Here is a 70,887-nt window from a genome sequence, read left to right on the forward strand (position 1 = left end):
GACACAGAGATGGTAACACAATAACATCATTGATGTGGAACGCCGAAACCACCTTCGGCAGAAAGGAAGGTTGCGAACGCAACACCACCTTATCCTTATGGTTAACCAGATAGAGAGACTTGCAAGACAAGGCCACCAGTTCCGAAACCCTCCTGGCCGATGTAATGGCCACTAGAAAGACCCCTTTTCTGAGAAAGTCAACAAGGGAATGCCTCTGATGTTCTTCAAACAGCGGTTTCCAAAGCGCCAATAACACCAGGTTCAGATCCCACGGGGTAACAGTGGACGCTCTGGAGGAACTACAAGTCGGACCCCCTGAACAACACTGCTCACTAGAAATTAGACGCCAGGGGTCGCTAAAAAAAGACAGCTAAGGCTGATATTTGTCCCTTAATGGTGCTTGAAACCAACTTCCCGTCTACTCCTCGCTGCAGAAACACCTTTCTCCTCACACATAGAGATGTATGCCTTCCAGGTACGATGGTATATCTTCCGAGAAGAAGATTTCCGTGCTCTCAACATAGTTGAGACCACCGAATCCGATAGGCCTCAGTACCTTAGCATATGGCTCTCAACAGCCATGCTGTTAAAACCAGCTATGGTAAAACAAGATGGAGAATCGGACCTTGACACAGAAGGTCCTCTCGCAACGGCAGTTGCCAGGGAGTCTTCGCAACCAGGCATACTAGCTCGGCGCGTCAGGGACGCCGAGGCCATTCAGAGGCATCAGTTTTACTGTAACCCCCTCGGCCTCCACTCTGCGGAGCAGACGTGGTAGTAGCTTTTGCGGAGGAAAGTCGTAGATCAGTCGGTACTGATCCCATGGAGCCACCAGGCGCGATTGACGTGTCTGCCCAAGGATCTGTTATCCTGGGCACGAATCTCAGCCCTACCGATTGAGACAGGAAGCCAGGAGATCCACATCTGGTAACTCCCACTGCAGGCACAATAGCCTGAGCATCTCTGGATGCAATGCCCAGTCTCCTGGGTCCAGCATCTGGCGACTTCGGTAGCTCGCCTGCCAGTTTCTTCCTCCCAGGATGTAATGGCCGACAAGGCCGGTACCTGTCGCTCTGTCCAGTGAAGGATGTGAGCGACCTTTTTTAGGTTCAACAGCCACCCAAATACCTGCAGGGTTTGCATGGTGATTGCCACATCCTCCTTTCAATTCTGAGGCGGAAGCTGCTCTCAGAAGGAGGTTGTCCTAGTAACTACGAGTGTGATATTGCGTTGTCTCAACAACGCCAAATTGAAGTCAATACCTTGGTAAGGACTTGGGGTTCTGAAGCCAAGTCAAAAAGGGAGAGCCACAACTGGTAGTGGGCTTCCTCGACTGCATTTCGCAGAACCCTCTGATGCTTGAAGCATATGGGTATGTGCAGGTACGCATCCTGGGTGTCCAAAGATGCCAGGGAGTCCCCTTGATGGAGTGCAGCGACTACTGTGTGAACTGATTCCACACTGAGCCTCCGTACTTAAACAAAGCAACTGAGACTTTTAGGTCCAAGATTGGACGTACCCCTTCCTGCTTCGGGGACTACAAACAGATCGGAGTAGAACCTCTGGAACCTTATTGATACCGGAACAGACACTATCACCCCGAGGTTTAGCAGGTCCCATACTGCCCCCATGGGGCCTCCCAGCTAGCAGGGAGTAAGGGTATGCTGGAAGGGAAGATCTGTTTGTTGGCCAAGAGAGGAACTCTATCTTGTAACCAAAGAAATCAGTTTGCAGACCCACTGGCCAGATAGCCGAGAGGCCCACTGGGCTGCAAACTCCCGAAGGTGACCTCCCCACCCATATGACGGGCGGGGGCAAACCTTCATGTGGTAACACTGTTCTCGCAGGCTTGTTAGGCTTGCAGTTCCAGGGACGCTTTCGTCCCCAAGGGTCGTCTTGTTGAACTGGGAGCGTTTTGCCGAAGTCCCGGACGGATGGAAAAGCCTCTTTTGAGTGGAAAATAAGGGCCTTTGCCTGCGGCGTGGCTCCTTAAGCCCCGTACACACGAGCGAACTTATGTCCGACAGACTTCCGAAGGAGTTCTGCCGGAGTTCCGACAGAGTTCTGACGGACTTTTCGAATGAGCGGACTTGGCCACACACAATCACACCAAACTCCGACGGATTCGAACGTGATGACGTACGACTGGACTCGAATAAGGAAGTTCATAGCCAGTAGCCAATAGCTGCCCTAGCGTCGGTTTTAGTCCGTCGGAATAGCATACACACGAGCAAATTTTTCGGTAGGAACTGGGTCCGGCGGAGTTCCGTCGGAAAAATTTGAAGCATGTTCCATTTTCTAAAGTCTGCCAGACTTTTGCGAATCAAGAGTCCGTTGCAGCCCACACACGATCGAAAAGTCTGACGGAATAATTCCGTCAGACTTTGGATGTCGAAAAGTCCGCTCGTGTGTACGGGGCTTTAGTCTTCCTGGCCTGTGGGAGAAAGGTACTCTTCCCACCTGTGACATTCTTAATAATGTCATCCAACGAGGCTCCAAAGAGCCACTCACCAAGGAAGGGTAAATCCGTCAAAGCTTTTTCAATTGCCTGGTCCGCTGACCAGCCTTTCAGCCAAATCAGGCGCCTCAGCACCACTGCTGACACTGAAACCTTGGATAACAGAGGAAACGTATCCAGAGCCACGTTCCAAACATACTTACAACTGTGCACTAACTGGTCTGCTAGTTCCATGCAGACGGGAGTAGCCTGCTGCTTCTCCATTTTGCGGTGCAAAAGTTTTGCCCTTCAGTGTCTGCGACACAAGTGCTGTGGTCAGTATTGGTAATATTGCTGACCCCCCCAGCCATAAATAAGGAACGGGCCATTGCCATGGTTCCTACCCATGGGGTCCTAGAACACAGGAACCTCTTCTACCAGGATCGTGGTTACTTTTATTTAACCTGGATACTGGGGGGTTTATGACCGGAGGAGCCGGCCCTTACTTAGGAAGGCTCTCCTCAAGGCGGTAACGTACCGCCATGCATTCTGGGACCTAAACAGGTCCGTTGCGGTCATCCCCATTCCTGTAAATGAACTTATCGAATAAGTCAGATACGAAAACACCAGGTGTACGGGCTGGCTTACGGAACCCAAAAGGGGCTGCTACCTAAGCAGAGGAATCTGCTGTGTCCTGAATTTTCAGCGTATCACGCACAGCTGTGATAAGTGCTCAAACAAGCGCTTTGTCACGCGCGGTCCCAGACGGGGACTCATCCTCACTATCCGATCGGTCCTGGTCAGTGTCATCTGAAACAACAGAGCAGGGGTCACCAGCCTCAGCGGGGCCCGAGTCTGCGACAGAGCTCTCCCCAGAGGACGGGGGGGGGGGGCAGGGGCTGCTTTTTACTGCCTTTGCGCCCACGCACCACCTCCATCTTGGCAACGAATGTGTTAAGGACCGCTGACAAAGTGTCCTGAGGCACTGCACTGTCTACAGATGAACCGGTTGCAATTGCCTGGATTTCTGGGGAAGAAACACCAGTTTCTGAAGCCAGACTGACCCTACCCTGTCTGCCACCTGATGGGGACTTAGGACAGTGATGGTCCCACCCTCCTAACTGCTGAAGGTTGAGGGGCCCCCACCGCAGGACTCACCATCCTGACTGAGTTCTGTGCTGTCCAGCTAGGTGTGCCTGTGTCAGCTCCCAGATGCTTGTGAGAGAAAACCACGCTGTGTTGACCCTCATGGAACAGTGCTCAGCATGAAAAATGTGTTTAGGCTACAACAAAATGGCCACCGAGCGTCCAGTATAAAAGACATAATCACAGGGAAAATGGCCACCAAACTACAAAAAAATGGTTCCTGACCGTGCTTCTCCCTGGTCACACCAAAAATGGCCACCGAGCACTGTATACAGAGGTACAGTGAAACACAGGCAGGGAAATGGCGGCAAACATCGCTACAGCTATCAGCAGACAGACACAGACCTCCAGGGGAGAAACAACAGATATCCAGCGCACAGTCACCCAGTGCAGCCCCCAACCCAAGGTGAGAGCCCCCCCAGGGGGCCCCTGTCCGTGTGGTACACACACCGGTCAGCAGCTCATGCAGCATCCACCATGAGGGGGGAGATGGGGACAGGGAGGTGAGGGATTCCCAGATCGACCTCCCAAGGAATGCCCGGCTGCTCAGCCCCACTGAGGCAGGGAGAGCTGTACTTACCAGTCCTGATGAGCTGGGGAATCATTCTATCAAACAGACCCACTCTCCGATCAGTACAGGGTGGCTGCTGGCCCGGAAAACTATGACGCAGACATCAGCAGCCCGGTCATATTTTTTCCCCCGAAGCATTACGCTCACCGGCCGCCCTTGGAGCCCGAGTGGCATGTCGTGGCCGACCCAGCGCAGAGCTCTGGTCTGCACACGTTCCCTGGCCAGGCTGGGGAGACTACAAGGCTAAGGGTATCCAGCCTGCCACCCAGTCGGCTTTTGATAACAGATCACAGTATCTTAATCTTGCTCAAAAGGCAAACTTCTGCAGAAAAAAATCCATAGACCGATGAGCCCGCAGGGTTCCTAGGTCCTTCTCCTTCACTGGGCAGAAAAAAAGAAACTGAGGCTGCAGGAAGCAGGCTGGAGGGTTGTTACTGAAGGGACCGTCCCTTGGGCAGAACTAGAAAGTTCTGTTTTTTTGTACATGTTAACATGTTCTGCCTAGTCCTCTCCTGAAGGTGGCGTAACAACCCAATGGTCAAGAATAAAGGAGCTGTGTCAGTCAGTGAACGTAGGAGAAATATATTTTTGCAAATAGAGGCACAAGTGGAGCCCCACTACTTACAAAACGGCAAAGCCAAGGTTCCAAGAAGTGATCCCCAAGGAGGTGGCCATGGGATGCATTTGGCCCAGGATCTGAAAGGATGGGGCTGACAGCAACCCACCGGGGGGGGGGCTAGGAGCAGGAACATGTGAGGGACAGACATGACTCAATGGTGACAGTTGTTTCCACTGATGTGTCCCAGCATTAGAGATAAACCTCTCCAATGTAAATATATAGTATATCTGAGTATTCTCGCAAATCCTATCGTGGTAGGTTGTAAAACAGCAGTGGATGATCTCAATGTATTAGAATACACTGAGATATTTTTGAGCCTGTAGATCATTGCACCAGATCACAGGTGCAATCTCAGGCTCCAACTGCCCGAGTGCCATTGTAGCGGTTTATACCTCATTCTGCTGATAGACTAATACAACTCACTAACTGATCCGTTACTGCTGCTCCTCTCTGCCAATCCCTTCACTGGCTCCCCCTACCTCACTGTGTAAAATTCAAAATGCTAACCATAACATACAAGGCCATTCACAACATCGCCCCCATCTACATCACCAACCTCATCTGCAGATATAGCCCAAATCGTCCCCTCCGCTCCTCCCAGGACCTCCTGCTCTCTTGCTCCCTTGTTACCTCCTCACATGCTCGCCTTCAAGGACTTCTCCAGAGCCTCTCCCATCCTCTGGAACTCCCTGCCCCAGTATATCCAGATCAGCCCCTAGCCTGTCCACCTTTAGGAGATCCCTGAAAAAAACCTCATTTATTCAGGGAAGACTATCCCACACCCACTTAACAGTTGTCGAGCCACCCTCATCAAATCAAGCTATTACCTTTTGTACCACCCCTCTCTTTTAGAATGTAAGCTCTACGAGCAGGGCCCTCCTGTACCTTTTGTATTGAGCTGTACTGTAATTGTGTTGTCCCCCCTATACATTGTAAAGCGCTGCGTAAACTGTTGGCGCTATATAAATCGTGAAGAATAATAAGAGCTGGCAGTTACTGAACAGGAAGGACCAATGAACTACTAGAACGCACATCAGTGCCATGGGAGTTCATTGAGAACTAAAAGCTGTCAGCCGTAACAGCTGATAGTAGTTGTAGTTCTCCCATTTCACAGAGCTCTGTGGATGAATTACACGGCCAGGTGGGCTGCAAAGTTATCCTTTACTTGCCTGCTTAATCTCAGAGCTCAGTAACTGCAACCCTAATTTGCTTAGGCTTACACGATTGGACAAGTTCACCTGTACCCCCCTTAATCCCAAGTGCAGCTCAACTAGTAAAATACTTTATGCTACACTACCAGTGTCTTCAATGTATGGACCTTTGGAGAAATGGCCACAGTAACTTTGTTTGTCCTGGCCATGTATGTGCATTACAGCCAAATAGACTTCTATGGGACCATCTCCAATCATCTGCAGCCTCTGGACACAGACACTCAAGTCCACTGCGCTGCAATGCACAAGTAAAGCCAGGGCAGCACAGACTTGCAATGTTGGATGTAAACTAACAGAATCATGACCATCAGATTGAGGAATGCGTCTGTGGAGGGGAAAGGTAGCTTAAGGCAGGGGAAGGGGCAAAGGGGGTTAAAAAGTAATTTGCTTCAAATGTCTGGAGGCTGCATGGAATACAGCTCACCCATAGTGAGGAAATGGAGTTGCGCATGCACAGTAAGAAAGACCTAACCTAGATGTTCAATTTGCAAAGGTTGTGCAATGACAGATGGAGCCACGCATTATGATAAAAAAAAAAAAAAAAAAACACCTAGAGAAGGGTGGGGGGCTATACTTTGGGGATAAAGGTGAAGTTGTCCTTTAATTTGCACACACTATCTCTATACACATACATGAGAAATCATAAATGCATTTTTCTACCGTTTACTTACTTTATTAGAAATGCATACATTTCAACCTCAGGACACCTTCATTGCAAAGGCTGTAAAATCCTTAAAGAGGAAGTAAACCCTGATGGGTTTACTTCCTCTTTTTTTCCCTGCAAAGGTAAAGCATAATGGACTACTATGCATCGCATAGTAGCTCATTATGTGTCACTTACCTGACACAGGAGCCAGCGAAGTCGCCGCCGATCCCTGTAGTCCGCCGCATCCATCTTGCTGGTGGCGTCTCGCAGCTCCGACCAATGGCAGCGGCGAAGCCGCGATGACGTCACTCCCGCGCATGCGCACGGGAGTCGACAAATTAGGCAAATCCATTCTTGGACTTGCCGCATTTAGTGCGCCTGCGCGCCGCTGTCTACGGCGCATGCGCCGTAGACAGCGGTGCCCATTTTCGGGCAAATATCTCCTAAACCATATAGGTTTAGGAGATATTGCTTGGACCTACAGGTAAGCCTTAATCTAGGCTTACCTGTAGGTCAAAGTGGTTTGAAGGGGTTTACTTCCTCTTTAAAGCAACCAAGTCATCTGCATCAGATCTAAAATGTATTATGTGTTCGGTAGAGTAGATTGAGTCCTCCATCTGCGGGCTGGAAGTGGAGGGTGAAGAGAACCTCTCACTTGTTTTATTAAAATTGGCTTCATGCCTTATGGAAGTTTGGCAAGCATTTTATTTGCAGAAAACAGTCTAGTGTAAGGGGAGGGAGGGTGAAGGACGTAATGACAGTGATGGCAGATGAAGGAGCGGAGTGGTTACGTTTTTTTGAAGATTGAAGGAAGGGACAGCAGAAGATGCATTTATTTATTTTTTTCAATATGCATAAAATCGGTGATAATGGGATCTCCAAAGCATATTTTTTCAAACACATGAGTATTTAACATATGGCATTCCTGTACATAAGTCCATTGGCGACACACAAGCTTGCATAGAGCGCAAGACTACAAGGCGCAGAATCAGTTCTAAGAGGAGGAACACTGCCCTCTAGTGTTAGCTCTCTGGAAGTGGCTGAGTGAGGATGCTGCTCCGGGTCTTCAGCTGAGACTGGGCGATATCAGCCAAGGCAGACTGGATCTTTTCCAACAACATATCCCCTCGGTAAACCACCTCTTCCAGGCGAGCTGCAGCGGCATGGTTCTCCTCTTCTAGCTGGTACAGACTGGCTGCCTTTAAAGAGACAGAAAATTAAAATGTGACAATGACTAGCATCTGTTTGATATGCTCAGATATGAGTTTAAAACCTTAGAGTCAAACTTTATCCTTTATATGAACCACCCTATGTAATGATTTAAAGCGGAAGTTTATGCTGCAAATAGATTGCCTTCTCCATCTCCACCTTAACATGCGAAGTACATTTTTAAAAGAAAATCTGCTTTCAATGCATACTTTATTTTGGATCCAATCATCCTTTGTAGTCTGTGCTGCTCTATGCAAAGCAGGCAGATCATGGCTCGTGGGAGAAGCCCAAGATAGTACCTTGCCCAAGTTCTCCTCTCAAGAGGCTTCACTTCGAATGTAAGCAGTGGACTAACTCAGTAGTTGTGCAAATATCAAAATGTCATAGACAAATTTCAGTCTGGGGGGAGTGATCATTCCGAGGCAGGATTAATGTAAACTGCTCTAGTAACACCTACATGCTGATGCCAAGCCCCCATGACTAAATACTGAAAACAAAAAAAAAAAAAAAAAAAAAAAGGAACAGGCCAGAGAAAGTCAGGCTAGTTGATGCTGGATTTCCTCCAGCCAGGAAATCCTCCAACTTCCTACAGCAGCCAATGTACATTGTGAGCAGCTCACAGTGTGCAGTGAAATCAGAGCAAGCAATTTCAGTAAAGGAAGAAGTTGTATTTAACTTGATAGCTAGGGTCATCAGGAACCGGCCCAGATTCGAACCATTAATGGACAGGCTTAATGTACGAAGTTGATCGATCAACTTGGTTACAACCAGGCTGCAGGATTCTTTTGCAAATATCACTAGCAGCTGCTATAGCCACTAGCGATAATCACTGTCAGCACCATCATCTATGTTTATGGGGAAATCATGCAAATTTCTTTCCTGCAAAAGAAATTCCGACCGCGTTTGTCCAGCTTAACTTTATGGATTTCTTTCCGGAATCAAGGTATGCTTTATAGGTTTGCATGGATAAAGGAGCCAGACAATCAAACCATATTGGAGAAAGACTGCCCTACACCAAGGACAATTATCCTGGGGAGCTCCTTAGATCCCACACCCAGGCCATTTACAGGACCTCAAGTGCTCTCCAAGCTGAGTTCAGCCCAACCCCCTCTTCACACTAAACTGCACAGCCCCCACCCCACTTTCTACCTCTTGTATCCAGGGCCTCTGTCCACCAGGCATCTGGAATTTGACAAGTGAATGTTAAGTTCTGGGGTCACGGGTAAAACCTTAAAAAAAGTACTACACACCACCGTATACAGCAGACATGAAAAAAAAAAAAAAAATTAGCATAAGCAGACAGCAAAAGACAATAGAAAAAAAAATAAAATGACATTTCCTATAGAATATAAAAATGTATTCTACAAAGCTCATTCCATCATCTCAGTTGCCTGTCTTACCTGTAATGCTGCTGTGGATTCCTCGCTGGGCAGAGAATCAATAAGAACATCAATGTCTTTGGCTGTCCGGGCAATGAGAGCTGCAAATAGCTGGGCGTACTCTAGAGAAAGAAAGAGTGATGATGAGACACCCAAGAGAGAAAAAAAAAAAAAAAAAAGGGGGGGGGGGAAGAAGTCCATTTTAAAATATACTTGAAGCCAAACTAAATTCAGTTTAAATCAACTGAATACATTCCAGGAGCAGCAAAATAAAAAATGTGTGTAAAGTCTTACAGCTCATTCAGACGGGTGATTATTCCCATCCTCTGTACAAAGCTGCCGTCAGGGGCATGTGCAGACAGCCCATAGAAGTGAATACACAAAGCACAGACACAAAATTGTATGGCAAAGTTTAGAGATGCGGGCAGGAGCCAGTGCACAGTTTTGAACGCAGAGCCTCTCCTCGGAACACCACAGGACAAGCAGTGTGTTATAAGAATTAAATTGGGGGCAGGGGTTCGAAGGTGTTCTTTAGCCCTGTCATAGGGAGACAACGCTGTTTTTTCATAGATGAGTAAAGCACTGTCACTCTAGGACAGGAAATGTCTTACTGGGACAACCACTAGGTCAAAAATAAAAAGGGGACAAAAAGACTTAGACATACTGGTGACTGTATTTCTAAGAGCCCTTCAGGACAACCTTGGAGAGAGTGCAGCTCTGCCCATTTTCCAGGAAACACATGCAGCCTTTATATCCCTATTCCACCATGGCTTCAGTTATTGTGTGGTCTGACATACTGGAAAACAAAAAGCACAGAAAACTACCAAACCATCATGATAGATACTCAACCACTTCTAAAGATAAAGGAGGGAAGTAATGGTTGTCCTGAAAGGCTTAGAAATACAGTCACCAGTAAGTCCAAGTCTCTCAAATCGCCTCTCAGGACAACTTTGGAGAGGATAAACCGAGAAAGTTACCCTAGGGTGGGATCACTGCCTGCAGTACCTTCCTGCCAAAGGCTTGATCTGCAGAGGACAGCAGGTCCAACCTCTAGTGTCAGAGAAGTATCGAAAAGTTGGACCATGTGGTAGCCTTGCATATTTGTTCAGGCGTATCACCGACCCTTTCAGACCAAGAAACCAGAAAAACACCCACCTGTTATAGAGCCACCACCTGGGTTTTCTGGGTTTCTCCAGTCATTGAGAAATGCGAAAACTGGCACTACACTTTGGTCTGGAGGCCTTTAGAAGAGCACCAGGAAATGAACTTTCCAAACTTTCAGGTATATGGCTTGAGTTACCTCCTTCCGACTGGAGAGTAGGGTCTTCCCCAATTTATCTATAGTCTCTTGGCTTTTAGGAGGTCTTCAGAAACCAGTCGTAACCGGTCTGCTCTTGGATGGTTCAGGCTCCGTTCACACAGGGGGCGACACGACTTGCCGTGCCACGACCTGACAAGTCGCCCCCGTTCTGTACTACGGAACCGTTCTAAGAGGAGCGACTCGAGTCGCTCCGACTTAGAAAAAAGGTTCCTGTACTACTTTTGGGCGACCTCGGGCGACTTGCATTGACTTCTATACAGAAGTCGTTTGCAAGTCGCGTCGTCTCGCATCGCCCCCTGTGTGAACCAAGCCTTAGGGAACCGCGTTAGTAGGTCCTATCTGGACGGTAGCTTCCATGGAGGTTTTGCGGCCAGATTTAGCAATTTCGTGAACCAAGGTCTTTTTGGCCAGGATCAGATTGGCATTTTCTTCACTCAACTTCCTGAGGACCAGCGGTATTAGCGGAAGGGGGGGGGGGGGGGGTGGAGGGGGAGCACAGCTTGTAATGCCACAGATGGGCAAAAGCATCTATGCCTGCAGCCTGATCTCAGTGGCGTGGGGAAAAAAATAAAAATCCATACTTTTGAGTTCTGCTTGCTCGTGAACAGATCTATTTGGAGGTTGCCCCCATGTTTTGGTGAGCAACACGACAAAATCTTGGTTCAGACTCCACCACTCTCCTTCTGCTTAGCAGATCTGCTAACAGATTCTGGGATCACTTCAGATGGACCGCTGACAGTGAGGCCACATTTTGTTCTGCCCAAGTTTGAGAAAAATGGCCTTGAGTTCCCACCAATTTGAGGACTTCCAGGCTTCTGCTTTGGACCAGGCCCCCTGAGAGGTTTGGCCATCCAAGTGGGCTCCCCAACCACTCGCATCTGTTAGACATTTGTCTGGGGGGGGGGTGGTCCCAAAACTGCCATGGCTGATCGGACTGGGAGCTTGGTTTGAATCTGTCTCGACACTGCTTGGATCTTCGAGGCAGAAAAACCTTTTTAAAGTACCAAGCTTTTTGTATAGCCCAGGAACTTCATCTCCTGTGCTGGTTCTGTTTGATTTTTTATAAATTCAGGAGCCAACCTAGGTTCCCGAGACACCTGAAGATTTGTCAAGACCTGTTCTTTGGAATCTGCATAAAACATTTCGGCCAGATACGGGATGGCCAAAATAACGCTTAGCTCAGAGACTCCAGGGCTTCCTCTATTACTTTTGTACAGATTCTGGGGGAGGATGAAAGTCCGAACAGCAGGGCTCTGAATTGGAGATGCCAAACTGAACTCCCCAGGTTGAGAGCCAGACAGAGAAACCGTTGGGAAGCCTGAGCCATTGGGATGTGCAAATAAGCATCCCTTAGATCTAGGGATGCCATGAAGCAATCTGGGGTCAGTAACTTCATTAAAATAGATCATGTTCCATCCGAAAGGGTTTGTAGTGGATGGATTTGTTCAAAATGTTTAAATTCAATATCAACCGATGTTTCTTCACCAAGAAGATGTGAGAATAGAAGCCCTGACCTTCCTGATATTAGGGGGCTGGTCTGGGGGAGATCTGAAAACTCCTCCTCTTCCCCTACCCCTTTGGTAGACCCAGCGGTTCTTCTGGTCCTGGTCCCCATTTTGTGGGGCTGTTGAACAGCGTGAAAATTCTTTTTGATTGGTTGTTTCTTTTTGGAAGGGAACGCCTTATTTCTTGTCAGCTGTCCAAGACAGTTTCAAGGTCTGGCCCAAAAAGAAGAAGGTCACGTGAAAAAAAAGGTAGGCCACAATTTTATCTTGTAAGCTGTGTCACCAGTCCAAGTTTTCAGCCAGATAGCACCTCTGTCTGAAGCTCTCACTGATACATTTACTGATTCAGCTATGTATATTACTGCCTTCAGTATCAGTGGAAAGGACTCCAGAAATTCTTTCCGTGATGTACCTGCCTCTACATGGCTCTTCAGCTTCTCTACCCAGCACTCTAGGTTCCTTGCCACTACTGTGGAAGCCATAGTGGGTTTGAGACTGGCAGATGTGGAATCCCATGCTTTTTAAGGAGAGAATCTGCTCTTTTATCCATTGCATCCTTTAGCACCCCCATATTTGTTTTAGAACGCTAGGTCCGTTTGACGGGAAACTTGTGAGAACGCAGCACCTAGTCGGGCTTTCTTATTCCAAACCTTTATCTCCTTATCTTTGAAGGGGAACCTTCTCGAGGGCTTTGGAAAAGAAAGGGCCTCTCTCAGGGTCCTTCCATTCTTTAACTGCATCCGAGAGGATTTTATGGACTGGAAACACCCTATGTTTAGTGTCATCTAGTCCTTGGTACATTTTATGAACCGATAATTGCACCTTTTCCTCCTGGATCTCAAGTAACATAGATTGCTCTCAAAATATAATCTACTTCCTCTAGTGTTAGCTTGTACCTAGATGCTCGGCCGAATCCCGAGGGAGGAAAGTGTACCTATCCCTTCATCCCCCGAGTCAACAATCACTGCCGTTTTAGAAGTGGATGCCCTAGGGCTGGACGATGGATGCTGGGGCTCAATCTGGCCTACTGGGTTCTTGGCCAGCATAGATTTGACTGAGCTCAGAGTTCGTAAGCCCTTGTACTGAAGAGAACAGGTCCTTGTATTGTTGGGATGTTTCCTCTTCAACCAGCTCCGTAATACAGGTCCTGCACATTGCTTTTTGCCATGAATCTGAGGAGATTCTTGCAAGATGGTCATATCCTCTTAATTGGTGGATCTAAATGCTTGGTTTTTGCTAACTGTTTGCCCTGCAAAGAAAATAAAATAAACTCACCTAAATGGTCCTTGCATACTTTCCTACTCTACCCTTACCCCATACTATCCAGCCCCAGTTAAAAGCAACCACCATGTCCAGGCTGCAGGGTCTGAGCGAAGTTACCTCTGACCCTGCAGCCAAAGAGCTCCCTGGAGGGAGGAAAACAAATACTCATGCATAAGCCTATATGGAGAAGAATATTAACAAAAAAAAAAAAAAAAGTACCCCTCTTACCTGGTCCTGACCGGTGCCTGCGGCGCCTGCTTCCGCTGTAACTGTTGGTCTCTCAGCAGAAAGCGCAGCAGGGAACTTAGAAAAACCTTCAGGTTTTGAATTACCTGGTCCCTACATTAGAGCCGGAAACACTGGTGGACAGATCCGCCTTTGGCCTCTACATTCCAGACAACTGGAACCACTTGTTGCCCAGCCAGACGCAACATCATCCGCCAGCTGTGACCTGGAACAGACATGAGGGACACACCACAGACCAGCCACCCGCCCGCCCAGCCACCTGGGCCATGCCAGAGGACGCCGACACCTCCTGCAGGCCATTGCTTCCCCTGAGCTGGAGAGACTGGGGACTCTGGAACACCCTCCGCCCATAATGAGGGGTCATGGGATGGTCACGGCACACCAGGCAGACACCTTAAAAGTAAGCGTTCTCCCTCCACCTCAGAGAGAGCGCAGCTCCCTGGTTCCTGCATGCGCTTCCACCATGGTGGAGGAAACGCAACAGAAGCCATGGTGGGATTTAAAGGCTGCATGTGTTTCCTGGAAAATGGGCAGAGCTGAGCTCTCGCCAAGGTTGTCCTGAAAGGCGATTTCAGAAAATACTACTAGGGCCTTAATCACTCTGGCAGTGTCAAACCCACATTGCTCCATACAACATGAAGAGACATTTGTTTTTAAGGCTGTATGCAGCTATAAGTGACTGGATATGCAGTATGGACTCACCAGCAGGTCGCATTTACCAGGTATGCAAGGACAGGTTCATAGCCCCCAATGAAGAGCGTGTGCGTCTCAGCATTGCACATCTGTCAAACACGAATGTGTAGGCGAGTGCTTAGCATTCATTTATATAGAAAAAGGGAGGGTGGCGTGCTGACGTCATCGCTGTCTAGGACGGGCGTTTGCCAGCCGGCCGGCATTTCTTCGCAAGCTTTTAATATTTCTACAAATGTACGTGCAATATTTTTGCTTATAAAATAAACTGTTTTATGGACTTCCACTATGGCGAGTTATCCCTTTTTCATTGGGATCTTGATTGCTGCTTACTGGTCTGCCCTTTGAGTTTGGAATGTCCTCATTTTAACCACAGCCGATTCCTGCCATGGATGTCTGGAGGTCGATTTGATGCCACAGATTTAATACTACAGGCCCTGTATCGCTTACCCTCTGGTAAGCGCATATGTTGTGTGGTGGAGGTTCACAAGCACTGGTGTTTGTTTACACAGAAGAATTTGATTAAATCACCATTTTCACTTCCTTCACTGGACTTTTGATATAATTACTTTATTTCTTTTATTTTAGGATTTATTATTGTTATCACGTATTACAGATTTATTTAATCACATGTTCATTCACGAGTATGATTTTATATTATGGTGATTTTTTGGTGTCATTTATTGTCATATTTTTACATTATTTTAGTTTAACTTTATGAGCAGCTATATTCTATGTTTTGGCGTTTGTAGATATCTTACAAATTTGAGCTGCAGCAATTCTTAGTGATTTATTTATTTATTTAGTTTTTAGCGCGGTATCTAACCCCCTTTTTTATTCATTTATATACGATGCCGGCACACAGCTACATGTTAGTATAAACCCCACCCACAAACAGCTCTACAAATAAAATTTGCGTAAATCGCACTCCAAAGAATCAAATTCAATATGAACGCAAATGCGGTACGATTTCTGTTCGAAAGTGTATGTAGGAAGGGAGTAAAGCGCCATCTAGTGGGCAGTTTAAAAAAAAATAAAAAAAAATATGTTAGAAGGCAAAACATATCTGGCCGCATGCAAAATAATCTACATTAGGTGTCCCAGTTTGCCAATGGTAGCCAAATTGGGGCTGCTGGAGGAGTTTAGAGGGCAGATGAAGTTATGAGACCCCGTGGGTATGGGGCAGAAATTACCACATCTTCAGAACCCCCCCCCCCCGGCGGAACGGGATACCTATACACCTGAATAGGATTATTTTGTAATTTTTATGTAGCCAGATGTGTGCTGTGAGTTCTAAAAATTAAGCAGTACCTGGAGATACAAACATGTATAACTCTTGGATCTCTAGTCCAGCTAAAATACAAAGATACACTCAGATTACCTTCTGTTGGGTTGGGTGGCTGATCCTTGTTTATTGATGTCTGGATGTTGCTAAACGATGCTGGAGGGGCACACTGCTGCAGGACTCCGATGGCATTGCAGAACTGATCAGCAAGCTTTATATTAAAAAACAAAAGAGAAGTGGAGATTTATATGTCCCGTCATATGAAGGGCTAAGCAGAAGCTGAATGAGGCTGAGAAAACAAGGAGCCTTCTGGAGAAGTTGTCAGGGTATTAAGAAGTGTGACACCCTATAGATTGTAAAAACTTAAAGTGGTTATAAAGGCAGGTGTTTTTTTTTTTTTTTTATCTTAAGGCATTCTATGTATTAAAGCGGGGTTCCACCCTAAAGTGGAACTTCCGCTGATCGGAACCCTCCCCCCCTCCGGTGTCACAATTGGCACCTTTCAGGGGGGAGGGGGGTGGAGATACCTGTCAAAGACAGGTATTTACACCCACTTCCGGGCATAGACTCCCGGGGGAGTCTACGCCATTTCCTGTCCTGCCGCGCTGTCTGCTGGGACACACACTGGTCCCAGAGACAGCGCGGACAATTCCTATTGCGCTGCGCGACTCGCGCGTGCGCAGTAGGGAACCGGGAAGTGAAGCCGATTCGCTTCACTTCCTGATTCCCTCACCTAGAATGGTGGCGGCAGCAGCCGAGAGATCGATCGGCCTCGCTGGACCCCGGGACAGGTGAGTGTCCATTTATTAAAAGTCAGCAGCTGTAGTATTTGTAGCTGCTGGCTTTTAATATTTTTTTTCCACAGTACAGTCCCGCTTTAAGATAAAAAGCCTTCTGTGTGCAGCTAGCCAATCAGGGGAGAGAGGGGGCGGGGCAGGGCAGGAGCTCCGTGTTTGAATGGACACAGGGAGCTGTGACTTGGCTTGGGTGCCCCCATAGCAAGCTGCTTGCTGTGAAGGTAATCAACAAGAGGGAGGGGCCAGAGCACAGAAGAGGGACCCAAGAAGAGGAGGACCTGGGCTGCTCTGTGCAAATCCACTGCAACAGAGCAGGCAAGTATAATAATAATACTATACTAATATTCCTCCTGCCACGGGTGGGGGGGACCAGCATGGGAGCCACGGGTGGGGGGGGGTGTAGGTGGGGAACCAGCATGGGAGCCACGGGGGGATGGAGGTGGGGGACCAGCCCGGAAGCCATGGGGGGGGGGGGGTGGAGGGGGGGGACCAGCCCGGAAGCCATGGGGGGGGGGGGGGGAGTGGAGGTGGGGGACCGGCCCGGGAGCCATGGGGGGGGGGGAGAGATGGAGGTGGGGGACCGGCCCGGGAGCCATGGGGGGGGGGGAGAGATGGAGGTGGGGGACCGGCCCGGGAGCCATGGGGGGGGGGGGGAGAGATGGAGGTGGGGGACCGGCCCGGGAGCCATGGGGGGGGGGGGAGAGATGGAGGTGGGGGACCGGCCCGGGAGCCATGGGGGGGGGGGGAGAGATGGAGGTGGGGGACCGGCCCGGGAGCCATGGGCGGGGGAGAGATGGAGGTGGGGGACCGGCCCGGGAGCCATGGGGGGGGGGGGAGAGATGGAGGACCGGCCCGGGAGCCATGGGGGGGGGGGTGCGCCTCATCACCCCCTTTTCATACAGGTCGGTAGAGAATGGAGGCAGGTCAGACCACATACACCGAGCTATCACCCCATCCTCCGGCCCGGGACACACCGCCAACCACTCACCGAATTCAGCGCATCCTGCAACTGAGTCAGCCGGTCCGCCATCTTTCCCGTTGACAACACCGCGCCTACCTATCTTCTAATTGGCTGCTGATATAAGCACCTCCTCCTAAAACCCTGTCCCTTCCAAGTTTGCTTGGCGTGACTCCGAAACCGCGCCTTCGCGTTTGTTCTACCCGCTAACCTATAGGTTAGTTGTGGGCGTAACCCAGGATCTTCCTAGATAGTTTTTTTCCCCCTCCTTGTCTTTAGTAACATTTCAGCACCCTCAGTTCAGTTCCACGCAGTATGTTGGAAGGGAAGTTGCGTTCCATAAACCGGAAGTTCCCTGTGTTTTGGGGCGGAGTGACCATAGGGCCCTAGGGGCTGGACCGGAAGTGCGGTGTGATAGGGGCGGGTGTGTGTTGGTGCTGTCGGGGTGATGAGAGTGTGAGCGCAGCCAGGAGAGCTGGAGGATGAGTAAGATGGGGGTACGGCGGCTGGTCACCTCGGTATTCCTGCTGCTGCTGGCGGGGCGAGTCTGTGCTGAAGGTAAGAAACACCAAAGAATTGTGTGGTCCTGCTTCTCCCCTCCATGTAATATATCTGTTCTGTATGTTATCCCGCTGCTTCTATTGTCCTCCTCCCCCACTGAGACATGTATCCCGATTGTGTGTGTGTGTGTGTGTGTGTGTGTGTGTGTGTGTATATATATATGTGTATGTGTGTGTGTGTATATAATATATATATATATATATATATATATATATATATATATATATAATCCAAAAGTATTAGGACGCTTGCCTTTACACACATGAAATTTAATGACATGACATCCCAGTCTTTGTAGGGTTCAATATTGAGTTGGCCCACCCTTTGCAGCTATAACAGCTTCAACGCTTCTGGGAAGGCTGTCCACAAGGTTTAGGAGTGTGTCTGTGGGAATGTTTGACCATTCTTCTACAAGTGCACTTGTAAGGTCAGGCACTGATGTTGGATGAGAAGGTCTGGCTCGCTGTCTCCGCTTTAATCCATTCCAAAGGTGTTCTATCGGGTTGAGGTCAGGACTCACTCATCCATGTCTTTATGGACCTTGCTTTGTGCACTGGTCCAAATCATTTGGTGGAGGGGAATTATGGCGGGGGGTTGTTTTCCAGGGGTTGGGCTTGGCCCCTTAGTTCCAGTGAAGGGAAATCTTAAGGTGTCAGCATACCAAGACATTTTGGACAATTTCATGCTCCCAACTTTGTGGGAACAGTTTGAGGATGACCCCTTCCTGTTCCAACATGACTACACATTTAAAAAGCTGACAACGGCTTGGAGTGTTGAAACCATTACATTGTTCTATCTGTCCAGCTACAGGTCCTTAGTGTGATTCTGTAGTGCTTGTCCTGATATTGTTATAAATTATAATACACCATACACACAGTATAAAACACAACATCTCCATATATATATAATTATATTTTGTTCAGTGTGTTGTATATGATCTTCCTGCTGCTTCTATTATCCCTTCTCTTTTTTTTTTTTTTTTTTTTTTTTTTTTTTGTTCTGTATGTTTGTTTCGGTACATTCTGTTATATTGTATTCCCCCTTCACCAATTGTATATCTCATCAGTAATGTTTTATTTTGTGTTCTATTATACTCTTGCATCCATTCACTCCTATATACCATCTCTTCCCTTTTGGTAATGTTATACAGTTCATTTGCATTTTATTGCATGACTGTTCTTCCCTTCAGTAATAGTATATATCATGTATATACTCTGTAGTATCATGTCTTCCTTCTATGATCTTATATAGTGTCACCGCTCCTTCACACGCACACACACACACGCTTAAATATATAATCATCTTCTTTATAGTAAAGGATCCTTTGTTTTATCCATAATCCCTCTCCTGATTGATGTATTTTTTCCCATCTATAGTGTTATATATCATATATATATCTATGTTCTGCATTATTGTGTTGATAATTATTATGTCCCAACTTGTATATTTTTTCATTACCCCTCTTCTATATCAGACATATGTTGGATGCCACCAGTGTATTCTGTGTATATACTCTGAGAGATCATCTGCATATTTATACGTTATAATAACACTATTGTTATCTCTGAAAGCAGTATGGTAGATTTTCCCATCTGTTGCTGATGATGTATTACTTTGGGGTGGATAACATTGGTCTTGCAGAAACTTTAACACTTGGTTGTACGAGTATTTATATTTATCATTACACAGTTATAGGCTCCATAAATTTTTTATATATTTTTTTCTAATTGATGAGTATACCTTGTGTACACGATTCCCCTCTTGGGGTTTATAATAATCTAATAATTGTTTTTATTAGAGAAGCTATTGAAATCTCTATAGAAACATACGTAATGTTCTTATGGCCTATTTTTGCGGAGGGGTAGCAGGTAAGGTAAGCCATAAAGTATACAATTTTCTTTCCTTCCACCGTAAGTGGAAGGAAAGAAAATCATTTGATTTCCCCCATCAATACAGTGTTGATGGGGATATCCCTCCCACATTACTGTTGTGTTCTGCCAGCGGGGAGCCTTTCATGCCGACAGAACACAATGATCACTGCTGGTTGCATTGACTTCAGTACAATCAGCATGCCCATAGATGGATCAAGTCTTGGCCGGACCCAGCTGAACCAACCAAGATTTGAGCACTCTATGGCCGGCTTAACAGACAAGCTGAGTACTCAACATCCTTACAAGATGTATGTCCCCATATGATGGCTGACAGCACCCATGCAGTAACTGCAAAGATTCATGTGATATTTGTTTGTTCAGAACTTGATGGGAAGGCAGTAGAGGGGGAAAAATATAAAACATGTTGAAGTGTCAGATTTTATTCATGATCACTTTTTAAAGTAACAGGTGGTCAGACAAAGGTCTTTACTTTCATGTAGGTTCTTGTGGTGTTGTGGTATTTTATACCACAAATCATTTCCTGTCTTTTTTGTTCTATGGTTTACCTTACAGCATGTTTTCTGCATGTATTGCTTCACGTGTACAGTAGATGGTTCCAAAGGGCATGCTGTCTATAGCTGGAGACATGGCCCGTTGCTTACTAAAGAATTCTTCTCAACACTTGTTAAAGTGGATGTAAACCCTAACTGAATGACCGTTTGCTAAGGCACTGCATATCATAAACGATAATCTCAAAACTGTTTATAATTAAACATTTTCTGTATTTCATCTTTCTCAAGTCATCTTCCAGGACGGCACACCTGAGAGATGAGAGGCTCCTCCCTACAGGAAACACAATCAATCGACAGCTGTTTTAAGTCCCCACCCTTCCCCTTGATCCTCAGTTTTTGATTGTGTTTCTCCCTACACAGCGAAACTGTTTGTTTTTTTCCAAATGACCCGAAGCCTGGGGCTGGTGGTCTCCCCCTGGGAGCCGGACCACAAGCCTGGGAAGCCTCTGGGTCTGGTAGGATATTCTTGTCCTTCCTGGGGGGTTCCCCTATCTTTTCCTCAGGGCGGGCAGCAGAAATTGGAAGAGCCCCCCTGAGAGCTGAAGGACCCTGGGTACAGTGGTGTACCCAGAACTTCAGGGGCCATTATCCTGTCTCCCCCTCCTTACCTGTACAGGTGGCTGTTCAGACGGGGGTGCTGGCCATCGGTTCTTTCCAGGGGGATCTTGTCCCCGACTCCTGGGTCCCCGGTAGCTCGCGTGGGCTGCCGGAGAGGGCGTGGCAACAAGCACCCGCGTCATTTTCAAACTTCGGGAAAATGGCAGCGGCGTTCTTACCCAGGAGGGAAGGCTGAGAGTCAGTAGGAGCAGGCGCCCACATCCTCCTTTCTCTAGAGCGAGGAGGCACCAGTTTACTACGGTGTATGTCTGCCTTAACCACCTCAGATATGAAGATGGGAATGAGGAATGGAAGGCATTGCCCCCCCCCATGTATATAGACTGACTGACTGGTACAGTGCAGGACACAGCCTAACCTAGCACCTCCCTATGGGGACAGCAGTTGGGGGGGGGGAGCACTTTGGCGGCTATCCTCCTTGCGTGTGGACCATAAGGATGGAAAAGCAAGCCCGCTGGCTGTGGCAAAAAGAGGAAGACGACAACGGTGAGTACTTTACTTTCCTTTTGCCGTGGGAAATTAGCTGCAAAATCCCCAATTCCAGCCAGAGGGTTTCTGGGCATTTGAGATCTCACCTGGGGTCTGGATTCAAATAGCCCTTAAGCTTCTGCTAAAAACACCAGCTGCAGCCCCTCTTACATCAGAGAAGCTGTATGGTGGACAGGTGGTGCAGAGGAACGAGTGTGCCTAAACCACCTCAGATGAGAAAGAGGTAGGTAGGCCATTGCTCCCCCTTCCCCGTGTATATACTGACTGGTGCAGTGCAGAACTTGGGGTCGGGATACAAATAGCGCAGACGCCACTGCTAAAACCACCAGCCACAGCTCCCTCTTACAGCAGAGACACTGTGGTTATTGCAGCAGTAGGTTGCCAGCCTCTCCCTACATGCCCAGTTGTGGTACATTTAGTAGGGATGAATATAGCGTACAGAGGGGACCTGGTAGATACAAAGTTACTTACAGGCCAGGTATACCACTGAACAGGTTATTAATTGGGCAGTGGTTGGTGGATTCAGAAGCTCCCCTGGTCAGCAGGTGCACTAGGTTACCGGCCCTATTAGCCCAGCTGCTAGGAATCTGAAGTTGCTTCACAATGTTTAAAAGCTGACCTAACATTCAAGGATGGGCAGAGACCAAGCTACTGTGTGGCACAGTAGGGGTTCCCTTGTCACAGATCCTCCTTTTGGAGGTTGCCTGCTATAGTTAACTTTCATAAGCTCCAACCTCCCACTCCACCTTTACACTGTGTTTATATTATAGTGTAGGAGGTAAGAAGAAACTTTTTTTATTGGTTTGGGCTACAATCCACTCAGTGGCAGATCTAAAGGCGATTCACCATAGATCGCTCCCTACATCTTTTTAATTGAGGATTTTCTGTGCAAACCTATGCAAGAGCTACATAATTGATTGCTTGAAGCCTGCAAATAGCTATTTACCTCCCAGGCTAAACTGGTAACCACCTCTTCTAGAGAGGTCTTAAATTGGTCTCTAGGGCTGGGCTCATTGAGACTTTAGTTGCTAATCAGCACCACCTGGATATGTGCTGGCTAGCGTTTGCTCAGTCTATGGAGGTAAGGTAGGACAACAACTACTACTACTAATAGTAGGGTGTCCAACCATTTTAGGATCTGTTCCTTCTCTGGTGGTGAAGGTTTAGTATCTACAGCCCAGGCTATGCCTATGAAATAAATTGCCTGTTGGTTATTTCATAAAGGGATAGACCATGACTCCTCATTGGCTGCACACCAGTAGACCTCAGTAGTGAAGGTTTGTGCTTGCTGGGATGTTTTTGTGGCACAGCAGAAATACACATTGAGATTTGTGACATCTCTGCTTAATAAGGACTATATTGCTGTACATCAGAAATGCACTGCACTGAAGCTTGTTTTCTGTCCTTTATATACTAAAGGTACTGCTTTGTTTGGCTACAGATCAGAAGAATACAACAGTGAAGGTGGTCTGTACTTTCTGGTTTTGTGTTGCACAGCAGAAATGCACATCATTGTGTCTGGTGACATCTCTGCTCATAATGGTTATATTGCTGCACATCAGACATACACAAGATTGAGGTCTGTCTGTGGGGCTTTGTGTCCTGTTTTACTGCCTTGTTGGTTACTTATCAGAAAGGCAGCAGTGAAGTCTGATGGTCCTGATTTGCGTGGCGCTGTGCTGATTCAGACAGTGCTATTAACAGCAATGGCTGCCGAGTTTAAACATGCGATTTGACATGTTGAGTCGCATGACAAATCATTTCAATATGGATGTGCTATCTCTATTCATAGTGTTTTATTGTTGCACATCAGATTTATACAGCATTAAGGTCTGTGAGGTTTTGTGTCCTGTATTACTGCCTTATCAGAAAGGCAGCAGTGAAAATTGATGGTTCGAATTTGTTGGGCTACATAGTAGAAATACAAATTGAACCCCTGCCAGGTGTAGTACATATACTGCCTTTGGTAATCCATGTAGCACCACAAAGTGGTGTTGTGCTGATTTTAGCCATGCGATTTGACATGTTGAGTCGCAAGGCCAAATCGCTTCAATATGGATGTGCTATCTCTATTCAGAATTGTTATATTGTTGCACATCAGACATATACAAGATTGAAGGTTGTCTGTCCTTTTATGTCTTGCATATACTGCCTTATTGGCTGCATATCAGAAAGGACACAGCAGTGAAGGTTGCTTGTCTTTTTCTGATTTTGTTTTTGCTGCTCAGCTGAGAGACACATTGAGGATGGTGGCCTCTCTGCTCAGTATTGGTATATTACTACACATCAGACATACACAAAGATTGAATGTTTGTGTCCTGTATGTCCTATATTTACTGCCTTATCGTTTGTATATCAGGCTAAGCAGTGTTTCTCATGGATCTACCTTTCTGCATCTTAGGGATACACAGCAGGGGTTTGTTGGCTGCAATCCTCCAGGGAGTCACAGCATTGGGGACCCCTTACTTGTTCGACCTGAAAATTGCTATTTGTTTTTTTTTTTTTTTCCCTGCGACCTGTGTAATCTTGAGGTCTGTGGATCCAGGAATCAGGGACTGCTGGTGTCGCACAGACACAAATGGTACCCATTGGAAGCCATAGTATATGACTTCTCATGCGTCTTGCAGTCCCAAGTGGCAGTTTTGGTCGCACGGGTGTGGGAACCCTAAACTTATCTGTCCCTTCTGATTGAGGTTTTGCTACACAGCAGGAATACTCATCATGACGTTATTGTTTTATTTTGCAGCAGACCAGAAAGATTGCAGCTGTAAAGGCTGTCTGTCTTTTTCCTCAGTGTCTGCTTTTATGTTGTTGCACAGCAGAAATACTCAAGATTGAAGCTTGTTGGTGCTTTCTGTTTCAGAAAAACACAATGTTGCAGGTTGCTTGTGTCCTTTCTCAGTGTTGGTTCTATCTGAACTACACTACAGAAGTGCATGACAGAAAGGATTGTCTTGTGTTCCATATTTTTCCCTGTGGCATAGCAGAAATGCACAACACGGGAGTTGGTGTTCATATTAATCTTATAACTGTGGTGGTTTGTCAGAAATACACAACATAGAAGTTTGGGTCTTTCTGTCTTTATAGCCTTGTTTTGCTGTACATAGGTAAAGCACAACAGTAAAGGGGGTTCCTGTCCTTTCCGTATTTATATATCAGTTATGACCTAGCTAGCTGCACTAAAGAAATACGCAGCATTTAGGGTTTGCTTGAGTCTTAATGTTTTTACGTCTTGGCAGCACATCAGAAAACCAGACTATGAGGACTGTTTGTCTACGTTGAGGTTCAGATTTGGGTCTCTTCCCATATTTGATATATTGGTTTAGCTAGTCACACTCAGGCACACAACATTGTTGTCTATGCTTGTGTCCTTTCTGTCTAAATCTATTGTGCCGTGCCCACAATCTATGATCATTTTATTTGTGATATTAATAATGCATGTATCACCTTTTTGTATTTCAGCCTTCTTTTCCATGGAGGGGCCAGGAGTTCGGGCTGCAGCTGCCACATGTCAGAAAACCTTGACCACTTGCATTCAGGGATGCCAGAACCATTTCCTAGGGTTGAAGCCCTGTAGGGTTATGGGACACTGGAGGAAGGGGATAATGATTCGCCCTGTTTAGTAAGAACTTGGAGAGTTCTATTCAGAGGAGTATTAGGGCCTAAGGATGAAGTATAAAGATGTATACCCGATCGAATAGGTTTCGGCTCGGTGCAGGGCCTTCATTTTGCCCTTTTAGCAAAACTAGACATAGCAATATGGGTAGTCTACTCCTGCTAGGGACTTGAATCTCCTGAAGAAGGCTCTCAGGCGTAAGTAAGGACATAGATTGGGCGTGCCTTAAACCCAGGGTTCAAGCTTCTGTTAATCTATTTCCCTTAAGTAGGCTTACCTTTAGTCTTTTGCTGACATAAAGATAAAAAGGAAGCAGTTTTATTTCCCTCAACAGGATAGTGTTAAGACAGGCCCTCTTATTGATTAATGTAGTGTCCTTGTCTTACACAGGTCTCTTATTTATCTTTTTAGTGGTTCTAAGTAGCACCTACAGGCATAATAGGCCATGGTTGTTAGATGTGTGAGATAGGCAACATTGCTAACCTACAAGTTTAACATGTTTTCTGATTCCATTTTTAAGAGCCCATTTCACCTAGATACTGCATCTGAAGCGGAAAAGGCAGGAACATCTGTGGAGCAGACCTGCAGATCAGCCGCATGATCCAGCTAAGATGCCTTCATCAAGCATATGAGCGTATGGAATGGAGGTAAAGCTCACTGCAGAGCCAAGGTTCGCCAAGAGGGTTTTGCAGTGGCCCCACCCTAAGGTAGGCCTGAGGTACTTGTTTATCCTCTCAGGTGTGCCGTCCTGGAAGATGACTTGAGAAAAGTACCAGTTACTTACCGGTAACTGTCTTTCTGGGAAATCTTCCAGGACGGCAGGCCTACTTCCCGCCCGTTGGAGGAGGGAAAATTCTAGAACACTAGAAGGTGAGTACCTATGAGGAATGATTTCCCTTGTGAACCTGGTTCAGGAGTTACTTCTCTACAAACTGAGGATCAAGGGGAAGGGTGGGGACTTAAAACAGCTGTCGATTGATTGTGTTTCCTGTAGGGAGGAGCCTCTCATCTCTCAGGTGTGCCGTCCTGGAAGATTTCCCAGAAAGACAGTTACCGGTAAGTAACTGGTACTTTTTGTTGTATTTCAGTGCTACTGTTCTCCTGCAACCTCTGTGTAAATGCTTCCTGTCTCTACCACAGCGATGGCTGCATGGCATTTGGTGGCAACAGTGGATGATTCTTGTGTAACAAGCACCAAGGCCACTTGTAGTCTACATTGGGAGGATGTGTGATAGCAGTGCAGGGACACAGCATTGCCAACCTTTAACTGATGCTTGAACCAAGGACCTTTATGTCAGGATCACCCGGGATTATTTTAATCTTTGGCATTTTTATATTTGCATAACTCCTCCCAAGATCTAGCCCATTGCATCAAGGCCAAGGACTCTTGAGAGGAGCACTGAGGCAGGATGCTGTCATTTTTATTTATTTTTAGGAATCACTGCACAGCACACTGGTAGCCCCCCCCCCCCCCCACCACAGCAGTGATTTGCCTGCATTACATAGAGAAGCGCAGAGACCCAGTGATGTGTATATGAGGAGGAAGGGGGCTCAGGGAAACCAAACAAAACATATGCAGATTGAGCTTCAGATTTACCATATTAAAGCTTATAAGATATCGGTTATTGGGTTGACGTGCATTATGTGTTATCTACAAACTAACCGGGACTTTTTTTATTCTGTTTATCTGTATCAAAAGGTACTAACACTCCTTTGTTCTAAAAGCAGATCGAGTTCTTTTATGATCAGCAACAAAATGAAAAGATCGAATGCTTGTATTGTTTTAAAGGTGATCATAAAAGAGGTATTAATACTTCTAGAGCAAAATTAAATCGGCAGATTGTAAACAGATGTTTACGAGCAAAATGTGCCTATATTTGATACAGACAAATGGCACCATGGAAGTCCTCGTTAGTTTGTAGATATGGAATTGTGATGCATGTTGGGGATGTTGCCACATTGTCAGCATATAGGAAGGTTCATCCTTTTTATAGATAGATAGATTTTCAAAATATGTTCTGTCTCTCCCATCTTAAAATACGAATTTTATGGCTATTTCTGGCATCCAACAGTTTTGAGCTGTTGAGGTGCAAAACACACTGTTTCTCGATGGTAGGTTGTGCTGTGCTGCATAGCGAAAAATGGGGTGTTAATTTTTCTGATGTTTTGGTGCATTTCCAGCCCATTCATTTGAATGGTTTGCCTTAAAGTGAACTTGGGGGAATTTCCCCCTGCAAGGTAAAGGCATAATGTGATAGTATGCATCGCATACTGGCACGTTGTGGTACGCTGTCACCACTGCAGAGGCTTCCATCTTCACCCGGACTTCCTTCCAGGTTCACGGGCAAGGGCCGAGCCATGATGACGTCACTCCCGTGTCAGGCGCGCAGGAGTTTTGGCCATGGCACACAGCTCTGAAGGAACAGCACAGGTCAATGTCACCAGCTGTTACTCGCTAGAATATCTCTTAAACGGTGATAATGTTATAAGTTGACAACGCTTTGTCCTTGTCCCCTAATTGTGCTCCTGTGATTTTTTTTTTTTTTTGTTTTATATAAATTGTTTGATACCCAGGGCTTTAGAAAACTAAATGTAAACCTCTTAAAGCAAAGTTCCAACCAAAAGGAGAGATTCCACTTTAAGCACCCCCCCATATTGCCATGTCATTATTTTTATTTTTTGGGGGGTACTGGGTACCTAGTTTTGACAGGTACCAAGCTTTGTCGCTCAGGCCGCCTAGGCGATCCAAACGGAAGTTCCCCCCCCCTCCCCTGCAATCTTCTGGGACATGTCAGGTCCCAGAAGATTGCCCACTATTGAGGAGGCACAGTGCCCCCCTGGCTGTGGAACAACACGCTGTCACAGCCTGTTTCCTACACTTGTAATGCCGGGAAGAGGAGAGAGAACCAAGGGTTTGGGCAGCCACATCGTTGGATCATGGGACAGGTGAGTGTGTGTTTATTAAAAGTCAGCAGCTACACTTTTTTTGTAGCTGCTGACTTTTAATAAACACAAACACGGGTGAAACTCCACTTTATGCTGGCTGGTTTGTTCAGCAGGAAGCAGCAGAATTTCAACCCATGTATGGCCCTTCTCCGTTTTGAGGGGAGTTGATCTCTTCCCTAATGGGATTGTCAGTGTATTGTGACAGAGGAGGAGTCTTGCTGCAGGGTACAATAGTGCAGCAGGGATACTCCTCCATCCACCTTGAATGTGTGTTTGGGGGTATTGGGTCAGTTTTTTTGATCAGTCCGCTGGCTGATCCAAAAAAAAAACCAATCCATGTTATGGCCAGCTTTTGCTAGTGTTTACATTTACTTAACGTGGACTGACCCATTAAGGATTGAGTGGGGGGGGGGGAAGGGGGCTAGCGCGGGATGTGATCAGACGTGTTCCTGTGTAGCTCCGGTCACTACTTCTACCATCCTGATCGACCATAAACAAAAATCAAAATCCAATTCGCATCAACCCAGTCATTTTGCTGGATGGGAAAGCGGCAGGGCAAGAAGCAACTTCCGGCCGCTATTAGCATCACCACCTGCTCCTGCCAAGATGGCCGCCACAACACCGTCCATGGGCCTAGCGCATCACCAGCCTCCACTCCTGATCTCTTTGGAGACAGCCAGGACACATTCCTGCCACCCTCTCCCGAGATCATGGACTTCCCGGCCGTGTCCCTGAAAGCGACCCTGGGTGAGGATGTCACGGATGATGCAAAGGGGCTGACCCTGTCGGAGGTCTTCGCTATTGTTAAGGTAAACCACACAGACCTTATGGGCAAGGTGGATGGCCTAAAGATTGACTTAACGATCGTGCGGCAGGACATACAAAAAATATGTGGCCGTGTTACTGAGACTAAGCAACACCATTAACCCCATCCTGTCAAACTTAACACCTATGGGGGGAAGAGTACAACCCTGGAAGATAAGGTGGGTGACATCTAAAACCGTCGCCGCAGGTTGGTCTCCTGGATCGGGTGGAGGGATCTGACAGTGTAGCCTTCCTAGAAAGCTGCCTTGAACAGGAATTTGGCCGCAATCAACTCTCCCCCTACTTTGTGATTTAGAGGGCCCAACGAGTCCCTGGGCATCCTCTCCCTAAGGGACCCTATGTCCATGGCAAATATTATTTGTGCATGGAATGTCCGCAGCTGAACTCTAAATTTTAAAAGAGCATCTGTCGGCCCTGAAGCAAAATAAACCGCATGCCCTACGTCTCCAGGAAACGTATCTTATAGGTTCTAAGATATTGGCCCTGAAACATTGGGTGGCTCATAGCTACCACTCTACCTATTCTAACTTTGCATGTGCGATCCTAATTCATAAAGGGTTACCATTCTCGTGTCATCAAGTTATTCTGGACCCTGAGGCTGCTTTCACACTGCAGCGGGAGCGGCGTCGGCGGTAAAGTGCCGCTATTTTTAGCGGCGCTTTACCGTTGTTTTAGCGGCGGTGTGCGGGCGCTAGCGGGGTGGTTTTAACCCCCGCTAGCGGCCAAAAAGGGGTTAAACCCGCCCGCAAAGCGCCACTGTAGCGGCGCTTTGCCGGCGGTATTGCCGCGGTGTCCCATTGATTTCAATGGGTAGGAGCGGTGAATACACCGCTCCTTCACCGCTGCAAAGATGCGGCTAGCAGGACTTTTTTCACCGTCCTGCCAGCGCATCGCTCCAGTGTGAAAGCCCTCCGGCTTTCACACTGGAGTTAAAGGGGCCGGTTTTTTTCAGGCGTTACACAGGCGCTATTTTTAGCGCTGTAACGCCTGAATACCGCCCCAGTGTGAAAGCAGCCTGAGGGGCAGTATATTATTTTACATATGACTATGTATGGAATTCCCCTCCGGTCATAGCTGCAGTGTTCTCTGAAACTTAAAGTGGAAGTAAACCCACTTTTTTAACTTTTACCTACAGGAAAGCCTATAATAAGGCTTACCTGTAGGTAAAAAAAATATCTCCTAAACCTGTACGGTTTAGGAGATATTCCCCTCGGTATGCGCCGCTGACTGCAGTGGCGCATGCGCACAAGGGGGTTCTCTCCGCGAAAATCCGGCAGCGCTCGTCCGGCCGGATTTAAATCTCCCGCGCGCATGCGCGGGAGTGACGATATCGCGGCTCCGGCCACTCACAGCGCCGGAGCCGCGATACCCGGAAGAGACGCCGAGGGAGCATGTCGGCTTCCTCGGCGTGGATCGGGCGAGATGTCGGGGCCTCGTTCTAAGGTAAGTATTTCATAATGAGCTAGTATGCGGTGCATACTAGCTCATTATGCCTTTTGCTTTGCAGGTTTAAAAAAATAAAAATAAAAATGCGGGTTTACTACCGCTTTAAGCCCCGTACACACTATCAGATTGTCTGCTGAGTTTTTCCTTCAGATTTACCAAAACCATATAATATAAGGTCAAACCTTAGGAGTTTCAATGTGTATGCAATCAGGCAGGCCCTTCTACTACATGGTTTTGGTAAATCTGAAGGAAAAACTCAGACAATCTGATAGTGTGTACGGGGCTTTAATGTGCATATTGCCTAGCTGTCCCTTGCTCATTCTTGAGGATTTTAAATCTGTATTGCAGCCTGAACTAGATAGGTTGATACCTTTACAATCTGAATCGAAATTGTTTAGTGTGTGGTGCAATACCCAATGAATACGTAGCTCTATGGTGCTGGAAATATCCCAGTCCAAGTCTTATGCTGCCCTCTCCAGAATAGACTATGCACTGGTCATGGGTGACCTTCTACCCTGTGTCCAATCCATAACATATCTGTCCGAGACAGTGTCTGATCATTCCATAATACAAGTGAGTTTGACTTTGGGCCACAGACCCCCGTTTTTGAGTTTGGAGACTAGAGTCCATTCCTACTGACATGGCCAATTACTGGTCCTCCAACTTTGACTCTGCAGCCAGGGGCCCTGCCTGGGATGCCTTTTTTAAGGCAGCGGTCAGAGGTTCCTATATCTCAAGTGTTAAAGATCTGTTGGGTGGGCCACGCAAGAGGCTCTCCAAAAAGTACTAGATGAGGCACGCTCCCGTCTTACCGGTAGCCCTTCCTCAGAGACTCGTGGTATGCTGACAGATGATCATTGGGCGCTGCAGCTTCCTATGGTGGATTTGACCAGGAATCAGCATTTGTACCTCTCTGCTCGTATACATGAGCATGGGGGGAAAAATTGTAGGCTTCTTGCGTATTTCGCCCCCACACAGACTTTCAGGATAGTTTGCTGAAATTCAAATTCCAGATGGGTCAACTACCTCTGACGCATTGACTATCAACCAAATATTTGCAGAATTCTATAGCAAGCTCTATGAAGATACGACTGTACCTTCAGAGAAAGCCTTTATGGGTTTCTTTGAATCGCTTTACTTTCCAGCACTTAGTACCCCCCCGTCCCCCCCCCCCCCCCCAGCAACTCCTCTTAGATAAACCTATCATGCTAGAGGAAGTAACTGGCCATACGCCTATTACCAACCAGTTAAACTCTGGGCCTAGATTGCCTCCCCTCAGAATGTTATCAGGCACACATAGATGACCTGGCTCCCAGTCTCCTTAAGACATTCCAGGGCTCTATTAAGCAGGGGAAACTTCCTGACTCTATGAATGAAGCGCCTATTGTTGTCATACCCAAACCTGGTAAGGATAGGGGGGTGCTGGGTCCTATAATCCCATATCTCTACTAAACCACGATGAAAAGATTCTTGCTCTAATGCCGCATACACACGGCCGGATTTTCCAGCAGGCTAGGTCTGACGGTCTTTCCGACAGACTTTCGGCGGAGTTCCAACGGATTTTCCGAACGAATGGACTTGGCCACACACGAAAGCCCATTCAAAAGTCTGTTCATTTGTTTTGACCGTGATGACGTAAGACGGGACTAAAAAAGAAAGTTCAATAGCCAGTAGCCAATAGCTTCCCTTGCGTTGTATTTGGTCCGTCGGACCAGCATACAGACGAACGGTTTTGATAACATTCATAGGCTATTCTTGCATGTCCATGGTGCATCACATGCGAAACGCGGGGAATTGGTTCTACCCTTAGATGCGTTAAAAGCCTTTGACACTGTGAGTTGGTCCTTCCTATGGGAAGCTATGGCACGGATGGGTTTTGGTTCACACTTTGTCCAGTGGGTTTGGCTATTATAAGCAGGTTTCATACCTGGATGTCCCTGCCTCTCAATCTAATTGGCCGCATAAATATATTTAAGATTATTTTCTTAACAGAATTTCTTTATTTTCGAACTGCCCCAGTTTTTCTCCCTTAAAAAAAAAAAATAAATAAATAAAAAAAAAACTTTTGCGAAAACAGTCGCTGGCCTTATATAGCCAGATGTTCACTAGAGGCGGCTAAGGCCGCAGGAGGCCTGGCCGAACTTAACAAATGTATTTATTGTTTCCCAACTCGCCTACATCCATGCTTGGTTACACTCTGACCCCCAGACTCCCTCCACCGTGCTCTGGACGATGCTCCTTGGACCTTCTAACTTTCTCAGGGGGCAAGCTACATGGGTTAAGGAGTTCTGGGGGCTCCAGATTCTCTCCTGTTGTCAGTTTTATGGCTTGGAGGGAGTGGGGGGGGGGGGGGGATTCTGACACAGTCCTCTTTAGGTATCTTGCCACAGACCCCCTTGTGGCAGAATCCTAATCTCCCTGAGCTCTTTGGTCACCCGGACTCGCCATGCTGGGGTCGATTTGGAATTACTCATCTCTCCCTTTATAGTTGAGGGTAATACCTTACTACCGTTTGGATGCACTCGGACATAAATATGGTCTTGACAACAAATTATTTTTTAAATGTCTTTTACTAAGACATGTCATTTGGGCACAATTTGGGTCGTTGACCATTGAGCTCATGGACCTCTTATCATTTCAGGAGATTGCCAAGTTGGTGACCTTTTATGGTCACCTCCAGTTGGTAGGGGTGTATCCTTTCCAGAACTTTCATCGCAAATGGCTGCTGTCAATGCCTGAGCTTTCTGAAGAGGACTGGGAAGAGGCAACCAAGATATGTTTTCAGGATATAATCAGCACTGCTGACCTACTGATTTAATTTAAGTTCATGCATCACCTGCATTACACACCAGCCAGGCTGGTTCAGATGGGATTGGATCGGGATATTGCATGTGCTAGATGTGATATGATTGCTGCTGTGTTTTTTTTTTTTTTTTTCATGTTTTGGAGCTGTTCTGGACTCTTGACCTTTTTGGAAGGATCTATTTGCTTTTTTTGACCACGAGCTTTATTTACAGATACCTCATACCCCAGAGGTTAGACTCTTAGGACTTCTTAATGATCATGTTCCTCGTATACGCTCCAGGACTTTGTTATGTATACTGTTATTTTATGCATGTAAAACCATCTTATTGCATTAGAAGGATGTGGGGCCTCTTTAGGCCCATGCCTTCTTTAATGCCACTCATGAAGTTCGCCCCAAATTCAAATTGATATATAAAAGTAGGGAATGCCCTAAGAAATTCACCAAAATATGGCAACCATGGCTGGATGTCCCGGAGGATTTCTGGGGAGATGTCCTTTCCTCACAACTCAGTGAGTCTTCCACTAATGTAACTCAGGAATAGTGATCTGAAGGTTGCCTACACAATCGGAGATTGTTCTTTGTGGAATTTTCTGCTACATAGGGGGACCTTGAAAATCTGCTGTTGATATGGGGTTGTATGAGGTGTGGGGTCTTTCTGTTCCTTCACGGACTACCAGCTCGGTCTAAATTAATTAGTACAAGACTTGGCATAGTCATAAGCACTTTACACGCCTGTAATGTTGTGTTTTTTTTATATTTATTTTGCTGTAAAAGCAAAATAAACACCTTTCAAAAAATGATTGAGTCAGGCCCCTTTCACATGAGAGCTCTGATCGGGTCTGGCTGTCTGTTTCTCTGTCGGACCCGATCAGACCCTCCATTCTACTCTTTGGAATGCCAGGTGTAAATACAATTGTCTGTTTACACCTCTGGGTCCAATCTGACGAAAAAAAAGGAAGGGGACCTGTTCCCCTCTGGACAGGTGGATCGAATCAGAGGGCAGCTGGTTGTAAATGGATAGCTGGTCTGTTTACATCCGGCTGCCCATAGGGGAGTGTGTGTGTCACACTGTATACATGGAGCAGAAATAAACCTGTCCTCTGACCTCCTCTGCTCAGCAATGGATCTGCGGACAGGGCCCTTTGTATCTGTACCATATTTAGCCCAGAGAGTAATAGACACCCAAGTCAGAGTTTGTTTCAGATTTTGATAACTGTCCTCACATGGTCTGCCGATGACACTGGAACAACTACTGGTGAATTTCCTGCCAATTGCTGTAATGTCAGATTGAGGCTCTGGATTCCCCATTATTCTTCTTTTATTGAATTTTAACTGCTTCATTCACTGACACAGCCCTGCTTTGTGCGGCTCAATAAGAGGCATTTTACAGCCAGTCACAAGCTCTGTCATGTGTCTCTGCACAACGAGTCTTGTGAAAAGCGTATTTCTACTATTTCCTGTGACCATCACACCCTCCCCCCTTGCTTTAAAGGAGAACTCTACTGAAATCAGAGCAAAATACCTCTGAGTATCCTTTGGTGGAAGCTGCTATTCTTTAGTGCCTCGGCTGCATTATACCTTTTATACGTACAGGAAAATAATATCGCTCTGAGCAAAGCTAAATAAAAACGACTAGCATGGTGTCAGAAACTGTCCTCTTCCGGCTCAGCTTTGTCACACAGGTATTTTCCATTTCCCTTCATGTTGATATTTTTCATAATATATATATATATATTTTTTTATACCCTCTCTGTGTTTTGAAATGTTTGTCATTTTTTTTTATGCTTGTATAAATAGTTCAGGCACAGCATGAATCAAAATGACTTGCATGAGAAATTGAACTTTCTAGGTCTGAGTTTTCCAGCCCGGGCACTCCTTCTGTATATTCACCCAGACACTGGGCACCCTGTCTGTATCTTCCATCTAGAGCCCGGGGGCCCCGTCTGCCTTGTTCTCTGTTCACATATGACTACTTAGCTGCATTTGTCATATGCATGAAGCTGAATAGCACTTTATTTAGTAAAAATCGCCCACCATACTACAAGTGATTGATTGTGCCGGTGTCTTGCTGAGAAAGTTCCCCTGTCAGATAAGGACCCCCCCCCCCCCGTATTGCGCATGCGTTGCGCTTGCGCAGTACGAAAGACTACGGAGCCCCCGAAAGTCTCCGAAGATGAACAGCTATTCGTCAGCTCTACATGGTGCCTGCGCACTACATTCTGCTCTAAGTCCAGGTTCAAGCCCCACCATCCACGTGGACATAGAGTTAGAATATTAATATGCCGAGCGAAGCGAGGCCGTGCCTGAAGCGTGGCGAGCGGCCTTGTTACAAAGTGGTGTTTTTTTTTAATTTATTTTTTTAGAATAGTGTTCGCATGCAGGCGCCATGTACAGCTGACTCACAGGTGTTCAGCTTCGGCTATTTTTGGTGTCTCTGTTGTGGTTCCTACCTGCGCAGTACAGGGGGGGTCATTATCTGCCGGGGGGGGGACTTTCTCGGCAGAACACCGGCACGCTTTACACAGGCACGGTCCCCTGTTGTCATTGGATCGGCAGGAATCTTGAGTTTATGTAGACAGAAAGTGGCTGAAAGCATGATCCACCGCCCCCCCCACCTTCTTCTTTCTTTTTTTTTATTTTTATTTTTTTGTGATGGTGTTTTAGCAATCTAAATGTCCTCCACTTGGGGCTTAGGTCTACTTTAATCAGTTGTGGGCTATAGGTGTACTACACATGGATGGACCTGGAACAGAGTCACAAATGGACCAGGATGACCCTAATGACAATCAACACAAACAGCAGTAAAATCCTGATAGGAATTTTAATCCCTCTCCGCTCCATTTTAAACAAAAAAACAAAAAACTAAAAAAATTTGCTTTTGTTATGCTTTAACCACTTCTTCAATACCCAACACAACAATACCCAGGCCAATTTTCAGATTTCAGTGCTGTCATGCAAGACTTGGGCCCCTTTCACACTGGGGCGGTTTTCAGGCGCTATAGCACCTGGAAAAAAACGTCCCTTTTCACTCCAGTGTGAAAGCCGGAGGGCTCTCACACTGGAGCGGTGCGCTAGCAGGACAGTGAAAAAAGTCCTGCTAGCCGCATCTTTGGAGCGGTGTATTCAACGCTCCTACCCATTGAAATCAATGGGGCAGCGCGGCTATACCGCCGGCAAAGCGCCGCTGCAGCAGCGCTTTGCGGGTGGTTTTAACCCTTTTTCAGCCGCTAGCGGGGATTAAAACTGCCCGCTATCGGCCACAGAATGCCACTAAAAATAGCAGCGTTTTACCTCCGACGCCCGCGCTGCCCCAGTGTGAAAGGGGCCTTAGGCTTAATCCTCTCCTGAACAATTTAACTTGACAGATAGTAACCCATGTTTTAAACGTCCATTTTGCCACGCTTACATGCCGCGTTTTGCTGCGTTTAGAAGTGTTTGAAAAAAAAAAAGATTTTTTTTTTTTTTTTTTTTTTTAAATAGCCAAAAATGAAAAATGCCTGTAAACCAAACGCGGCCAAATGTGAGTTACTGCGTTTAGCTGTGTTTTTAGAAGTGTTTGGCGCTTGAAATGCCTCTAAACTCAGCGTCTGAACTAATTTTTTTTTTTTCTTTTTGCTTTCCAAAAAAAGGCCTCTAAACTGAACTACCTGGAGAGGACTATAAATGACCCTGTGTACATGTACTGATAAGATAACATGGAAGAAAGTTTCAGAGGCAGTTTAAAAAGTCCAACTGCTCCTAAACGTCCGTCTGTTTAGCAGCAGCAGTGTACATGAGGCCTACCTGTATCCTAATGAAGTTTTATTTATTTTTTATCAGCTTTTGAGACAGTACTTTCTTTCGGTAGTATTTAATCACCCCTGGGAGTTTGTTTTTGTTCTTTTAGTGAATATTGAAAAATACCTACATTTTTGCAGGGAAAAAAAAGTGTTTATTTTTTTTCCTCCATAATTCTTGTTTATTTACATACTGTCACCAATACAGTGAGGGCCATCATATGACTGTTGTGGTGATCAGGGATACTGACTGGTGATAGTCTGGAACAAAAATAATTTTTTTTTTTCATGATTTACATGCTGTGACCAGAGCACTGCAGTGTGACCATAGTGACACTGTACTATGGGCAAGTGATCAGGATTTTATTTATTTTTTTACACTGCCCCAAAGGACTTTTCTTTCTGTTCTTGTTTGCTTTTGGTTGCACTCTTATCTGGTCAGCTCTTGAATTCTGTTTTATTCACCACACTTATTGCAAAAAACCTGCCAAACCACTTAAAGTTGATGTTTGAATAAAATAAAACTGCATTTCAGTGAGGCTGACACCACTATTCAGAACTTGAAGCTTTGCTGCTTCCTGTGTCTCCTATCTACTCGCTGGACTATGGAAGAGAAGAGTCTTGTTTGGACTTGGGTACGGCAGAGTTCTTATTTATTACAGGTACTGATATAGCACCTTCAATTTGCGTGTGTGTGAGATATATTCATGTTCAACCCAGCAGGTTGAAAGAAAAAAAAAAAACCTGACGGCTTCGGTCGGAGCCACTGTACTAACAATCTGATGTTAGTACAGTGATCTCCACTGCTGTTCTATTGTGTTCTGCCAGGGGGACGACCCCCTCCTACTAGAACACTCCAGTTGGCACTCCATTGGCTGATCAGGAGCTGGTCGGCTGCTGGTTTTCCAGCATGCTCGTCAAACAGAAGCCAGTTCGGCTGCCATACGCACGGGCCAAATGTCGGCCAGTTTTTATTGAAACAGCAGATGTTGCCCGACATTCGGCCCATGTGTACTAGGCTTAAGGGTCTTTAAAGAGGAGGTCCACCTAAAATAAATAAATAAAAAATAAATAATTTTAAAAGCTAAATACTGTAGCTGCTGACTTTTAATAAATGGACACCTACCTGTCCCAGGATCCAGTTCTCGGCAGTTGGGAGGGTGAGGGAATCAGGAAGTGAAACGTTGCAGGTTCCCTACTGCGCATGCGTGAGCACGCGCATCCTAACTAGTCCCCCGCTTTCTCCCCGGACCTGTGTGTTTTCCAGGAGGGGGGGGGGGGGGGGGTGGCACGGTGGTGACGGGAAGGGCCGTGTTCCCGGAAGTGGGTGCAAATACCTGTATTATAGAGGTATCTGCAAACCCCCCCCCCCCCCCCCCTGAAAGGTGCCAAATGTGACACTAGAGGTGGGGGGAGAGTGTTCCGAAAGGCGGAGGTTCCGCTTTAACTCGTATTCATACATACACATGTTTGGGCCCGTTTAAACAGGAGCCATAGTGTCTTTGGATTGTGGGAAAAAGCTGAGTTCTTAGTTGCAATAGTAGGATTTTCTAGTATTGAATAATCAGTTGTTTCTGTTCCTTATAGCTGCAGAACAGGAAAAGATTTTTTTTTTGTTGTTTTTACTGTGTCAGCAGTCAAAGTGCTTTGGGTTCCTCTTGGAATTCTGTTTCGATTTCATCAACTGAACTTTGTTTTGAGGGTGATGGAGTACAGAATGTAATTGGCGAATCTGGAACCAGCATGGTTAAAATGGCAATGATTATAATCGTTTTTTTGTTCTCAGTATTACCCATATTTATTTGATTATTGTTCATTGTGGTGTTTATTTTTGTTCATTATTTATTTATTTTTTTAAAGGCTGTTACTCGGTCAAATTTAAGGCGCATTTACACCAGGAGCAATGGGACTGACTAGGACTGCAACTAAGGCGGCGTACACACGCGGGGACTGTCTGCCGAAACTAAGTTCGTCAAACAGTCCGCTCAAACTTTTGAATGAACGAACACGCCCACACACGGCACTTTTTGAGCGGACAAATACGGCAAACTTTGTTCGTCGTACTAAGTCCGCGCAACTTTTGAAATGAGCGGACTCGCCCACACACGAGGCAACAGTCCGCTCATTTCGAGTGCGTGTGCAGGTAGGCGGGGCCCGCGACGGAGACGTTGCGGGCTCCGCCGCCTGGAATGGACTTAAAGGGGAACCCCAACGCCGAAAAAAATCGGCGTGGGAGTCCCCCCCAAAGTCCACAACAGACCCTTGTCCGAGCACGCTACCCGGCCGGCCAGGAAAGGGGGGCGAGCGAGCGCGCCCCCCCTCCTGAGCCGTACCAGGCCGCGTGCCCTCAACATGGGGGGTGCCTTGGGGAAGGGGGGGCCGCGCGGCCCCCCCACCCCAAAGCACCTTGTCCCCATGTTGATGAGGACAAGGGCCTCTTCCCGACAACCCTGGCCGTTGGTTGTCGGGATCTGCGGGCGGGGGGCTTATCGGAATCCGGGAGCCCCCTTTAATAAGGGGGCCCCCGGATACCGGCACACCCACCCTATGTGAATGAGTATGGGGTACAATGTACCCCTACCCATTCACCTGTAAAATAATAGTACCCAAAAAAAAAACACAACACACGAGATAAAATATTTTATTGCACAGCTCCGGGGGTCTTCCGTCTTCGGGGGTCTTCTCGCCGGACTCCTCCGCTATCTTCTTGTATCTCTTCTTCTTCTTCTTCTTCTTCTTCTTCTTGTTCTTCTTCTTCTCCAGGAGATGTTGACACGTCGCTCTCTCCGGCCGGAATGCCAGAGCCGCGCTGAGCGGCCACTTATATAGTGACAATGGGGCGGTGTCACATGGTATATGTCACATGGGTTGATGTCACATGGGGACTATGACATCGTAATGGGGCGGGGTCACCATGTGACCAACCCATGTGACACCGCCCCATTGTCACTATATAAGTGGCCGCTCAGCGCGGCTCTGGCATTCCGGCCGGAGAGAGCGACGTGTCAACATCTCCTGGAGAAGAAGAACAAGAAGAAGAAGAAGAACGGAAGGCGGCGGCGACGGCGGCGAAAGAAGACCGGGCCACCGCCTGCAAAAGAGCTATAAGAAGGCGCGGTGGCCCGGCAGAAGAACCGAAGAGGGGGACAGGACCCCCGAAGTCGGGAGAAGAGGCCGGCGGCGGGGAGGAAGAAAGCCAGACTCCTCCGCTAGCAAAAGAGCTACAAGAATATAGCGGAGGAGTCCGGCGAGAAGACCCCCGAAGACGGAAGACCCCCGGAGCTGTGCAATAAAATATTTTATCTCGTGTGTTGTGTTTTTTTTTTGGGTACTTTTATTTTACAGGTGAATGGGTAGGGGTACATTGTACCCCATACTCATTCACATAGGGTGGGGGGGCCGGTATCCGGGGGCCCCCTTATTAAAGGGGGCTCCCGGATTCCGATAAGCCCCCCGCCCGCAGACCCCGACTACCAACGGCCAGGGTTGTCGGGAAGAGGCCCTTGTCCTCATCAACATGGGGACAAGGTGCTTTGGGGTGGGGGGGCCGCGCGGCCCCCCCTTCCCCAAGGCACCCCCCATGTTGAGGGCACGCGGCCTGGTACGGCTCAGGAGGGGGGGCGCGCTCGCTCGCCCCCCTTTCCTGGCCGGCCGGGTAGCGTGCTCGGACAAGGGTCTGTTGTGGACTTTGGGGGGACCCCCACGCAGATTTTTTTCGGCGTTGGGGTTCCCCTTTAAGTCCATTCCAGGCGGCGGAGCCCGCGACGTCTCCGTCGCGGGCCCCGCCTACCTGCACACGCGCTCGAAATGAGCAGACTTCCCTCCGAGCGGGAACAGTTTGCTCATTTCGAAAGTGGCCTACACACGGGCGGACTGTTCGCTCAAACCAAGTTTCAGCGGACAGTTTTTCGGAATTTCCGAAAAACTTTGTTCGTCAAACTGTCCGCTGAAACTGTCCGCTGAAGCCCCACACACGAGCGGACTGTCCGCTGAAACACTGTTCAGCGGACAAAGTTGAGCCAACAGTCCGCCCGTGTGTACGCGGCCTAACAGTTATTTTCGTAATCGATTAGTTAGCCGATTTTTTTTTTTTTTTTTTTTTTTTTTTTTTCGATTAATTGGACGATAACCTTAGAATAAAGTGTGGTGCATGATTTAGTTAATATGTAAAGTTTAAAGTGATGTTGCCACCAAAAAATAAAAAGTTGTTTTAAAATGCTTTAAAAAAAAAAAAATAATTGGTAAAAAAAAATGTTTTTACTCACCTCTAAATACCTGTTGCTAGGGGGTCCCTCGTAGTTTGCCTTCTTCCTTGCCCAGGCTGGTGACATCACTTCCCCCTCATGCCGCACAGTCACCTGGGACTTGTCACATGTCCCAGGTGATTGTATGGCGTATCACAGCACCCTGCTCCGCTCGCGCATGCGCAGTGGGTGCCCGACTGTGGAGCCACAGCCCGGTGCCCACAGTACGCATGACGGCGCCGCGAGCAGAGCGGGGAATGAGGGGGGGCTTCGTTCCCCCGCATCGCTGGACCCTGGGACAGGTAAGTGTCCGATTTATTAAAAGTCAGCAGCTGCAGTATTTGTAGCTGCTGACTTTTTTAAAAAAATTTTTTTTTTTTTTTTTTTTTTTTTTTTTTTTTGGGGTACCCCACTTTAAAATAGAAGGCAATTTATTCTTAAATATCACCTATGCAGTGGTAAATCTAAATATCTAGATATATGGTTAAGGGAGCAAAATCTCGAATCCACCCAAAAAACAGAAGAGATATACTGTATATACTATAAGAGGTTGAATCTGGTAAATTATCATCAGACTCAGAGTGGTTTTTTGTATTTTTTTTTTTTTTTTACATTTTTTTTTCCCTTTAAAAAAACAAAGACTGTTTTGCTAGATTTTCAGACAAAACTGTAATATATATGACAACTTCCCTTGTCATAGGCAGGTGGCTTAATAAAAGCTACCTGTGCCTGCTTTCACTTATGCTGGCCATACAAAACGATGTCTTTCTTCAAAACAAATTACATTTTAAGAACATTTGTTGGATTTTTCTAATCGCTAATGGGGTCAAATCGATTTTGTTTTCCACAACACTGACGGGAAAAGCCAACAGTGACGGGTCACACCTTTTATGCTGTGTATTTGCACACACGCTTTTTGCTGCGAGTTGCATTTTTTTAATGCTTTTTTTTTGCCAGTTTGTTGCTGGGCAGATTAAAAAAAAAAAAAAAAAAAAAAAAGAAAATTGCTGCAAAAGCGCACTACATGTTTTTTTGCAGCTTCTCCATTGAAGTCTGTGCGTTTGAAAAAAAGTCCTTGACCCTTTCCAAATATGCAGTGGCTGAAAAAAGCATAGATGGGAACATGTTCCATAGGAAATTACTTTAAAATTAACTAGTGCGTTTCTGCAAAAAGCACCAAAAAACCATAGGTGTGAACCAGGCCTAGACATTTAGTAGCAGTAGCTAAATCTGTCATCATGGGGTTTAATAAAATAAAATTAGCCCTTTTTATAGTACAAAAAGATAATTGCTACCATAAGGGGTTTATTAATACTGTGAAAGTGATAAAATATATATACACAGCCGGAAGTAGGCTATATGGGCATTTTAACTAGTCAGACCTGAATCTATATGAAGGGAGATAGAAATCTTTTATAATAAAGTTTTCATGGATATGATCATTTTAAATGCATAATACTGGTGAAAGTTTTACTTTAAATATAATTGTAATGCCTTCACTTACCTCCTGTCTATTTACCTCCACCTTCTCTGGGTTCAGAAGCTGATCTTCCCTGCATACAGTCTTTAACCACTTCCCTCCCGGTCAATAGCATATTGACGTCTGTGAAGTGGTTTTGTTATCCTGACTGGTCGACATGACGTTCAGCAAGATAACATGCCGGTGCGCATTGATTATCAGCACAGCCCCATCAGATGTGAAAAAAGGTACCCAGTCAGTGCCCCCTCAGCATCGCCTATCAGTGCCCAATAAAGTGCCAATTAGTGCTCACCACAGTGCCCATTACATTGCCAAACAGTGCCCTACAGTAATGCCTGTCAAAACCTCTTGAGGAAACCCATCAGTGCTGCCCATCTGTGCCGCCTGTAGGTGCCCATCAGTGCTGCATATGAGAGCTCATCAATTCTACATATCAGTGCCTACTCATCTGTGCCCATCAGTGAAGGAGAAATCTAAACTTATTTTTTAATTTTATAATTAATTTTATTTTTTTCAAAAATGTTGATCTTTTTTAGTTTGTTTAGCAAAAAATAAAAACCCCAGTGGTCATCAAATACCACCAAAAAAAAGCTCTATTTGTGGGAAGAAAATTATAAAAAAAAAATTTGGGCACAGTGCTGCACAATTGTCATTCAAAGTGCGACAGCGCTGAAAGCTGAAAATTGTCCTGGGCAGGAAGGGGTCAAAGTGTCTGGTATTGAAGTGGTTAACGTGATTTTATTATTAATTATATTTTTTTTAACAAACATATTATACTTACCTGCTCTGTGTAATGTTTTTTGCACAGAACATCCCTGATTCTCCTCTTCTAGTGTGTCCCACCAGCACTTCTGGCTTCTCCTGCCTTCAGAGTGCCCCTAATAGTATAGAGTGCCCCTATAGCAAGGTAAAAAAAAAAAAAAACGTTTTGCCTTTTTAGAACCACTCGCTTCCTGCCCAGGACTACAGGTCCCACGTGGCATTGCTTCTCATGCATTAATATACGGGATTTATATAGCGCCAGCAATTTAGGTAGCGTTTTACAACTTGAGGGTAGACAGTACAAATACAATACACTTTAATACAGTAGGAATCGGAGGGCCCTGCTCCTTTTAGAGCTTACAATCTAAACACACATTCACAAGTTCTCAGGCACCTACTGACATGTATGGAGGGTGTACTGAGCTGTATGTGTGCTGCATTGTATTACCAGATATGTAAACAAATGTATTCTGTATGCAGGTAAACTAATCGGCTGACCGATTAATTGATTATAAAAATAGTTGTCAACTATTTTTCATAATCGATTAGTTGCTTTGGCCCTAGACTGCATTGAGTGGCTATTCCAATGTAGTCCCACCACGAGACAAGGCAAAATGCTTCATCTCCTGTGGTTGGTTTACACCACCATGTTGCGGGGATGTGCAGGTGCTGTGTTCTGAAAGAATGTATGGCTGGCTATATATATCCCCCCCCCCCCCCCCCCCATGTAGTACGGGGGTCTTCCATCGCCTTGCACCGTGAAGTGGCCAAAGGTTTTGGTTTCTGCCAAAAAAATAAAAAATTTGTATAGAAACAGCAAGTAAGTCCTCTTACCCCTGTTTTTGTGACTATGGCAGTCATAGTTTGCATATTTTGTAAAAACTTAGCTGGAAATGGGGACACAGCTTTTCAAATCTTTAAAAAAAAAAAAAAAAAAAAGGTCTAAGCTTTTCCTAAAACATACATGATCCATATCCCAATTATACATAATATATTCCAGTCTGAAAATTCTTTTATTAAGGTAAAATTGTATTGCTAATTTTGGCATTGGATGGAATTGTACATGAACACATTTGGCTGCGCTTAGATAGCGGTAGCTGTGTTACAGACACAGTGTTACTGTATTCATTTCCTCTCGGGTCTGTGTTGGAAGATTTGAAGTGTTGGCTATCTCTGTTCCCCATCTTTCGCATGTCGAATTTTAGCTTTTTCAGACGTGTTGGGCTTCCTGTTAAGTTCTGTGGTTGGGTACTAACTTCAAACTGACACAATTCTTTTCAGACACAGATGTATATAAACAATACAATTATTATAGATCTTATTAAACAATCTTCAAATGGTGTACTTTATACTGTACATAACGTGGATAAAGTAAAACTGGAAAACGCTGTGGTGTGTTTTCATATAAAAAAAAATGTTCTTGACAGGCAATGACCAAGAGATGAGCAAACAGGACTGTCTGCATGAAATTATTCATTTATGTTTGAAGACGGAGATCCTTCCAGGTCCTTAAACAAAAGCAAACAGTACTCTGCTGCAGTTGAAGAGGTAGTATACTCCTGTGTCCTAAAGCCTGTTCCAGTGCTGCAGCCGCCAAAAGACTCTTCATCACTTGAGACCTCAGGGAGTAGTGGATGCCTGTGCCCCCTCACTATGCGCTATCGGGGCAGTGCTCGACAAATCCAAGGTCGCCATGTCAACTAGAAACTGCATCCTGGCACCTAGGGTTTTGTCATCCTATTCATATTCACTGTTGCAGGGATGCACAATTTGTATCCCCGACGCCCGCGACATGCAGCTCCAAGGCCAGGAAAGAATGTAATGCAGTGCAATCTGCATTACATTCAGTGGAACACAGGGGAGACATGCCAGGGCTTCATTAAAAAGAACCTGCCATCAGGTCACAGCGGACTTTTTGTGATGGGGGGGGGGGGGGGAAATTACAAAACGTAGTGGTTGTAAAGGCACAATGTTTTTTACCTTCATGCAGTCTATGCATGAAGGTAAAAAAAAAAAAAAAACCTGTGTGCAGGAGCGCCAGCCTCCCGAATACTTACCCGAGCTCCCTCTCGATCTAGCGATGTCCACGCGAGCCTTGCCTCTCTGGGGGACTCGCACGCCTGATTGGCTCAATGGCTGCCACTGCTGTCAATCATAGCCAGTACGCCGATCAGGAAACGGAGGGGGTGTGTCCGAGGCACAGTTCTGTCTGAATGGACACACAGAGCAGCGGCTCAGCTTGGGTATCCCCATAGAAAGCCGCTTGCTGTGAGTGCACTGGGCAGGAGGAAGGGGCCAGGAGCGCCGACGTAGGACCCAAGAAGAGGAGGATCCTGGTTGCTCTGTGCAAAATCATTGCACAGAGCATGTAAGTATGTTTTATTTTTTTAGTAAAAAACATTACTTTAAAGAAGAGTTCAACCCAAAAGAAGAAATTCCGCTTTAAGCACTTCTTACCCCCTGACATGCCACATTTGGTTTTGACAGGTACCCAGCTCCCACGTCTTTTCCCAGCCCCCTAGGTGGCCCCTCCCTGCAATCTTCTGGGACACGTCACAGGTCCCACAAGATTGCACGGGCAATAATTTTATTTTAATAAACACAGAACAGGGTGGAACTCGGCTTTTAAAAAAAAATATATATTTATATTATACTGATTAAAATATATTATATAAATATATCACATACACATCACTGCTGTGTCCTGTGGTAACAAAGGGGTTTCAGGATAGCGACATGCCATGTGGTGAGGCATCTGAGACTATTTTGTAAGCATCAAATGCAGCAGACTCTGAGGCTGGGTTCACATCGATGTGAATTGGATGCCAATTTCCCCACATCCAATTCACATTCACATCACTTTTGCCTCCGTTTCAGACCCAGATTCAGGCAAAGATTCTGCCCTGATTCATCCCTGAAACGGAGAACTGGGACAGGCTGTGCAATCCGCAGCTGGTTTAGGTGTGAACCGAGCCTAAAGGAGACCCTGTCAAGTCCCTAAGCAAATGCAGACTTTTTTTTTTTTTTTTTGAGTAGGGGAGGACTAGGACCCCTGTTGTATTTTTATTTTTGTCTGTATTCTTGTAGATTTTCTGTCTGGCAAAACATTTTTAATGGGATAGTTGAGAAATTTGCAGATCCCCTGGTAATAATGAAGACCAGAGAGGATATCTAATCCTTCCATAATGTTTTTTGGCTTGACCTAGTCTTTTTAATAAGCTGATGGAGGTTCTGACTCCTCTCCAAATTAACTTTTGCAGTCTCAAATTAAAGTGGTTGTAAAGGCATTCTATGTATTAAGATAAGTATCTGTGTGCAGCAGCCCCCTCTAATACCTACCTGCGCTCCTGAGGGTGATGCACGAGCGATTCGGCCATCCGGGACTCTCCCTGCTGATTGGCTGAGATCCCAACAAAGCACCATTGGCTTCCACTGCTGTCAATCAGTCAGTGAGCTAAGGGGGGGGGCGGCACCAAGGCTGGGCCGCGGCTCCACATCTGAATGGACACAGGGAGCACGACTCCAGTGGCCCATAGCAAGCTGCTTGCTGTGGGGGCGCACAACAGGAGGGTGGGGCCAGGAGCACAGAAGAGGGACCCGAGAAGAGGATCTGGGCTGCTCTGTGCAAAACCACTGCACAGAGCAGGTAAGTATAACATGTTTGTTACTTTTAACAAAAACAAAAACCACAAGACTTTAGTATCACTTTAAGCTAATATCGATCACATCTATATCTGCATTTTGTTCATTGTGCTTTTCTTGTTTTTCAGGGCCATTGGAAGTCTCGATGGGGAGGTTGACAGAACTGCAACTGAATCTATCCACTCCCACAGAAGTTCACCTTAACAACATTCCAGCAAATGTCTCTGTTATCATCTTCCAAGTACACAGTCAGTATGTGAATGTGACGCTCTCCTTCACCAAGGTATTGATGTCTTTTGGTGCTGGATGTCAGGTTTCTGCAGAATCTCACCAAAATATTTCTTCACTTCGGCTTATCTGTCTATTTCTTGTTTCCAGATCCCCGAGAGAAATGACTCTGAGGTCAGCAGTGATGCTGGACTTGTGAGCATTCTCCATTCTGGGCAGATTAACTGTACCTGGTATGTGGAGACGGTCTCGTCTGATCCTGTGCTAGTCTCAGCTCTCTCCATCCCGTACACTGAGAGGGGTGAGTGTTTTGCCAAGGGTGGCGATACCTATTGCACTATCCTCCCCTTTTTTTTGTTACCTCTTCATGACACATGGTAACCAAATTGCCAGCACATGCTCTTCAGTTCATCCAAGAAATGCTGCAACACTCAGGTAACATAGTAGACATTGACCTATGAATCAGCTCAGTTTACTATCTCTTGGTCTGTAAAAGTTAGATCTCTGCTCCAGAATTCTCAATAGCTGGGAAAGGGTGGCAACATCATTTGGCTTTGTAATGGCTGCAGCAACACCAAAAAATAAAAATAAAAAAAGGGAGAATCCAGCTATGAGTAGGTAACCATTTTGGTAAAGCCTTGTAGGATGGGTGCAGGGAAATCTTATTTCTATTGACTAAGAGCTAGAAGACTTTGGCAAGTGATCTGTCTCACCCAAAACAATAATGGAGTAGTCCTTTTTTTTTGTCAGTTTTTGTATCATCAGTGTAATCTCTCTTGCTGTCTCCAGATCCAATTCCAGGAGCGTGTAACCAGGAGTTTGATTTGGAAATCGATCCCAACATCTATCTGCAGTACAACTTGTATGAAACTGTAATAAAAATTGCCCCAGCTAACCTGGGATATGCAAGGTAAGAATGATTTAACTTTAGCTTAAAGGATTTTTTTTTTTTTTTTTCAAGCAGCCCTGTACTCTACCTACCACTATTGTGTTTGGGTTCACTGACCCTTGAAATGCAAAATGTATAATTGTAGTCCTTTTAAAGGTACTGATTGCCGTAAGTAATAAATTGGTCCTCAAAAATACCTGATTTTGATACTGGAACATATTGGAGGCTTTCTGCTGCTTCTCTAGAAATCCTAAGGCCCCTTAGAAATAGGGCAGGCTCTGTTGGAGTTTGCTTACTGAGCAGGCGGATGGCTGCATAAGTGGAGCAGACACAGACACCGTCCTCTCTTCTCTGTGGGCAGTTGGATGTAAACGGACCGCCTGTCTGTTTACACCCGACTGCCATCTGATCTGATCTAGACGGAGGGGGGTTGGATCCCCGTCCGTTTTTTTTTTTTTTTTTTCTTTTCTTCCAGTGGATTGGATTGGCTGTAGATGGGTGTCCATTGACACTCATCACTCTATAGAGGAGACTAGAGGGTCTGATTGGGTCTGCCTATTTGAAAGGGCCCTAATGCTATAAAAAAAATAAAAATAAAATAAAATAATAGTTTGCATAAGCTTTAGGAACTGCACTCCAGCTTTGTGGAGCTCTGTGTGCCTGCGGATGGATTGGATAGATTAAAATCAACTTTAGAATGCATTTAAAACAAAGGAAAAATATGTAATGTGCACCTAGTTGCAGCTAACCAGTTTTTAGCTGTATTCATTTTCCTTGTTTGTTTTTTCTTTTCACCTGGATCTGCAAATAAAAAAATCTCCTGTACAAGGGTGACAGTGCTTGTTCATGTTGTTTCATCTGTGGAGGAACAACATTGTCCTAGGACAACAGAACACCTTACCCCTCGCTCCTCTTCAGAGAGGTAGGTGGGGGGAGGTAAATTCTGTAGTTTACAGAGCTGTAGGAGCAGGGTAATATCACTGCTTGAGATAAAATTGCAAAGTGCACTGGATTTCTGGCAGGATACATTTTTTACACTTTTTCAAACTGACCACTCTAGGCATGAGAGCACAGCGTCCCAGTTTTCTGGCTGTGTTGGAAGAACAGCCTGTTTGTCCTCCAAGACTTCCACTGACATGCCCCCTGGCATAGCCATACACTGGGATGATTGTGTACTGTTGATTCGCCATCCAAGCTCTCTTAACCTCTTATGCAGATGAGAACAGAGGTTGTGATGTTTGATTGCCTTTCATTTCTATATCAAGCTGAATGTTATGTATTTTTTTTTTTAAATATATATTTTTGGTTTGTTTTTTGCACAAAGTGAGGTTTCACATATACTTAACTTTTGGACATAAGCACAGCTGCAGCATTTGCTAGACCGCATAGGCAGAGTAAAGGTTAACTCCATGTTTTAATTCAATATGGTTTGTTTAGGGCAAGCTATTTCCTCTACTAAGACCTTTCACACTGAGACGTTTTTCAAGTGCTTTTAGGCTAAAAATAGCACCTGAAAAGCGCCTGAAAAATGGCTCACCTGCAGTCTGTGTGAATGCCCGAGTGCTTTCACACTGGGACGATGCACTGGCAGGATGGTAAAAAAAACTGGAAGCCGCATCTTTGGAGCGGTGTATACACCGCTCCTAAACCGCCTCTGCCCATTGAACTGAATGGGCATCGCTGCCGAACTGCTGGCAAAGCGCCACTGCAGCGGCGCTTTGCAGGCCGTTTTAACCCTTTTAAACCCCTGCAAAAACTAAGGTAAAGCACCGCTAAAAATAGCGCCGCTTTACTGCCGATGACCCTAATGGATGCAGCTGCTGTCAGTGCTGTATGTACTGAATGTGTGCAGTTACATACAGTATACAGCGCTGTGTTCCAGAAGTGGTACAGGGACTTCCCATCTGCCTCTGGAACAAAATCAAGTTGAGCTGAATGCTGCTCAGTCATTCACAAAGACCTTGTATTTTTAACTTCTTGAGATCCGCGCTATAGCGGCTACAGCACGGACCTGCTTTGACGGGACTACGTCTATTGACGTCGTCCCGTGCACGAGCGGCGCGCTCTGTGATCAGCGAGTCTGAGACTCGCCTGATCACGGATCGGAGCAAGGGGTCGATCCCGACCCCTTACCATGTGATCAGCTGTCAGCCAATGACAGCTGATCATGTGATCACAACACAGCCGGTAATCAGCTATTTTTCCTCCTCACGCTGACAGCGTGAGGAGAAAAAAAAAGCCGATCACCAGCGGCCGTGATCGGGACGTCAGTCCCGATCACGGTGAGCTGGGGACAGCTCATCAGTACCCACCTGCCCCCTGCCAGTGCCACCAAAAAATGCCAAAAAGTGCCACCCATCAGTGCCCACAGTGCCACCTATCAGTGCCCACAATCTGCCTCGCACACACAGTGCTGCACCTCAGTGCCACATATCGGTGCCCATCAGTCCCATCTATCAGTGGTACCCATCCGTGCCACCCTATCCGTGCCCATCTTTGCCCATCAGTGCTGCCTTATTTGTGCCCATCAGTGCTGCCTTATTTGTGCCCATCAGTGCTGCCTCATTTGTGCCTATCGGTGCCACCTTATCTGTGCCTATTAGTGCCACCTATCAGTGCCCACCAGCGCCGCCTCATCAGCGCATTTCAATGAAGGAGAAAAATTACCTGTTTGCAAAATTTTATAACAAACTATTAAACATGATTTTTTATTTTTTTTTGCATCTTTTTTGTTTGTTTAGCAAAAAAATAAAGCTCCCAGCTGTAATTAAATACCACCAAAAGAAAGCTCCATTTGTGGGAAAAAAATGATAAAAATGTAATTTGGGTACAGTGTTGTATGGCCGCGCAATTGTCATTCAAAGTGCATCAGCACTGAAAGCTGAAAATTGGTCTGGCAGGAGGGGGGGTTTAAGTGCCCAGTAAGCAAGTGGTTAATCAGTGAATGCAAGGCTTTCTCTGAAGTGGAGAAGGTGGGTGGCTGGCTTCACAATCTCCAACTCTCAGAGGGAACATTGTATTCATTTTATAAAAACAAAGTCTCCTGTGAATGGCAGAGCAGCACTCAGCCCAACTTGATTTTAAGCCTGCCAATGGGGAGTCCCTGTACCACTGCTGGAACACATCGTTGTATACTGTTTGTAGTACGTATGTATGCTGTTACAGAGAGTTTATACAGTGATAGTGGCTGCATCAATTAGTGCAGGGTGTGAAAGTAAATATGGAGTTCAGCTTTAAGACTAAAGCCTATAAACCTTGGAAAATGTAGCTCTAGTTGGAATTGGCTTTAAGTTCTGTCAATGTAGAGATCTGCAAGTCTTCCTTTTTTTCCTTTTTAGGGATGCCTCCGCTGGTGGTTGTGATACCCAGACAGGTCAGAACACCAGATGGCGCCTGCAATACGATGTCTACCAATACTTCTTACCAGAGAACAACCTCAGTGAGGCCACCGTCATAACCCATCTGCTGAGGATGTCCACTGTATCCCAAGTTTCCACTAATGGCAAGAAGGTAATTGTGGATTAAGAACTGTGGCTGTTGTGTTGCTGAAGTCCTGGGCTTAAAAGCGTATCTAAGACCAAAAACAGTCATTTTTATATATTGCAGCATACCAGTCCTTGGATACAGGTGCTGGATTCATTTTTATTTTTATTGTATGTTCAACAAACCAAAAGAGCGCAACTAAAAAGTTCATTTTTAGATTTTCATACATTTTAGTTCCCACCAGGGAGCTACTTGAAGTTCGTATGTCATCCGTGTATTTTTGTGTTTTTATTTGTCACTGGATAAACTGCCCATCAGCGCTTGGTTCTGGCCGGTGACTTCTGCCAGTTTGATTTCCTCTAGGAATGTGTATGTACTGGTACGCGTAATATCTAATGAAAGGTCTTGTCATTTTGGCAGCTTGCTACACTAACATCCAACGACCGGCCCACCATGTCCTTCTCATCTATTCCCGGGCAAGGAATCATATACAACGTGATTGTACGAGATCCCTTCCTGAACACATCCGCAGCTTATGTGCCAGTTCACACATATGCATGTAACTTCACTGCAACCATGGACAACTGCTACACGTTAGGTAGGATCACATTGCTTGGCTGGTACATGTACACCAGAGAGTGTAAGTGCTAATAGAGTGTCCTCATGTATTGGTATGGTCAACTGTTTTGAAAAATATTAGCTCCCACACATTTGTCAAATTAAAAGCAGCAGCTGGGTCCAAATTGATATGACCGAGACTACCTGCACTGAGATGCATGGAACGCCTGTGCATCCCTGTGTGGAAAAACACGACCCTCGCATAGGGGTACACTTAAATACGCCTGTGTGAAAATGACTTGTATGTAGTTAAAAAAATAAAAGAATCTGCACAAGGGATGTTTTTCTACCTTCTTAATAGGATGTGTCCTTTGTCCTTCCCCTCATCCCCACCCCGCCACTGTAATTTTCCTGTGCGGCAGGGATTAATACAGCTAAGCAGCTGTCACAGGCTCACATCAAGAGATTCCAATTATGCCAACCCTTTGTGCCTAGCTGCTCCATTCATAAGTCATACTACAGATTTTGTGAATTAAGCAGGATCCAAGAATGAAGGCGATGAACCTGTTAATCATCCTCTTTTCAGAGATTCTGCTACTTCTGTGAATGGAGCAGCTAGGCGGAAAGGGCGGGCATAGTCAGGCTTTCTTGCTGAGTGACTGTGACTGCCCCTCCGCTGTAATAACTCCTGCCACATGGGGGGGGCCTTGGAGGAGGAAGATTTTGACTAAAAGAAGAGCAAAGCAGCACAAGGGACACATCTAACTGAAAATAACTAATGTCCCTTGTGCATCCTTCCCCTTCTTCTTTTTTTTTTTTTTTTTTTTTTTTATTCTTAGCTAAATTTAGGCTTTTAAAACGATTTTTATCTCAAAGTCTTATCTTAGCTTTTTCCAATAAATTGCAACCAGCATCACCCATACACATAATCTGGTTCACTAAGGCAAATGATATTATGCATATGGATAATCTTACAGCCACTCTTCACAACAGGGAGGAAAATTTTGGATCCACATGGATATCCTGGATACCTATTCTGCACAGTACAAAAACACTCATTCTGCCTGTTAAATGTGAATATCAATATAGGGGTTATTATAAAAAAAAAGATGCTTGTTGACGTGTTCTAGTCAAGTGGGACAGGGACAAAACCAGGAACTACAGAAGGGAGATCCCATCTCAGGAGTCCCCAAGCAGCAAGGGAAGCCAATAGGGAAATTTGCTCACCACCACCATGCTTTGATTATAATCTATGCATACTTGTGCACAATAAGAACTTTTTTTTTTTTTTTTTTGGAATTATATAGTGCTACAGTCAGTGGTTGATCTTTGAGCCTCAAGTTTGTTGTGGTCTTGCTGTTAACAGTTTTTTTTTAACTTTGCCTCCTTCATTTTTTTTATTCTTTTTCTCTAGGCAAAGTTTCATCGAAAATATTCTTCACCCTCTTTGCCATTTTGGGCCTCTTTGTCTGTTTTCTCGGGCACCGTTTTCTCAAGACAGGTTAGTGCCCACGTCCTTTAACATAATCGGCTGAATGAGAACTTAAAGTGTGACACACTAATTTGTTTTCATCTTCCCAGGATTCTTCTTTTTCGGTTTTATCATTTTTGGGTTCCTCATGTTTGTTCTGCTTACCAGAGTCACACTCCTTGGCTACGGTGGTAAGTGTTTTTGTTCAGACATTGTTCTGGAAGCGGACTATGTGTTGTATCTTTACTACTCTTCTGATATTGTCACTGTCACGTGCAGCCATTGGTCAATATAGGCAACTCTTGGACTGGGTCATTGTATTTTGATTTGGAGAAGTATGACCTGACCTGCTGCTAATTTCATTTTTATTTTTTCTTGTCCTTGACAGATCGCCTGGCCTTCACCGCCCTCGCTGGAATTTTAGGGGGTGTGCTGCTGTTAGGGTATTGGTGGAGATTTGGCAGTGTCTACATCTGCATGCTCCTGGTGGGGCTGGTTTTGGGATTCCTAGTTTCATCCATCGTCTTCTTTACTCCTATAGGTACAGTAAGCTAATTATGTTCTTGAGAAACCCCCTTCTAATATGAGGGAAGGTTCAAAAGTTCAGTTTGTCTTTGATTTCCCAGTTTCACTTCACATTGATGTGTGTTTTATGCTGTGTGACAGTAATAACAAAAAAATAGTTTTCATGTTGAACAGACTCAATACTAGTGACCATACCCTCAGCAGACTGAAAGGAGGAGTGCAAATTCTAACCATTCAAAAGACCCTGTTGTATGTAGTGTTTGAGAAAAAGCCATATGTGTAGTAGCTTTAGAATGTCAGACAGCCACTGTTCCTTCCCTGTTAGTGGATTAAGGGTCTACCCTACCTCTATACCCCAAAACCCCAACCCCCCCCCCATTTTATTTATTTTTTATCTCTGTGATTCTTCTGTTTTGTAACTACTATTCCCCAAAAAGGGTAAAACTTCCGTGGGGCTTTCCAAACTACCCCTACTGCAACATTGTCCACTTCGTATATTGGCAGTCATCCTAGCCATACTACATGTTAAATGGCTGTTTTTTTCCGCTCTATTAATCACGTGCTGTAAAACATAGTATCTCAAATAGAAAAAAAAAGGGGGCACATACATTGTTACATTTAGAGACCCTGTCACACATCCAAATCAGTGACACTGTAGGAGGGAGAGGACTGTGCTAAGGAATGGATTTTCCTGGAATATGCTATTTTTCTAGCAAGTGAACAAAAAATTATTTATGGAAAGGAAAACACTAAAAGATTCTTTGTGCTTTTACCTGCAATTTAAGTAGATGGGTTCTTAAGCAAATTTTTAATACTTACAAGTCTTTCTATATGTATAAATTCTGCTTCTGTCTGCTACATCAGCTTGTTCTGGTACAGGCTACTAGTACAGCTTTGTAAGAACAGTTGTGAGTCCTAGAGAAGGAGCATGTCTGCAAAGTAGCATGTATAACGCTTCAGTCTGTAAGCTGCTTGGAGTGTGCACCTGGCATGTGCAGGATCAGTGTTGTCGCTAGAGGGACGCTGGGCATCTGATGTCACAAACAGGATGCTAGCACCCTTCAATAATTTACGCGGTCCCTCATTGCACTGCAGTGGGATTTTCCAGTGATTTTTGCTAAAGCTGGGGAACATGAGACTGATTTTGTACAATTTTTTTTTTTTTCTTTCAAATGACCATGGAAACTCTTGCAGCTGGTCCAAAGGTCTTTATTCCTTTTGGCGAGGTTGTGTATCCTCAGAAACAACAAATGACAGCCCCTTTTTGGAGGGCTTTATATAGATTTGTCCACATATGCACGAAGACTTTGAGACCCCCTGAGTTTTTAGGTTTGACCGCACAGAAATTCCAGAAAATTATATTTTTGGGCTTTTTTTTTTTTTTTTTTTGCTGCTTTGAATCCGCTTAAAAGCTGGATGCTTCCCTAATGTTCTATTTATAACTGCTGTTCTGGTTTGTAGGAATGAAAAATCTAACGTTCACTTCACTTTAGTTGTCACTGTAAAATTACCATTAATATCTTGTTTCCTAATTTTTATATTGAGGTTAGGTGTGTGTGTAATGTGAGTTTTTTGTTCTTCCTGGCAGGGGATTTTGACACTTTTCGCAATGACACAGTGTTCTGGCTAACCTTCACTTGTATTGCACTGTTGGCGCCAATGTGTCTGCTCCCTTTCCCACGAACAGTAAGTATTCACCTTCTTTGCTTCACCTAACATTTGGATTAGTATGCTTAGAGCATTATGTAGGGCCCTTGTGCCCAACACACTCTGTGGTGCTAGTTGTGCGGCCCCTGTAGACAGAAAACCCCCCCCCCCAAAAAAACTACTAACTTCTATGTGCTTACATACTTTCAAACTGGGGTTGATTTGCTAAAACTGAGTGAAAAATCTGGTGCAGCTCTGCATAGTCAAAAGCTTAATTGAATAACCTGATGTTAAATGCTGATTGGCTACCATGCACAGCTGCATCAGATTTTGCACTCTCCAGTTTTAGTAAATCAACTACACTAAAAGTACTTTTGATTTATACAAAAAAAAAAATTGAATTTCAAGTAGAATAAAAGGAACATTACAAGTGTTCTCTGAAAACCTAATGTACCATAAGACATGTACATAACAGGCTATACATATTAATATAACAAGAGTCTCTGCGACTGTCTTCTTCTCGGCAGTATGCAGAAACCCATGGGAGAACAAAGCAACACGTGTTGTAAGTACTTTTTAAGTGGACTACAGGGGGCTCTTGTCTCTTGTAGCATGTCTGCAGTCACTGATAACTTTCTGTAACATTGAATTTGCTGAACTATTAAGTGCAGCCTTTTTTGATGTTCAGAACTGTCCAACCGGAAGGTGAATAACCATAGCGAAGTTATTCTTTCATTCCTCCACCTCCTAGAGCAGCCCACTTGGAATAATGCCTGCCTGTCTCCCTGATCCAGCAATTTTTCTTCTGACAAGGTCCCAACCAGTTTCTCTTCAGACAGTGGATGTGTGATGCTTCTCCATTAATTCATATGGCCAAGTCATACTCATGTCAGCCTCCAGCCAAAAATTTAGAGTATGACTTGCATAAGGAATGGAGCCTTGTTGTGCTTGTGCAGTGTGAAAAGGAGCTGTCTGGGACCTTGTTGGAGGGAACATCGCTGGGTCGGGGTGAGTTGAGCTATGCATTCTCATTTGCTGTTGATCTTAATCATCCAATGAATTTCCTGTAAATAACATTGTATGGACTGTGTAAAAATGATATATCCTGTTTGCTCTATAATCTTAGACTAACTGGCTTAACTTTTTTTTTTTTTTTTTTTTAGCTGAATATTTTGTCCTGCAGCATAGTTGGCTCCTACGGAGTCGTGCTAGCTGTAGACAGTTACCTGTACACAAGTCTCAGCTACATTACCTTAAACATCCTCAAGAGGGCACTGAACAGTGATTTCAGCACGGTGTACACCAGCGTGCCTTTCCAGACTAATGGTAAGTTGTAAATGTAACTTTTTTTTATTTTTAGATCAGTATTGCATATAATTAACTTATTATTATTATTATTATTATTATTATTATTTTTATTTTATTTTCATGAAAGAGGTTGTGTTTTTGTGAAGTGTTTGATTGCTGTCTGTGTCTTCACTGTAAAGATTTTCATTCACATCCTTACCCAGAAATACAACAGGAAGTGAGCTGAATTTTCCTCAATGAAGTGAATTACTGCCTTTTAACATTTTATCACTAAAATTTGCCTCTGCTATGGGATTTCCCTCTGCTTTAGTTGTAGCAACAACTGTTGCATTTTAGCTTGCTTCCTTCCTTCTTTATCCTAGAAGGGATCACCTCGGGTAGTCTGCATGCCAATACAGCCTGCCTACAAGCGTCCATATATTGATATTTATAGAACTCCACCCAAGAGCCAGCCCATTGCTTGCATCATAGTGAGAAGTGTACTGAGGCAGCTGTGAGAGATGCTGTGATGTTTTCAGGAAGCTATGTACAGCACCTTATTGATGCCTCCTACCAGCCATGATTTACTTGCATTGCAAAGCGAAGCACAGAGTCCCAGTGATATCGCTGGCCCAAAAATAAGGCATGTAATAAACAAAGGACGAACCAGGAAAAGCGTAATAAGCAGATTAACCACTTTGACCGCCCAAAGTACATTTACATCTTTACCTTAATGCTAAATACTGTCTTTATGGTAGCAGCTAGTTGCAATAACCCTGGTATTCTCCTATTCTGTGGACGATTGTCTACAAAATAAAGGTAGTGTCAGCAGTGCATTTTCCACAAATCACTTTTAGAGGCACCCCCCTTCCAACCGCTTCCCATTTTTTTATCTCTGCTTACCGGAGCGATCAGTAGAGGAGGAAACTATCCGATCTGCTGGAGTAATGGGCAGGAAGTGAAGATGGCCCATACTTAACATGCCCTTGGAGGACTGAAGAGCAACGTCCATCGTCCCTTCCACTTCATGGCCTTAAAGTGGTTTTGTACAGAAAATTGCAAGTTCATCTTATTCAAATGGCTTTGGAACATAGATGCAGTTATGACCATTGAAATAAAATAATATGCAGTATTTACCTTTTATTTTTAATGTTTATGCCGACTTCCGGGCTCTCCTCCCGTGGGAGTAGGCGTGTTTATCGGCTTCGCAATGGTCCCTGGGAAATTTCCCAGGAATCAGTGGGGGACACAGTCATGCCGAAATCTCGTGAGATTTCGGAAGGAGGACGCCGGTCACATGACGAGAGCGTGTCTGAAATTGCCATTTTGAAAGTGGGCAGGCAGCTCTATCTGCCATTACCACTATAGCACATGAGGCAAGAGGAAGGAAAACAAAGAGGACACTCAATGAGCATGTGCGAGATGGAGCGGTGGATGCTGGGAGCTCAGCATCATCACATCCAGGAAGTAAATGCCTGTGGGCTTCAAACGCCCACAGTGAAAATGGAAACCGCCGGACTGCTTTTTTTAAAGTTTTCCTTAGCAATGAAATCGTCACGCTGGGGGTTAAAAAGATGCCGATCGTGACTGCAAAGACACCGTAGGAATCGCCCACCAGTGACACAGGTAAAAAAAAAAAAAAAACGGCAGCGGAAAAATTTAAGCCCTGGTTCACATTGATGTGATCATGCCAAATCAATGACGATGGCCGCATCCAAATCGATTCCCAAAAGTAGTTTCTGTACTACTTTTGACGATTTTGGGGTGCAATTTCCATTGACATCTGTGCAGAAACTCGCACAGATGTCTCTGAAATCGCCCCCGAAGTCGGGACTGATATGCGGGAATGAAATTGTGCATGTTCAGCTGAACATGCAAGATTTCATTCCCACAGTCAGCGTGAACCTAGCCTAAATGTCTCTCCTCCTCCTAATTTGGGGATTCTAAATAATTTTCAATAAAAAAAAAAAAAACTAATTTAAAATTGTTAAACTTCTACTTCTGTTATGAGGCCCATTGTCATTTTTATGATTTGTGTAATTATAGCAATGTTCATGTAAAAGCAAATATTGATCGTTATGAAGTAGGGAATTTAGGGTTATGGTTCACAGGCCTAACTGTCTCTTGCATCCAACAGATTTCATCATCATCGCTGTGTGGGCAGTCCTTGTGCTTAGCGGAGCATTTACCCAGTTTTACAGAGAGCGTGAACAGCCGCTTTTCCCACCCACTCCCTATGCAATATGGAAGAGGGACAGAGAGAGGCGAATAACGAACATTCTAGATCCCATCTACCATACGCCTCCACTCAAGGAACGATTCCTGGCCAGCCTGGCAAGATTCAGGGATCTTTTCCGCAAGGAGCAGCCTCTGGGCGAACGGACACCTTTACTACTATAGCCAGTATGAGGTACCAGGCTGACTGCAAGAGACTCACAGGACGCATCTTCATGGAAGGGAAAGCCACACATCCTTTCTGGAGTGCAAGCTGGATGGATAGAATCCAGTAGCGGAAACTCGCAGCTCCCTCTGCTGCCCTTTTTTCCTGGCATTCTGTGCAAAACAGGTTTACACTTACAGTATTGGGCTTCAACAGCAGAAGACATGACATGCTGTGCCATTTTTATTTTTAACAGCAATTTAGAAGCCCTAAACTTCTGTAGTACCCCCTAAATACAGGGCACCCAGAACTCTGTATGTGGTGGGTTCTCAGGATTCTCTTTGTAGAGTATTATTTTCACTCTCCCATACTGCTCTGGAAACAAGGATTTCACCATGAGGGAGGCAGGCTGTGAAACTCAGAGTGTGCTAAACCTGTATAAAAATGTAAATGGAGCCTGTTGCAAGGCAGAATACCTGTGGAAGCAGCTGTCTCCGGACCTTTTCAGGGACACAGCTTGGAACAGGTATGCAGGCTCTGGTAGCCAGAGAATTGCTTTTTCCCTGGGAGCCCTTTCACCACAGGTGATTTGGTTGGGGGCAGAGGCCTTTTATTGGGGTTTGGCCCACTCTGTGGCATTACAGGGCCCATAGCACTCCGGTAGCTTGGGTGTGGAATCTGAGGTCAAAGATGGCAAACAGAAGCCATTTTAACTGGTGTGTTTAGGTATCTCTGGCTAATAAATAATCATTGGTTGAGAAACTGTAATTTGAAACTACAATCTTGCGACATGCTGGGGCTTGTAATTACTGGACTACTGGAGGACCACAGTTGCCTGACCACCTTGCCCAGCACCCTTGAACAGTAACTAAAATGTGTTGCCATTCATGTTGTTTCAAGGATTTCTGTTTTGTGATTGTTTAGGACAGTGTTTCTCAACTCCAGCCCTCAAGGCGCACCAACACGTCATTTTTTCAGGCTCTCCATTATTTTGCACAGGTGATTTGATCAGTTTCACTGCCTTAGTAATGACCAAAGCTGTTTCATCTGAGGGAAATCCTGAAGACATGACCTGTTGGGGCGCCTTGAGGACTGGAGTTGAGAAACACTGGTATAGGACATTGATGTCTCTCCCTACTGTCTTTTTACCACTATAATGTTTGAGTCTGTTCTGTGTGATAGAATCTGAGAAAACCACCGTTGTCAATTATGCTGTTATAACCACTTCATTCTGTTTTTCATATATGGTATTTTTTTGTATAAAGCGGAAACGTACACTGGGAATTCATTTATTTACTAAACTACCTTTTTTTTTTTTTCCAAAAGTAAAATTGTATGTTTGCAGAAAAAGCCTTGACTAGTCATTGTAGTATTTTTTTCAGACTTTTTTTAAATTTCCTGCATTGTCATGTCTATAAGCGTAATAAGCTTGCGCTCCTGTTTGGTTAGACTTTTGAGCAGCAATAGGCATGCAAAGTTCAGCTTGCAGGGAACCACCAGGCTTGTTTGTTTGTTTGTTTTTGTTTGTTTTAAAAATAACATATTAACCTGCTCGGTGCAATGGTTTTGCACCGAGCAGCTCCAATCCTCCCTCCTTTTTCCGGGTCCCTAGCCAGCGCTCCTGGCTCTGCCCACCGACAAACACACCTATACAGGCCAGTAGAACAATGGAAACAACTAGCACTTATCGAAATGAGGTTCCGGGAGCAACACCCAGAAATATGACCTACCAATATCAAAAAAACGTCAAGAAGAGAATCTAAGACCACAATTTAACCTACCAGTTCATAATTGATTTGAAGCTCCAGGTTATGAAAGTTCATCTCCCAGACACAATAGACCACCCTAAAGAACACATGCCCACCCCCCAAAACACTATGTATACTCTGGACCCCCCCACTACTATGAACCACCAAGGAGTTACAATAATTATCGGGGGGGTTTTCATCAGAGAGGGTATGGGGGCCCACCATGGAGGGGGAAAGGGAGGCCAAGGGACAGGGGTGGTGTTTTGTCCCTGGAGGACTCAATCAATATTGGAGACCCCTGGGTCCAAGTCATTGACAAAATTATCAGAGGGAGGACACCAGATAAAACACAGGGGCTTTTCCATGCTGTGGCAATTGCAATTTAAGCTGCTAGGAACATAAGTGACTGGGTGTGTCGGGATACATTTTTCCACTGGTTTATTCAGTAGAGCTACTCTAGCATCCTTAACAATATTAATCATTGTGACCAAAAATATGAATGCATGAACCCTCATCCAAAAGTGGCGAATCTTGTGGCATGTCCACCATATGTGCACTGGCCACAACCCCTGAAGCACGGGGATGAAGCTCCCGGATACATTTTAGACAGGCGCTCTGGCACTAAGTGCCATCTAGCATGTACTTTGTATCCTGCCTCAATCAGGGCAACATTAAGGATACCTTTGTGAATTTGTAAACCCAATTTACACCAATACTTCACCCCAGGGGCTATGCCCAAGTCCCCCTTCTATGCCCCCTGATGAGACAATTTTATACAAGGGGCTGGTAATCAGCTTGTAAAGCATAGACTCTCTTCTCCCCCCCCCCATAGAGTCGCATCCTGTATACATTTGTTCCCAAACATGGTGTGTACTGTTAGATCAGAGCCACCTTTTTTGTAATGAATTAAGAAAATGCTTAATTTGTAAGTGAAAGCTTTCTGTGGGGGGGCATTCCCAAGCTGCCCACAAAGTGCGAGGAGGGACGTATTCATCTGTGGTCAAGATAGTCACCTGTATGGTATAATTCCTTGTTCACCCACCATCCAAAACTGGATGGGTGTATACTATGGGGGTTAACAGGGGATTGCCAAACAGAGGAGCCACTTGGGTGTGTGCAGAGTGTATGGGGCCATCTCCTGCAGTTCATGTCCCATATGTGTAGTGAATGGGAAAGTGTGGGGCACAGAATAGCCCTGTGGTGTCTCAAGAGGGTCTATAGGATAAGGGCCTTTGTCAGTGGTGAGCAAAACTGGGCCTCCAATGGGACCCAGTCAGGGCAATAATGCCAACACTGTAGTTGACGTAATTGGGCCAGCTGCGCAGAAATGTAATATTTCTGGGATTCAGACCACCCAGGTCCTTGGGAGCATACATTGTAGCCCTGGCTTTTATAGATCCTTTGGTGCCCCAAATAAAGTGGAAGATTTGGGATTGAAACGTCAAATAGCGATGGCAGGGACTTGAATGGGCAGTGTTCGGAAGTAATATAACAGTCTAGGTAAAAAGGAAAACACTAACAAGTTAAACCGCACTATTGCAAACTGCAAGTGCATAAACATCAAAATGGTTAACACAATAGAACTAATAAAAAAAAAAAATGCAAACATCATAAAGTGCTTAATAAACTAAAGTCCAAAATATATTTTTCGTAGTCGCCTGACAAAAGTAATAGTACAGGTATACAGCAACAGCAGTATGGCTCCCAAACTACAAGGGGCCCAGTGCAAGTAGACAGTGCAGAGTAACACAGTATTGGGAGGTGCAACAAGATCAGTCGATCCAACCAAGGGTGCACAGCCGGACGAAAGACACCATAAGTCAGTTATCCGTGCTGGCAACCAGAAGGCCACCTAGGGTCTGCTGCCTAGCTTATATGCTAGATTCAAAACAGAGCAAGGACCATCAACAGTATTGACAAAGAGAGTAGAAGAGAGATAAGTAAAGAAATAGAACACCAGCGGTCTACATCACCGTGCCCGTACCGGTTCGCCATCAATCCTCCAGCAGCCACCATCTCCCCCAGACCAGGTCGTGCTCCTCGAGCCTATCCCTTACCCTGGCAGTCATTTTCTCCATAAGTTCAACATCCTTAATCCTGGAGTATAAGGCCTCCCGTGGACGGGGGCAATGGATTTTTCCAGTTAAGGGCTATTAGGCAACGAGCCGCTGTCAGGACATGCCTAAGGAGCTTCCGACCCGGCCTGGCCAGTGTGGGTTGGGACAGGCCCAGTAAGAAAAATCTAGGGGAGTGGGGTACCGACACGTCAAATAAACGTAGCCTTCGGGTCATGAGCCAGTATGGGGCAATCAGGGGGCAGGCCCAGTAGATGTGGAACAGGGAGCCCCGCTCCTTCAGACATCGCCAGCAGCGGTCTGTGGTGGAGGGATATATTTTGTGGAGTATGTCTGAGGTCTGATACCAGAAAAAGAGGATTTTGTAGGAGTTCTCTTTGTACAGTGTACACAGAGAGGACTTGGCCGCCTGGTGCCACACCCCCTGCCAAGCCTCAAGGGGGAGCTCCTCATCTAGTTCCCTCTCCCAGCGTCTCATGTAGGAATGTTTACCCCTCGTTTGGAAGTGGTGTGTGTTGAGGATGCGATAAATGTCTGAGATCAGCCCTCTGCGATTCCTTCCTTCCAGAATTATCTGCTCGATTGGGAAGGGCGGGGAGAACCGTAGGTGAGGGGCCATGGCCTGTGCGAAGTGTCTGATTTGAAAGTAGCTGTAGAACGTCTGTCGGGGGAGGTCGTGCTTGGCCTGGAGCTCCGAGAAGGTCAACAGCTTTCTTGTTCTGGGGTCCACCAGATGCCCTAGATGAAACTGGTTACGCTAAGCCCAGGGCCAGGACATCTGGTGGGTCAGGCTAGTCGGCAACGTCGGGTTGCAGAGAAAGGAAGTCATTAGGGAGAACTCCGAGTGGAGACTGTGTTCGCGGGAAAGCTTCCGCCAGAGCAGGCGGAGCTGGGCCATCGGCCCTAGAAGCCGACCCGAATCTCAATGCTTGCGCCCCATAAAAAGCTGTTTGAGTGTACCGGAGCTAGCCAGATTTTTTCAATCCGACCATTTGTTATATGACCTCCTGCGGGAACCAGGAGACTATGGCCCGTAGCTGAGTGGCCTGGTAGTAGCGAACCAAATCGGGGAACGCCAAGCCGCCATCTGAACGTAAGGCCGTCATGACAGAGCTCGGGACCCGGTGTTTTTTGTAGTTCCATACAAATTTCAACAGGTCCTTCTGAAGTGTGCATAAATGTGCGTAAGGGACCGGGATCGGCAGTGTCTGAAACAAATACAGAAGCTTGGGGAGGATCACCATTTTAATGGACGTGATCCGTCCCAGGAGCGATATGTGGTGCGCCTTCCATTTGTGGATTAGTTCCCTAATTGCCCGGTAAAGGGGGGGAAATTAGCCTGATATAAGGTATGGAACGAAGGCGTAAGGAAAACCCCCAAGTATTTAAGGGAAGAGCTTTCCCATTTATATGGGAATATGGAGCGTAGGTGGGTCGTCTCAACCATCGCCATGTTGAGTGGGAGGGCCACCGATTTGGACGTGTTAATTTTGTAGCCCGAAAGCTCCCCGTATCGGTCTAGCTCAGAGTGAAGGTTGGGTAGTGAGGTCCTGGGCTGAATCAGGGTAAGGATAACGCCATCTGCGAAGAGCGATATCTTGAATTCCTTGCCCCTGACCGGGATCCCCCGAATATCGGGGGTTGCTTCTAATGGCAGCCGCCAGAGGCTCCACGCAGAGTCCAAAATATAAATGTTTGTGTTCAAATAAAATATTCAAGCTTGACAGACAAAATCTGAATGATTTCTGGATAAGGTCTTCCTAATATTCAATGATCATCACAAGGGTTAATCTTCCAACACCAGTCACAGTCTTTCTCACCAGAAAGTAGAGACTCTCATTGCAAGAGTCAAGTACGCATATATGGAAAATGATGGTTGGACTCTCACTGCTGCGGCTTGATCCAAATGTTGTGGAGGTAGAAAATGCTGTGGCCTACCTGAACACTGGGTGGACTTGTTTAAACCCTCAATGTGGGATTGATTATTAGACCATCCATGCCATAGATTGGGAGAAAAAAAGGAATGTTCCCATCGTGAAGTATGTCAAAAATTATTTTAAAAAAAAATCGTAATACAAGCGATCATAGTAAACAGCGTGGGATTTTCGAGGGGTGAGGTAAGTAAAACGGGGGGGCTGGGGGTGCAGGCAGTGTCATATGTTTTTTCACCTTAATGCATTCTAAAAACATTTACCTTTACAACCCCTTTAAAGAAGTGTCAAAAAGATTTAGACTTTAAGTGGTTAAACTTCCTGCATTTACAGTGGTTGAAAGCTTGGCAGACTGCCCAGATTATTTGTTTACACAAGAAGTTCTTTCACTTTGATCTAAGAAGTAAGTTAGTTACAATGTTTCAAGTTCTACACTTGCTTTTTTTTTTGATAGCTGACTGAGCAGATAATCTCTCCACTTGCCTACTCTCAGCTGAAGAGATCGTAAGGGAGGGACGAATCGAGATTGCGTTTTTTTAACGATTAATCGTGAAGCTCTAGTACACCATTTGCCAAAATCGTAGGCTATGCACGAAAACCTTTTTTTTTTTTTTTTTTTTTTAAATTATGTTTATTGAGATTTTCACAGTACAATAACAGAGCTTAATAGCCCGATGCAAGCTCGAACAGAGAAAAAAGTAAAATATGATCATGGATAAGAGAGGGGGAGCATGGGGGATACTTTAAGGTTACCTAGGGAATTGGTGAGGTCTTGTTTAAGATAACAATCCATAAAGCAACGTGGATGCATGAGTTCCTGTATTTCTTTTTGGGTGAACGTGACCTCCATTTATTTATGCCATCTTGCAAAAAAGTGAAGTAAAACGAAAGTTCAGTGCGATGGTGTACAGCCTCTCTAGGTTGAAGAGTGATAGTATAGCCTGTTTCAATGCCGGTAGGTTGGGTGGTACTGATTTAATCCAATGGGACATGATCATTCTACGAGCAACTAGGGAACGTATGAGTCCATTTTGTACAGTTGAGTGGTCCTGCTATTGATGATGAGGAAAAGGGTGGTTCACATCCGAATAGCCAGCACAGAGTCCCAGTATAGAGTAATGGTTGGGCATTCCCAGAGACGGTGGGGCAGTGTAGGATGTGATAGTGATCACCATGGACACTGCGCTTGAGTAGGGTCCACCGAAGGGCTCGCCCTGTCAGCGCAAACCAAGGAAAGCCATTTACCGTCACTTCCTGGTTCATGCTGTGATTGGTTACAGCAAATCCCGTGGGAAGGGGCCTTCGTCAGAGGCTTCTTACTATGATCGGAGATGCAGTGTGTCAGACTGACACACGACACCTTTGATCGCTGCTCTGCGCACCTTTGACCAGCTGGCATGTTGTCCTACTGGACATCATATGACGCCCAGTCAGGATAACAGAACCACCTCCCGGCCGTCATTCTGCTATAGGGTGGGTGGGAAGTGGTTAATGTCCACATTAATCAGGGAGATTGGGCGGTAAGAACCTGGGTGTAGGGGGCCATTTTCTTTTTTGGAGATTAGTCTGTGTGCCTGTGTTCCCGTAGGGAGATGAGGACCACCATCCCACATGGTGGTGAAAAAATGTTTCAGAGTGTCAGGAATAAAGTCTTTTGTCAATTTATAAAATTCATCCGGGTAGCCATCAGGGCCTGGGGCTTTGGCAGATACTAGAGATATAATAGTCAGCTGGATGTCTTCAACGGAGACAGGAGCATTGAACGCCTCTAAGTGGAATGGAGACTTAGGTAAACGGATCTCAGCTAGTAGGGCCTCTGCGATTGTTTGGTTAATCGAGTCTGTGAAATATAAGGTTGTATAATAGTCTGCAAGTAATTTGCTAATTTCTGCTGGTGAGGTAACTAGGGAGCCAGCCGTGTTTTACAAGGCAGAAATGTGGGTGGGTCGCCTTGGCCCTGAGCATAGCTTAGCCAATAGTATGCCCACCTTGTTACTGAACCTGTGAAAATGTAAAGTAGAGTAAGATGTTTTAGCTGCTTCTTGCTGCTCTGCCCATAGGTCAAAATTGCGTTTAGCCTGTCGCTATGTTTTTATGTTATCTGAGGTGCGGTTTAGTGTTAGCTGTTCGTGCGCTGAGTGTAAAGCTTCACCGACCTGCATTTATTGTTGCCTAGAGTGTCTTTTAAATTTAGTATATGATTTTCCCCCCACGAGAAGGCTTTACCTGTTTCCGAGAAGAGGTTTAGGTCAGTAAGGTGTGCCCCATTTGTAGAGGCGTATTCTGCCCATGCTTCATATAGCATGTGACGGAAGTCCTTGTCTGCCAGATAGGAAGGAAAGCGCCATGTGGGTGAGGGAAGAAGAGGGTTTAGCGTTTGCCAAGTGTATAACGATGGGGCCGTGATCCGAAATTCTCACATCGTGCAGTGTCGATATTAATGCAGGAAAGACAAAAAAAATTGCTGTATAATCTCGCTCAGTCGGGTGTGCTAAATGCCATAAGTCCACAAATCGCATAGAAGCGATGGACTGTGCTAAAAGGATAGAATCATAAGTTAGGGGAGTAAATCTTTGCCTGCGGGTTTGATCGCTGATCTAGTCCTCCGATGTGGACATGACAGAGTTGAAGTCTCTGCCTATCAGGTGAAGAGCCTCAGTGGCACTCAGTATCTTGTGTCTTGAAAAAAGAAAGTATCAGAGTTAGGAGGGTATATGTTAGTGATAGCTATGTCATTAGTGGATAAAGTTATATGCAGTGTCATTTTGTAGATAAAGGAAAAATTGCGCATTGGAAAATAGGTGAGCAGCCAACACTCCACTTGATAAAGTAAAACACGAATAAAAACAATAATAGTGTAGCGCTCAAATTGTAGTGAAGAAAAGAGAGAGAAAATAATTGATATAAAAAAGGTAATATAACCTGTCCAGCTTGATTTAGTGAACCATAATGGTGTGAATAAAAGGCAACAATAGTGAGTAAATAACAGTAATAAATCTTGAAAAGTGCTTGATCATGAAGTGCAGTCAAGGGAAGTAAGGTTGGCACACTTACCAGATAAAGTGGACGCATGTACCGTATAGCACATGGGTCAAACAGGCATGGTGAGGGATTAGTCTCAATGAAGTAATCTGTAAATGGAGCAGTGGATGGAAGGTAGACCCCAAGGGACAAATAATCATGCTTCAAACAGGCGAACTCCAAAGTATGCAGCAGATGTTAGATCATCCCATTAGCATTGGACATGGAAGACAAATTCTACATCAACTTACAGGATTTCAGATAAAAAGAAGCTTGTTCATTGGGAGGTAAAAAGCAATTGCCACGAATGTTACCCAACGCGTTTCGTCCCTCCGGACATCATCTGGGGTGTGAGTATTGTGTACAATCGCTATGGTATATAGAAGAAGACTCGCCAATAAGGGATTTGCCCGTAAAGTGATCATAGGGACACCTGGGACCACTTCTGTGGTAATCCAAGATGGCCCCGGTGTGCATTCCATGTCTCACTCGCAGGAACTGCCATTACTGGATAAAGTGGGGGAGAATTGACGTGATGCGCTCTACACCTCCCAAAATGACAGATCAAAAGATGGAAATGACGTGAATTGCTCCGCCTCGCTTTCATCCCCGCCTGTCTGTGGATAACAAAGTGAAAATAACGCGAATGCGCTCCACTCTGAGAATCGGAGAATAGTCCACTCTCACTGGCCAGAAAGGCAGGGGCACTGTGATGTTATCCAGCCACCTTGCACCAAAGCTGTGGGCAGACAAGAAGGGGGTGGACACAACAAAGCTCCCAACTCCATAGTAGCCCAAAAGCTTGTCACTTTGAACTGAACATAGGAAACCGATATTAGGGTGAGAAACTAGATAGCTAAAAAATTCCGAACAGGACATTCGGGGACCCACACTATAGTGGAAACCTAAAATAACTAAAAAACAAAGTATGGGATATGTACAACCAATATATTACCTAAAAGGTAAAAATTATAAATGAACCACTTAGTTGGCTAAAATTTAACTATGCATACAGAGATGCAAAAACAAATGACAATTCCAGCAGTATATTATTGTAACAAACTGTAGGCAATATATGGAAATAAAAATTGGAATCATGAACATAAAATGGACAGAAACCAGGAAAGGAACATACTGGAGGGACATCAAGCTTTATTGTTAAATGCATTGATGTCCCACTCCCTTCCTCATCCTGGTTTCTGTCCATTTTATGTTCAAACTCCAATTTTTAATTTTATTACATTTTTCAATTTTCATATATTGCCTACAGTTTGAGAGGGCAAGGGGTAGATGTGGGTAGGGAGTATAGAGGAGGGATAGAAAGAGGGGTGGGGAGCAGGGAGGGACCCATTTAAAGCTGGGTGAAGGGATAGGCTTGTGAGAGCAAGAATGTGGCTCAGGGATAAACCCATAGAGGGAGCAAGGAGCTGGCTAACTGTTTTAATCTTAAAGGTAACCATACATATGTTTAGCATTGTGCATTAGTGGTAAAATAAATGTTTAACTAATAACCATGTATGAATAGTGCAATGGTTTAGCCTATGAAATGCAACAGGGAGTTCAAAGGGGGAGAAGAGAAAGGGGTAACACTACACGTCTCCTGCGTGGTCCCAGTAATAGAAAGTTCCAGGGGTCGTTCAGCAAATTCTGGAGTGGTCATCCTGGTGAGTAAAGCGACTACATTTGTATGGAGGTTTATTTGGACTGAGTTGTTTAGGTAGAGCGGAGGAAGCATTAGCGGATTTTGAGCCATCAGCAGAGTTGGTGTGTTCCATTTCTGTGCTGGAGGTACTGTTGATGTAGTGTTCTGAATCTTCCGGGGAGGTAAAAGTAAAATGTTCTCCTTTGTGTGATTGGACATGTAAGACTGACTGGTAGGCTAGGGTGAACTTAACGTGATTGTTGTATAGTGTCAAGCAGACCCTAGAGCACGATATACGTTGTTTCATCACTTCTATTAAATAGTCCGTGAAGAGCAGTAGGTTTGCTCTGTCAACGGACAGAGAACATGAACGGTAAAATTTCTGCAAAACAGCATTTTTGTCAGCATAATTAAGATATCTGACAATGACATGGCAAGGTTTGATGTGATTTTCTGTATCCTGACCAATGCGATGAGCACATTCAGGGGATGCAAAGACCCAGTTGCTCAGGGATGATTTTAGCCCAGAGATTCGTGAGCTGGGCATTGGAGACTGACTCTGGCAATCCGATAATGCGCAGATTATTGCTTCTTGAGCGATACTCCAAATCATCCAGCTTATCCCATATATCCCTGTTAGAAGTAGAGATGCATGCTAGCATAGCAGAGTTGGCTGTGGTCTCCTCTTCCTGTGAAGAAATCTGTTCCTCCACATGAGAGAGCCTCTGAGCCTGTGCCTGGAGCTCAATGTGAAGCTGCTCCAGTTCCGTTTGCGCTGCAGTGTCCAATGTGGCAGTTAGAGTAGGGACAAGGAGGGTGACTACTGCCTGTGCTATGCTTGCAGGAGAGGCAGGATCTGTATCTGTTGTTCCTGGCATTGTGGAAGACTGCAGTATCTCTGGTGCACAGAGAGTGGCTGCTGTTTTGGCTGTGTCTCCCACGGGTTGTAGCGTGGAGGAGACAGAACGGGTGTATGGTCGGTCCATGGGGTCTCACTAGGTAGCAGAGATAGAGGGGGGTCACCCCAAAGTGAAAGCAGGCTTTATGTGCGGATTATGTGAGGAGTGC

The 70,887-nt window shown here is 45.5% G+C and overlaps 2 protein-coding genes across 3 annotated transcripts; one reads left to right on the plus strand and one right to left on the minus strand.

The window, feature by feature from the left end:
* Positions 1-7,452: 7,452 nt before the first annotated feature.
* Positions 7,453-17,480, minus strand: MED21 (mediator complex subunit 21). 2 transcript variants are annotated; one of them, XM_077469080.1, is made up of 5 exons: positions 17,314-17,480; positions 15,625-15,739; positions 9,240-9,340; positions 8,989-9,068; positions 7,665-7,829 (listed from the first exon to the last, which is right to left on the minus strand). In XM_077469080.1, exons 1-5 carry the CDS (start codon positions 17,353-17,355, stop codon positions 7,808-7,810), a joined length of 360 nt encoding a protein of 119 aa, XP_077325206.1. In that variant the 5' UTR covers positions 17,356-17,480; the 3' UTR covers positions 7,665-7,807. The 2 variants fall into 2 exon arrangements, with proteins under 2 accessions (XP_077325205.1, XP_077325206.1); XM_077469079.1 differs by lacking the exon at positions 8,989-9,068 and having other exon boundaries at positions 7,453-7,829; positions 17,314-17,471.
* A 20-nt stretch (positions 17,481-17,500) lies between these two features.
* On the plus strand, positions 17,501-60,679 carry TM7SF3 (transmembrane 7 superfamily member 3). The gene is made up of 12 exons (XM_077469078.1): positions 17,501-17,841; positions 47,063-47,217; positions 47,313-47,463; positions 47,952-48,072; positions 51,390-51,561; positions 51,955-52,132; positions 53,507-53,593; positions 53,674-53,754; positions 53,952-54,104; positions 55,677-55,774; positions 56,899-57,061; positions 59,160-60,679. The coding sequence occupies exons 1-12, from the start codon at positions 17,766-17,768 to the stop codon at positions 59,420-59,422; spliced, it is 1,698 nt and encodes a 565-aa protein (XP_077325204.1). The 5' UTR covers positions 17,501-17,765; the 3' UTR covers positions 59,423-60,679.
* The last annotated feature ends 10,208 nt before the right edge of the window (positions 60,680-70,887 follow it).

Source organism: Lithobates pipiens, unplaced genomic scaffold (assembly GCF_037356315.1).
Source record: "Lithobates pipiens isolate NorthernLeopardFrog02 unplaced genomic scaffold, aLitPip1_a1.2 Scaffold_8, whole genome shotgun sequence".
Classification (NCBI taxonomy): domain Eukaryota; kingdom Metazoa; phylum Chordata; class Amphibia; order Anura; family Ranidae; genus Lithobates; species Lithobates pipiens.

Bases quoted from the DNA above. Each gene is read 5' to 3' on its own strand.
- MED21 (XM_077469079.1), bottom strand. From the start codon at position 17,355: ATGGCGGACCGGCTGACTCAGTTGCAGGATGCGCTGAATTCG. The intron at 15,740-17,313 runs GTGAGTGGTTGG...TTTAATATAAAG, and splicing joins TGCAGGATGCGCTGAATTCG to CTTGCTGATCAGTTCTGCAA. The intron at 9,341-15,624 runs GTAATCTGAGTG...TTCTTTCTCTAG, and splicing joins GCCACCCAACCCAACAGAAG to AGTACGCCCAGCTATTTGCA.
- TM7SF3 (XM_077469078.1), top strand. From the start codon at position 17,766: ATGAGTAAGATGGGGGTACGGCGGCTGGTCACCTCGGTATTCCTGCTG. The intron at 47,218-47,312 runs GTATTGATGTCT...TCTTGTTTCCAG, and splicing joins TGACGCTCTCCTTCACCAAG to ATCCCCGAGAGAAATGACTC. The intron at 48,073-51,389 runs GTAAGAATGATT...TTTCCTTTTTAG, and splicing joins GCTAACCTGGGATATGCAAG to GGATGCCTCCGCTGGTGGTT.